This window comes from Canis lupus, chromosome 7 (assembly GCF_048164855.1).
Source record: "Canis lupus baileyi chromosome 7, mCanLup2.hap1, whole genome shotgun sequence".
Classification (NCBI taxonomy): Eukaryota; Metazoa; Chordata; class Mammalia; order Carnivora; family Canidae; genus Canis; species Canis lupus.
The window spans coordinates 60,152,933-60,223,738 of NC_132844.1; the positions used below are offsets into that span (position 1 = coordinate 60,152,933).

At 50.3% G+C, this 70,806-nt stretch overlaps 4 long non-coding RNA genes across 5 annotated transcripts; 3 read left to right on the forward strand and 1 right to left on the reverse strand.

Moving 5' to 3' along the window:
* Positions 1-22,237: 22,237 nt before the first annotated feature.
* Positions 22,238-24,628, forward strand: LOC140636331 (uncharacterized). The gene is made up of 3 exons (XR_012033603.1): positions 22,238-22,415; positions 23,289-23,380; positions 24,342-24,628. It is a non-coding gene; the product is annotated as an uncharacterized lncRNA (long non-coding RNA).
* A 10,568-nt stretch (positions 24,629-35,196) lies between these two features.
* Positions 35,197-46,262, forward strand: LOC140636332 (uncharacterized). The gene is made up of 5 exons (XR_012033604.1): positions 35,197-35,305; positions 36,472-36,589; positions 40,150-40,278; positions 40,818-40,878; positions 45,589-46,262. It is a non-coding gene; the product is annotated as an uncharacterized lncRNA (long non-coding RNA).
* Positions 46,263-49,577: 3,315 nt separating this feature from the next.
* On the forward strand, positions 49,578-55,457 carry LOC140636968 (uncharacterized). 2 transcript variants are annotated; one of them, XR_012034221.1, is made up of 4 exons: positions 49,578-50,114; positions 52,356-52,442; positions 52,823-52,922; positions 53,030-55,457. It is a non-coding gene; the product is annotated as an uncharacterized lncRNA (long non-coding RNA). The 2 variants fall into 2 exon arrangements; XR_012034220.1 differs by lacking the exon at positions 52,356-52,442.
* Positions 52,155-57,423, reverse strand: LOC140636967 (uncharacterized). Its single transcript, XR_012034219.1, has 2 exons — positions 57,105-57,423; positions 52,155-52,502 (listed from the first exon to the last, which is right to left on the reverse strand). It is a non-coding gene; the product is annotated as an uncharacterized lncRNA (long non-coding RNA).
* Positions 57,424-70,806: the final 13,383 nt, after the last annotated feature.

Genomic DNA, 70,806 nt, shown 5'->3' on the forward strand with positions numbered 1-70,806 from the left:
AGTTTGTCCTGAGCCAAGTGCTCGGAGAAGTGACCCTTTATCAGCACTTTCTTCCTCAGGAGGACGCTACCCTGCCCGGCATCTCTGTCCATCAGGTTCAATCACCCATCACTCCGTGGTGCAGGAATATAGCTGGATAGGCTGATGCTTAGACCCCTGCATCGTGGGGGCTGAGAGAGAAAAGGACCCCCAGTCTGAGGGGGGAGACAGAGCTCTGTCCTTAGGGAGACTCAGTCTGAGGGGAGACATAGCCCTGTCCTCAGGGGGCCCCAGTCTGAGGGGAGAGACAGAGCGCGTCTCAGGAAGTTCCAGTCTGAGGGGAAGACACAACTCTTAAATCAGGGAGCTCGCAGTCATTGAGGGGAAACCTATCCCTTCACCTCCCGTTCACTATCAAAATAACACTGAAAATTTAGAGAAGGAGGAGAGTAATTAATGGCTAACGGCTCCCGCATTGACTTTTCTCAAGTTCCTGACGCATTTCTGCCCTCAGCCAGGGTCAGGGTGAAGTGAACTTGCTGCTCAGACTCTTGCAGGCTTATTTTCACCATGAGGCCCTAAGAACAGGAATGCGTGGGGCCTCTAGCCCTTGATGACTTTTTCTGGAAGAGCTGAGCCTCATGCCTGGCCTCCATAGGGGCTTGTCATTGGCAGCCATTTGACTTAGTCTTTTTTCATCACCTGCATCAAGTGAACCTCACCCAGCCACGTGTCATAATGCACCCCCATTTTCCCAGATGAGGAAACCAAGACACAGAAGCTTCAGAGGATGCCCAGAGCCCCAGAGCTAGGAAGTGACAGAGGCCCAGTTCTGCTTGGCTTCAAGTTGTCTGTTCTTTTCAGGACCCAAGCTTGGGAGGGCGTTGCCCCTCTGTTCACGTGGGGACAAAGCTCCTTTCAGCCCCCCAGACTTTATATAGTCCCACCAGGAATGTGAGGATTGGCTATGAGGCTCCTGGAGGTGTGTGTCTTGGGGCCTTTAGGAAAATAGCCTGTGGATGCTTAGAGAGACCTCAGAGAAGGGTATGGAGCAGAGCAAGGGAGGGAGGAGGGGGAACTTTACCAGCCACCATTGTGTCATGGGTAGGGGCTGCCTGGAAGAATGAAAGAAACAATTTCAGCAAATAACAGCAGATTCTGTGACCAAGCAGGCTCTGCAAACACTGACAGACTGATGGGCTCTATGTTTTGATGGGCCTCACAATGGCAATGGGTGTGAGGGACATTATGGAGGGGAATATCTTGTGGTCCAGAGATGCTAAAGGAAGTTTCTACTTACCTTAGAAGTGAAGGCAGATACTTGGCTCCCAACAGTGGCTCTGCCTCTGTGAGGAAGTCATGGAGAGGGATAGAGACCTTGTGTCCTCCTTGTACAACCCTCTTCAGTGCCTCTGCCTGGCGATCTCGCCCTTAGCAGGCTGTGGAGGTGCCAGGGCAGGAGGGCTACAACTGGGGGAGTCCAGGGGAACACCATGGGGAGCAGGCTGTGGGGCAGGGAGACGCCTAGGTGGAAGCCTGGGCAGCTGGGGCCTGAGGTAGCCTCGGAGCAGGCTGAAAGCCCTGCCTGCCCCAGCCTCTGGCCCCCCTGAGCTCCAGAGCGCCTCAACCCTTCATCCTCAGCCTTGGGAGCGGAGGAGGGAGTGGTCAGGGCAGCAAACTTTTCCAAATGGAAAATGATGAAATCGTTCTGGAAAGCTGACTTTCCCAGGCTCTGGTGGGTACAGCTGACAAGGGGAAACCCGAGCCCTGTGGGTAGGCAGGGGGTCCGGCGGCAGGGGCTCAGAGGCGCCTCTCTATGACAGAGTCATCCAGTGCCTGTTGCCCATTGGCTGCCCTCATTGGGGTGGGGGAGTGGGTGGCTGAGTTACCACTTTAGCCCATGGTCCCCCTTCACTCTACGTAGGCCCAACCCAGCAACTAGAGTGATGCTGTGACAACAAAGTCAATTCCTGTCTCTCTTCAGCTCAAGGCTCCTGTATCACTCCAAGTCAAGGCCAAAGTCCTTACTGGGACCTGCGTGGCCTGTGTGAGCTTACCTGCTACCACTCTGTCCCTCACTCACTCTGCTTCCTTATTCCTTAGATGCGGTAGGCATACTTCTGCCTCAGGACCTTTGCATAGCTGATTTCCTCTGCCTGGATGCTTTTCCCCCAGGATATCCACATGGTTCATCCCCTCACTTCCTTGGCATCTTCAAATATCACTTTTCCAGCAAGGCTTTTCCTGACTACCCTATTTAATATTGCAACCTACCCTCCCCACTCCAGCCCTGGTAACTTACCCCTTTCTATATGACCATGCTTTATTTTTCTTCAATAATCTCCAAATTATTTCTTCTAATATATTTGTAGTGGGTTAAAGAGGCCATCCCCAAATGGTATATCCACATCTAAACCCCTGGTACCTGTGAATATGCCTGTGGTGGGTTGAATGTGTCCCTCTTCTAAAATTTAGGTACACTCAGAACTTCAGAATGTGACCTTATGTGGAAATAGGGTCTTTGCAGAGGTGTTGAAGGCTCTAAAGATGAGGTCATCCTGAATTTAGGGCAAACCTTAAATCCAATGCCTAGTGTGCTTATAAGAAGCAGAGACATAGATATGGTATATGTATATAATGGAATATTATTCAGCCATCAAAAGGGGTGAAATCTTCCCATTTGCAATGATGTGGATGGAACTAAGGGGCATTATGCTGAGTGAAATAAGTCAGAGAAATACAATTATCATATGGTTTCACTGATGTGTGGAATTTAATAAACAGCACAGAAGATCATAGAGGAAGGGAGGAAAAAATAAAAGATGAAATCAGAGAGGGAGACAAACCATGAGAGACTCTTAACCATAGTAAACAAACTGAGGGTCGCTGGAGGGGAGTGGGGCACAGGGTAACTGGGTGATGGGCATTAAGGAGGGCACAGGATGTGATAAACACTGGGTGTTACAGGCAACGGATTGAACTCTACAGCTGAAACTAATGATATGCTGTATGTTAACTAATTGAATTTAAACAAAATAAATTTTAAAAAAACAAAGAAGAAGCAGAGACACAGAGAGACACAGGAAGACGCAGGGAGAAAGCCATGTGAGCCAGCAACTGGAGGGATGCGGCCGCAAGCCAAGGAACTCCACAGATTGCCAGGAGCCACCAGAAACTAGAAGAGGCATGATTCACCCCTCTGGGAGCCTTTAGAGGGAGGATAGCCCTGCCAACACCTTGATTGCAGACATTTAGCCTCCAGAATCGTAGGGGATAAATTTCTGTTGTTCTAAGTCACCAAGTTTGTGGTGATTTGTTATGGCAGTCCCAGGAAACGAGTGCAACTCTCTGTCATTTACTCCTTTATTTGTTTATTATCTATAAACACACCCCCCTCCTCAAATCTGAACTCCAAGAAGACAGAAGTTTTTGTTTATTTTGCTTACAGACGTATCCCCGGCAACCAGCGCAGTGCCTGGCACGTAGCAGGTGCTCAATAAATATTTGTCAAATGGTGAAGTAAATAAGTTAGTTGAGAACAAGCAGTGCAGGAGTGGTGGTAGAGGGGGGCTTCAGGGAATCGACTTGGCTGGCCAGTGCCTGGGCCCATTGAGGCCAGCTCAGTGTGGTGGGAACTCAGCACTTGTTCAAAGGACCACCTGGAAGAAGAGGAGAGGGTGACCTGGGGTCCCCTGGAATGAGCCTCCCAAGACTGGTGGCCTTGGTTCTGCTCACAGAAGGATGAGCAGAGCCTGCCCTGTCCCCTTGTTCAGTCTCCCCAGGTTCGGTCACTGCCGGAGCTGTTGGGGGATGGACTTCTGCAGGGAGAAAGTGCCCAGCCCCACATCAACTTCAGATGCCTCAATGGTTGGTACGAAGATGATCCCAAGCTCTCCCTGCAGCCCTATGCAGCCGTGACTCTAGCCCTTCCTGCTGCAAGCCAGGCCTCCATGGCCACTGCGTATAGAGGCCTGGAGACTGGGGGCTGATGGAAGAGAGTCCCAGGGGCAGGGGGTGGGGCCTCATCCCTCTCGAAGCCCTCAGGTGGCCCTCAGGACCTGGGCTCTATCCTGACCCTCCTGACACTGGTGAAAGACAGCTGGAAATTCTTTGCCACTCCCTCCCGCCAAGAGGTAGAGTCTTCGTTCCATCTCCTTGAATCTGGCTTTGGCCTTGTGATTTGCTTTGATGGAAACAATGCAGCAGAAGTGATACTGTGCCAGTTTCAGGCATAGCCCTTAAAGGGCCTGGCTGCTTCCCCACTCCCCTCTCTCCCCCCACGACCCCCCTACCCTCCCCCCACTCACGCCTCGGCCATGCTGGAGGGAAGTCCAGGCCATTCTGCTGGAGGGGCATGGAGGCCCAGCTGGTAGTGTAGAGGCCCACGGTTTGTGAGTGAGGCCACTTTGATTTCCCGGCTGAATGCCGCTGATTCGGTGACCTAACTCCAGGTGAGACTTCCAGAACAGTCAGGACAACCCCGAGAATTGTGAGAAATTCACAAACCATGGTTGCTTCGGGCCACTGTGTTTGGGAGTGGTTGATTTGCAGCCCTAAAACAGCCCTAAAACACTTAGAGGGCTGTATCTCAGAGGCCCTTCTGATGCCAACATGGTAGGATTTTTGAGAACTTAGCCTGAAGCTGGTTCCCTGGTGAGTGTAGAGACACACACATCTCAGACTTTGTAGACACAAGCTAGAAGGACTTGATTTTAGAATTTTGAACTTCCAGGGAGACCACACCCAGCCCTTCCTCAGCTCCCCTTCCTATCACCTCCCATCAGAAAGTTCCCTCCATACTCACTGGCCTCTGCTCAGCTTCAGCTCCAGCGCTGGCCTCTATAGCCTAGGCAGAGGTTAGGGAGCAGAGCCCCCCACATATGTATAGAATGACCAGTAGTCCCCCCTTTCTCTGTGTACTCCTTGCCAAGGTTAGTGACTTAAAAAGGCCGCTGGTACAATATCCTGTTCCAGATGTTGCCCCGAGATGTCAGGGGATGCCAAGGTACTGAGGGCAGCCAAGCTCGGCCATCAGGAGCATAGTGGGAGCAGAGTATGCTCGTGTCCTGCTCCAGAATGACCCATGCTCGCCTGGCAGCTGGGGACAGAGAAGGCCATGAGGCATGGTCACTGGAAGAGACCATGCTGATCTGACCCCCATCACAGAGGACAATGGCCACCTCCAAGCTTGCTGATTCTGTGTTCAGTGGCCTGGGCTGTTTGAAGGGATGGGGAGGCCGGCCAGTGAGGGCCTGAGCAGGACCCCTTGCTCTTCTCACTAACTGTCCTGTGAGGTGCACAGTGGGGGTGCCTCCCCACTTCTGACCCATATCCTTGGGGTAGTGGGAGTGTTTGACAAGGGGGACAGACAGACATGACCCCAGAGATCCTTTTGGACTCGCAGGATCTAAGGTGCAAGGTTTCCCAAGAAACCAGTGCCTGGCCTGTGTCCAGGTCTCTGGTGGTGGCACAGGCCCATTTGGGCTGCCCAAGTTTCCCTTTGACCTCTGGAGACAAAGTCCTTGTGGTCCCTCCTGGGGGTTTCTGGGCCTCTGGATGCAGCTGACAATTTCTGGAAACAGCTCCTGCCTCCTACACCCTGGATGACCCACCAGCCCTTCCCCCACCTGGAAACCCAACCAGGGTGGTCAGGCGCTATGCCCCTATGTCCTATGCACCTTGTGTGCCCCCTGCCCACTGCCCCAGGCAGGTGAGGCCAGGCTGAAAACCCTCCTCACCCCTTTCCGTGCCTCCCCCAACCCGTCCCCAAATCCCCCAGCCCCAGCTCAGCGGGGGACTCTCCACGTGACCTTGAGTGATCCTCTTCCTCATCTCCCAAGAGGAAGACTAAAAATTTCCTGAGGCCTGGCTCTGCCATCTGTGCCAGTCTAGGATTCTCTGCAGAAGTGGTGCTCACAGGCACCTCCCTCCCTTCTTCTTTCCTTCTCCCCTCCTTCCTCTCCCACCCTCCACCCTCCCTCCTTCTCCCCTCTCCTTATGTAAGCTAATGAGCCTCTCCAAGCCTCAGTGTCCTTATCTACCAAATGGGAATCATAATACCCACTGTGGAAGTTGGCCTGAGGATTACGTGAGGGAGGGTAAAGCGGAATGGGAGGGCCCGCAGAGGGCACCTACAGCTTGGGGAGGCCCGGACCTGCTCAGGCTCATTTCTGCAAGCGGTAGGCCCCCTGTGTGCCCTAGCGGGGCCTGCATGCCTGTTTTCTGCACCTGCCATGTGGCTCTATGTGAGGGACATGTCGGGCCTGAGCGTGACATGTCGTGGCTGGACACGGCATGCACGTGGTGCCTGTGACCCTGGGTAAACATCCTTTCTCCGCGGCGGCATGAACACGCTGGTCCTCCCTTGTGTGGTGGACAATGGTGACCTTGTGTGAGTGAGAAGGAAACGCGGGTACTTGTGATTGCTGATTTGGGCCGGGCCCCAAACAGGCTTGGAGAGGGCCAAACCCCAGGGGGTCCAGGGGGCCAGTGCCAGTGTCTGGGGCCAGTGGGTGGGCAGGAAGGGCCCTGGGGGGTGCGGCCAAGGGAGAGCGTGCAGACGCCGAGCTGAGCAGAGAGCCAGTGGAGGAGCCCCATCCAGCTCCTTGAGAAATGAAGTGACACGGGCAGGGCAGGAAATAAAGGCGGGCGGAGAGGCCAGGCGGGCGCGGGGCTGCCTGGCGCTCTGGGAGGGCTCCCCGCAGCTCCAGGCAGAATGGGCTCTGCCTCCTTCCAGACCTAGGCCCCCCGGTGAGGGAAGCATTGAAAGACGGAAGTCAGACTGGCCCTCGAGCCGGACAAAGCAGAGCAGAGTCCTCGACCCCCGCCGCTCCCTTACAGCTTGCCCGCTCCGAGCCAAGGGCCAAGCTCCGCGCTTTCTCGGGCTGGAGGAAAATATTTCCCCTTTCTTTATCTTTGCTATTTATGTATTCATTTATTTACTTACATTCAGTTTGCCAACATATAGTAGAACACCCAGTGCTCATCCCATCCCGTGCCCTCCTTAACGCCTGTCACCCTGTTACTCTGTCCCCCCACGCACCTCCCTTTTTGCACCCCTTTGTCTGTTGCCCAGAGTGAGGAATCAGTCTCTCATGGTTTGCCCAAGGAAAATGTTTATCACACTCTGAAAAGCCCCGCAGGAGGCTGCCGATGCTGCTGATGGCCTGGTGAAGGCAGCAAGGTGAAGACCGGTATCGGACACTTGGGTCCAAGTTCCTCCAGGCTGACGGCCCGGTCCCCGCGGGCTCCCTGCACTCCATAAAGGTACCATCAGACGGTGCCCTGCCTTGGCCCGGAACCTGTGCTTCCAGCTTGAGACTCCTCTGAGGCCCTGTGCTTGTGGACATCAGCCTGTGGCCACTTGAGGGTCTCTCAGGTCCTCTGATCGGCAGACCTCAGAAGGGAGGCCTGTGGGGACACCTTTTCCCAACAGAGGGACAGAAGCCAACAGATGTTTCCCCCTTTTGCCCTCCTGGGTAGATGGTTTTGAATCACATTTAATAAGGCTCTTATACAGGTCCCCATGAGGTCACCAGTCACCCACAGGGGTGGCCGATGTGATAAAATATCCGAGTGTTCACCAATTCCCTTCTGTCTCACTCTGTCCCCTGCCTTCATCCCTTACTCCTGCTCCCTGGGGTCACTTCCCAAATAAACTATCTGAACCCCAGTCGAAAGCCTACCCAAACTCCACTTTTAGGGGCAACTAGGCTAGGACAGATGCATCCTCTCTGAAAGAGTCTAGTTCTTGGGGGTCCCAGGTGGGCAGCAAGTGGGAGCATGCCCCTGGAAGGAAGCTACCTTTAACTTTCTACCAAGTTTAATATTTTATTTTATTTTATTTTATTTTATTTTATTTTATTTTATTTTATTTATTTTCAAATTTAATATCTTAAAGTAGCTCTAGGCTGGCTCCCTCAGTGCACAGAAGCCTGCAGCAAACTTGTCATTTGCCTCGCTGCCCTGATAGACTCCACTAGGCCTGAGCATCTCCCCAGACCCTGACAGCCCGAGGGAGAACCTTGTGGCCGGTGCTCCTAATAATTAAGTCTATTTGGCACAGTAGCAGGTGCAAGCACATCCCCTCTCCCATTGGCCCTGTTTTGGGAATTTGTTGGTGGTGAGACTGCTTGGCTTGGCCTCTGATTCATAATTCCCAAAGGCAAGGGCCAGCCTCCTCCATCTGGTTCCTCCTGTATATAGCACGGCCTTCAATCAGCAGAGACTCAGACTGTTCTGTTCGGGGCACATGTAGGTGCACAGAACCTGTGAAGACTGCCCACCAACACCATCCCAGATGGGGGCTCTGAGACGTACTGGCTTCCCTCTGGGGATGCCTCTAGGACAGCAGCGCTGGTGTCGTGGGAGCTGGGCTGGGTTGACCTGCAGTTAGGACCCGGGAACACAAGAGTGTTGGATGGGAATCTGGACTGGCCTGGGGCCTTGATCTTGACCCTACTCCAGGGATAGCCCATATCTCCTCCTTTGAGGACCTTTGAGGTATGAGGAAGCACTGGCTTCTTCCTTGCTGTCGACTGTGTCTGGCACTGAGTCACCAGGACTCCCTCCTCTCCAGGGGCCTTCATTCCCCACGTGCCCAGCTTCTGTCTGGAGCATGAGGGGAAGTTTTGCCTCCAGCCTCGCAATCGCCACCCTGACTTCCTCTTACTCTTCTGTTGAACTTGCCCTATGTGCTCCCTGCCCCCATTCCTCACCCTGTGACCTGCTGCATTTCTCCAGGTGTGGTGAGTGAATGGGGGACACAGGAAAGAGGATGAGGAGTGAGCAGCCCCTGCCTGAGGGCATGCATGTGTGCAGGGGGCAGATCTGGGCAAAAAGCTTCCATAGACCCTGACTCCCAGGTGGAGGACCTTGGAGTCAAACAAGCTGAACCCTGTCTCCTGCTGAGAGACTGGGTGCACCTGGATCTGTCCCCCTGTGCCCTCCCAAGTTGCGGGTGTGCTCCTGGAGACAACAGAGAAGAGCATGGCCCCACGCAAATGGCTGATCCCCAGAGGTTTGTAGACCATGTCCCTGGTGACCCCAACTTCTCCTTTCCTTAAGCTAAGGAAAGTGTGGAGCTGGGGCCCAGAACTCGGAGGATGCTGATCTGAATCTAGTTTTATCACTTCCTGGCTGTGTGGCCTCTGAGCCTGTTTCCTCAGCTGTAGAATGGAGACATGGGACCCCCACCAAGAGTGGTGAGAAGAGTAATCAAGGCAATAAGCACAAGAGGCCTTAATGCAGGTCACACCTTCTCGCCCTGGGTGGTGAGTCCCAGGCTTCCTGTCCATCCCCTTCCCTCTGTTGGCTACACTCCAAGGGACCAGTGTCTGTATGGGGGTATGCTGCTCAGTGCATACAGAGGGGTTGTAACCTTACCTGTCCTCTCCCACTCAGGTCCCACCCACCAGGCAACCAGGTGCCTCTCACCCTACAGAGGAGTGTGGGCAGAATTGGGGCTGTCACTGCTCACCTCTACAGGGGCTGCCAGGAATAAGGCAGGAAGAGGGGTCACTTGGGGAGACATCAGGGTGGGTCACTTGACCAGGCACAAGTGGCTTGGGTAGACGCAGGGGGAGTGGAATCTCTCTCTGGTAAATAAATCTCTCTCTGGTAAATAAAGTCTTAAATAAAAATAGATGCAGTGTTGGGTACGCTGTTGACCATCCTCTCAACTCCTCCGGTAAAACTTGTTAGGTGAAGGACTAATAAATGATATTGACTAGCACTCTGTCATTAATGAACACTTACTACGTGCCAGGCACTGTGCTGACTTTTTTGCAAGCATAAGCTCATTGAATCTTCACAACCCGGCAAGGCTGGTAGCATTTGCTTTTTTTTTTTTTTTTTTTTTTTAAGATTTTATTTATTTGTTCATGAGAGACACAGAGAGACACAGAGACACAGGCAGAGGGAGAAGCAGGCTCCATGCAGGGAGCCCGATGTGGGATTCGATCCTGGGAGTCCAGGATCACTCCCTGAGCCGAAGGCAGATGCTCAACCTCTGAGCCACCCAAGTGCCCTGTGGGTAGCATTTTCAATCCCATTAACAGTTAGGGAAACTGAAGTGCAGGAAGGTTAAATAACTGCTTCAAGATCACACAGCTAGTTAAGTGGTAGAGCCAAGGTGAGAGCCCAAGGGGTGTGCTCTTAGCCACCACATTATGGTTCGTTTTCTCAACCCCATTTTGTAGATGAGAAAACTGAGGCTTGAAGATCCTAAGCAAGCTGCCTAATCACACAGCTGGTAAGCGGTGGAGCTGAGATTTCCATTCAGAAATGTCTGCAAAGGGCTGTGCCCCTGACCTCTGGGCTCCCTTGTCCCATAGCAGGGATAGTCATTCCTCAAGATATCATGTGGGGTATGAGCCCCTCCTGCTGAGAGGGCAGGCAAGGACACCGAGACAGGGACATGGCCTGGAGAGGGGCTGTCGTCCCCTTCAATTTGATGGTGACAGTGCTATCAGGGGCCATGGGGACCCTGGGCACAAGCGGCCCTTCCGTTTAGTGCTGGGTAGGGTTCTTTCTGCAGGGAGCGGCCAGACGTGACCTTGTGCTCAGCCTCTCCACCCTCTCGTACTTTCCCTCCAGCCAGATGTCAAACCTCTTATCTCACTGGGTGTGCATCTCTTCTGGGCTGTGTGAGGACACTCTGGCCCAGGAGGGGTCAGTGACTCAACTAGGGGCTCTGGTGAGGCCTGCCAGGGCAGGGGCCCGCCTGGGGCTGCGTTTCACTTCCCATTTTGCCAACCTGTCACCACGCTCGTTGTCATTGCACGCTCTGTGGTGCTGTAGACTGGGGGGGCTTTCCGGGACATGGCATTCCTAGTGCTCAGAGAGACGTCTTTGGGGCCAAAGCCCTGCCCGCAGCCATTGAGTGAGCCACCGCTGTGGTCAGCGGGCTTCCTCAGAACCAGTTCCCGATGTTGAAACTTGAGTTAGGGCAGAGCTGCTTGCGTGCTCCTGACGCTCCCTGGGTGTGTGGCAGGGGGGCTCACAGCCCCAGATCCATTCACACAGGTCTGGTGGAATCAGCAGTCTGGGCTGAGTGCAGGGGGAGCGATCCGTCAAAGAGTGGGCCCCGGGCGAGCAGCTGTGTTAGACTCCTGTTTTTCCTACGTCAAAGAAACACAACCCTTACCCTTTGGTTTATCTAGGCAGAATCAGACTCTGAGAAGTGAATTACTGAGCCAGGAGACTGGTATGAGACTGTTCAGAACAGCACTGTTACCGACGGCAAGAAGCCAGAAGCTGCCCAGTGCCCGTGAGCCGTGGAGAGGAACAAGGGCCTGTGGCTCTGTGGCCACATGTGAAATACTACATAGCAGTCAAAATGTGTGACCCACTCTAACGTGCAACAATGTACATGAATCTTGGCAACATAAAACGGAGACTAAAAGGTTCCAAGACACAATGCACCACATGATACTCTTTCTAAAGTTAAAAACCATTACGATTTTTAAAAATGTGTTTTATGGAATCCATATGGATGCGATTAAATTCTATAAAGCATTAAGCAAGAGAATGATGAACAGGAGGTTCAGATGACAGTAACCACAGGTGGAGGGATGGGGGTGGGGGGGCCACGGTGTGATGTGGTTATTGTCAAGAACTAGCTATTGTTCTGGATGGTGGGTGTAGGGACGCTTATTGCATTATTAAAACCAACTGACTAACCAACATAGATCAAAGTGGGCTGTGCCCAGATCATTGAGGAGCATCATGACCGTGGATCTTGGGATCCAAATAGAAGAACAAAGCAAAGCAGAAGGCATGAACTGGGAGGGACTTCATGCCCCCCAAAAGAAGAAGGCATTAGGATGTGCTTGAGTGCTGAAGAGCAGGAGCTTGGCAGTCTCGGGACCCATGGGTCCCAGCTCTGGAAGCCTGGGAAAGGGCCTTGTATTAGTTTTCCAGTGCTATATAACAAATCACCTCCAACTTAAAGCCACACCTACTTTTTATCTCCCAGTTTTTGTAGGTCAGTAGTCTGGGCACAGCATAACTAGATTCTCTGCTCTGGGACTCACCAGGCTGAAATCAAAGTGTCGGCTGGGGTTATGATCTCATCTGAGGCCCTCCTCTGCCAAGTTCCTTCTGGGGCTGAGGGCCTCAGCTCAGATGTCATGGCTGTTCCCCACTATGGGACTCTCCACAACGTGGCAGTTTGCTTCCTCAAGGTCAACAGAAGAGCACCTCTGCTGCTTTGAACCTCTCTTACATCTTCCATCTAGACTCTAGATTCCCTAGATTCTCGTTTAAAAGGTATATCTGATCAGGTCAGGCCCGCCCAGGAAAATCTTCTGGGTGATTAACTCAAAGCCAAGTGACTAGGAACCTTAACTGTATTTGCAAACTCCCTTCATCTCTGCCATAGAATGTGATCTAATCACAGGAATGATGTTCCCAGGTCTTGCCCATACTCAAGGGAGAGGATTTTATAGGGGGAGTACGCCCAGGAGTGGAGTGAGGTTTTGAGGACCATCTTAGAATAACGCCTACTATAGCTTCTTTTCAAACCTTGGTTCTCTCCTTCCTGAAGTTAGGAGTATAACCTCTACCCTGGAGGAATTGTGGGAAGATTAAATGAGATGACAGGTGCAGAGGCGCTGTCATCCATTCAGAGATGTTTAGTTTGGGCCTGCACATGCCAGGCGGGCTGCTGGGAGCTCACTGAACATAGCAGTGTGCAACAGGGATGTGCTCCCTGCCCTCGTGGGGCTGATAGTCTAATGGAGAGGCAAGTGGTAGCTGAACGAATAAAGACCATAGTGGGAGAGAAAGGACACAGATGATGAAAACAACAAAATGCTATTGCAAGAAATCGATGAAGACCCACATACACGGAGAGATACTGTATCCAACTCCACATAGTTAAGATATCCATTTTCCCAAAGTGAATTACAGATTTGACACAATGCCAATCAAAATCCTGCTGGGATTTTGGTAGTGGTGGGGGTAGAGATCAACGAGTGGATTCTAAAATTGTACCAAAGGGCAAGGAACTAGAATAACTAAAACAATTTTGAAAAAAGACAAAGAACAAAATGGGAGGAATCTACTCAATTTTAAGACCATATAAAACAACATTAATGAAGACAGCATTGTATTGGCAAAGAGATGGACACATAGATCCGTGAAACCGAATGGAATGTGCAGAAATTGATCCACACAAATGTGATTGATACGTGCAAAGGTCCAAAGAAATCATGATGGTGAAAAGTTAGTCTTTTTAAACAAATGGTATTGGAACAATTGATCACCCAAAAGAAAACAAACAAAAACAAAAACAAAAACAAAAACCTTGACCTAGTTATAAACATCAATTCAAAATGGATCACATATCTAAATGTAAAGCATGAAACTATAAAACTTTACAAGGGATAACATATGTGAAAATCTCCCAGGGTTAGGTGGGATTTAGGTTAGATTTTATCATTTATAAATGATACCAAAAGCATGACCCATGAAAGAAAAATTACTAAATTGGACTTTATGAAATGAAAAACTTTGGGTCCACCAAAGACACTGTCAAGAGATCACATAGCCAACAAAGGACTTCTGCTTAAAATATATAAAGAACTCTCAAAATTCAACAGTAAGAAAACAAGTCGCCCAATTAAAAACAATGGGCAGAGGATTTGTACAGACACCTCATCAAAGAGGGCGTTAAGGGATGACAAAGGAACAAGAGAAGATACGCAACATCACCAGCTGTGAGGGAAATGCAGACGGCTGGAGGCCTCAATGAGATATCACTACATGTCTATCAGAATAACCATAATAAACAATATGGACAAACCAAAGTGCTGATGGAGGTGCAGAGGAACTGGGTCTCTCATACGCTGGTGGAAACATAAAAAACGGTACAGGCGCTTAGAAAAACGGTTAGTTTCTTGTAAAGTTAAACATCCACTAACCGGAGGACCTGGCAACCCCACTCCAGCAGAGACCCCCCAGAGAAATGAAGTGTTCTTCATGTGCAACCCTGTCCATGGACATTCATGGCAGCTTTATTTGTAAGAGCCCAAGGCTGGCAACAGTCCAAATGTCCTTCAGCGGGTGGTGGTTTAATTAAGTGTGGTATGGCCAGACATCGAAATACTACTTGATGGCAAAAGAAACAAACATTGATACGTGCAAGAACTTGGATGAATCTCAGACATTCACACTAAATGAGAGAAGCCAGTCGGAAGGTTATATATGGAAAGACTCCATTTATTTGACAGTCTCGAAGAGACAAAATTACAGTGATGGAAAACAGATTAGTGGTTGCCGGGGTTATGGGTGTGGTGAGGGTGTAACTATAAAGGGATAACATGAGGGATTTGGGGAGATGAGGAAACATTCTATGGCCTGATTGTGGTAGTGATTACACGAATCTACACATCAGTTACATTTCATGGAACTGGACACTAGAAGGAAAACAAAAGACATTTCACTGCACGGTAATTAAGAAACAAGAGCATGGACAAGGGCTCTAAGAGAAATGCTTGGCTCTTGGGCAACAGACTCGGGTTTCCGAAAGATCCACGTAGTGTGAAGGCGGCACAGTGCACAGAACTTTATAAATGCTCAACACATAACAGCAGAAAAGAGATAAATTACCTATGAGCTCAGTGAGTCGAGGAAGTGATGTCGCCAAGAAACCAAGAACTAGATTCTTCTAAGTGGATTCCTAAAGTGAAGGTAAGGTGCTAGAAGATGCCCCAAAGCCAGACCTGCCCTGATACAGGTGGGAGATGGGAAGCCCCCTGCCTCCCCTTGTTCCCAGTGGGGGGTGACTGGCAGCCTGCAGGCCTGGGGGGGAGGGCGGTGCTAACCCCAGCCTGCTCTCCGTTGTCAGATCTTGCTCAGAGCTGCCCAGAGGGGCTGGGTCTTCTTGGATGAGGGCCGAAACAGCTGGCTCTGCATGGGGATCTGGCTCCGGCTCTTTCACCTCCCAGGTGGCCCTGAGCCATGACCTACTTTTCCTACCTGTCCATGCAGGTGAACTCCCCTCCCCACAGCTATTTTTATTCCAGAGGGATTCCCAGCTATTTTTACCATCCTGCCTTGTGGGGGAGTCGGATTGTGGGACTGGGGTTCCTGCCGCTTGGGAGACCCCCACGGACATTCCCTTCGCAGTGAGGACCATTTTGCCTTCCCGTTGCCACCCCTGCCCCAGGGTTCTGTCCTGCTGCAAAACTGCAGAAGCTCCACATTACCTCTAGGATAAAGTTCAAACTCTAACTGGACATTCGAAGCTCTCTCTACCTGGAACCCAGTTTCCCTTTGGCCTCATGTCTCTCCACACCTCATGGCCTGCCCGCCCAAGGAGCCAGCCAGCCCAGGCCACTTGCCAGATGCTGACAAGACCTCTCAGTTTCCTGCTTGTGCATCTGCTGCTGCGAGTGTCCTTTCCCTCCCATCTCCATGCCCCCCGCCCCCCCCCCCCCCGCCTCTTCCATGGAGCCCTCCTTGGTTCCCTGGCTGGCAGGGATTGTGCCCTCCCCTAAAGAAGTATTGTTCTGGCCACTCTCTGCTCTTCTGCTTCAGGGGACATCCATTCATGATCTGTCCCTCTCTTCCTGGTTCCTGAGGATGGCCCTTGCCCACCTCTCCACCTGCCACCCCCCCCACCCCCCCACCCCCCGCCTCACAGCATGTGTGTGTGAACATGCTGCTGCCTCTCCTACATCCTCCAGGCTGCCCCCTCCACGCCCGGCCCCATGATGCCTGCTTTCCCTGGGGCAGCGCTAGGGCCCTGCCACCTCCTGACTGCTGGACTTGAGACTCAGTGAATCAGCAAACCCTTCCCAGGGCCTGCAATGGGCTCAGCACTTTTCTGAGCACTCTGGGGAGGGTGTGGGGAGGAAGCCTAAGAGGCCCCGCCTGTCCTGTTGGAGGGAGCCTAGTAGGCAGATCTGAAGCTCCCGGGATCACTCCCATGGTGCCCCCACCCCCACCCCGGGGCACACTCCCACCACCCCTGTAACTGCTGCACCAGCCTTCTCCTCTTCCTGGAGAATGCCTCACCCCCTATGGCGGGTCCTCCTGGCCTCCTCACCCCACAGTCCAGCCCTGGTCCCCCGCCCTCTGCAGTCCCTGCTAGGACCTCCTAGGTTTTCCTGACCTGCTCAGAGCCTTTGCTTGCTACTCCTCCTCCATTGCTTTGAAGGGCTCCCCCTTCTGCTGGTCCTGGAGAGGTCAGACATGCTCCGCTGTCCCTGAACGCTGTAGGGCCTCAGCTGTCAACACTGACAGCTTCCAAATCCTTCCTTCTACCTCAGGCTTCTTGCCCTGAGCTCCAGATCTCACAGCCCTTCGGACTTAACAGGTCTAAACTCAACTCATTCCCCTTCCTTCCCATTCCTTCTCTGTTCCCCTGCCCACCCCCCACCCCCAATCTGGAATTCCCTCCCTCTTCCTCCTGACTTGGGTTTTGAAGCCCTGCAGGGCACAGGCCCCCACCCCTTTCTCCATGACTACAGCCCTCCTGTCCCTTCCCATTCCCACCCACCCTCCGCCGCCCCACTCAGCAAGCTGCACAGACCCAGCTGACCTTCCTTTAAATCTGCTGCTTGCAGAATAAAGCCTGAGAGTGTTAGGAAGGAGGCCGGGTGTGGCAGTGCTGCCGGGCCCTGGGGTGTGCGACCTGCCAGCTTTGGGGCCCAGGCAAGTGCCCTCCCCTTCTGGAGCCTCTCTGCTTCATCTGTCAGGTGTATCTTGGCCTCAGGCAGCTGTGAGAATCAAAGGCCATGATGCTGTGGTGGGTAGAGAAGAGCCCTGGTCTGCAGGGGGCGCTCTGAGACTCGGGCAATAGTGTTCTCAGCCCCTGCCTCCCCTCTGCAGGCCCGCTGCTTCAACCCTTGCCCCTTTCCCACAGGGCCACGCAGCCAAGCATCGAAGTCTCTACACATCTGGCCCTGCTTTTCTTTTTATGGAAATGCCTTCTATGGAGATGCCTTCCTCCTACCTGCCCACCTAGCCAGTTGCTTTTCCTACTTCAGGATCTGCTAGGAACTGCGTCTCTTCTAAGCAGCCCCTCACAGCTCTACTGAGGCTCCCCCACAGCTTGCTTTGAGGGACCAGAACAACTCACCCATTGGGAGTCCCTGGGGCCTGGGGCCTGACACCATCTGGTACTTCCAGCATCAGGGAAGAGCCCTGGGGTGGCAGGGGGAGCAGGAGGTCTGTTAGGACACCCTGTCAGAGTCTCCAGGGGACTTCAGTCTCCAGGGGAGGGTGCGACCCAGGAGTGATCCACCAGCTTGAAGCTCTGGTGTAGGCAGGCTGTCCACCCATGTCTCCCCCATGGACGTGGGTCACTGCGGACTTTGTCCCTGGTGTCACTCAAGCTTGTCAGCACCAAGAGGGCCAGGTCCTGCAGGCAGTTCATTCAGACCCTAAGGACCAGACCCGGCCCCCGCATGGGGCTACCCGTGACGTCTAGGACACCTTCAGGACAGGTAGGCATATGGAGGCAGATGCAGGTGTGACATGGGAGCCCTCACCAGGGGAATGCGGGAGGAAGATAGAACTTTCCTGCAAGTTCGGGCTGGGACTGGCCCAGAGGAGGAGATGGAGGGTGAGGGGGCACATCTAGATGGCCCTTGTCTTGCCCAGTGGCTCAGGAGAGTCTGAGAACTCCACTGTCTCATACAGTAGCTGCTAGCCCTGTGTGGCTATTCATGTTAAAATTAAGTAAATTAAAATCAAGTTCCCCAGGGGCATGAGTCATACAGCAAGTGCTTGAAAACCTCACAGAGTGGTGGCTACTATGATGGACCGCATGGATACAGAAGATTTCCATGAGTACAGAGAGTTCTAGCTCAGACTCAGCCCTGCTCTGGAGCCTGGCTGCCCTGCTAGTGCTAAGCGTGGGCAGGTCACTGGATCTCTCGTTCCTCGATTTCCTCTCTGAATGTGGATAACAGTAGTCATTGAGAAAATTAAAGGAGTTAAATGCATACAAAATATGTGCAGGAGCATCTGGTGCGTGGAAAGGGCCCCAGAGTCTGCTCACATGTAGAGAAAGGCACAGCCTCCACCACGGTGTTAAACATAAGGCATGTTCACACTTTTGATAGGTATGCGAAGTTCAAATCTATAGGGAAAATCCACTGGCAGCACTGTCTCCCAGCTACCTTGTCACCCTGCCACTGGCAGCCCATGCTGGCCTTGTTTGCTAGGATGGCATCAGGACCTCCCTTCTGCAGAAGAGGGAAAGGACCTGCTCATGGCCAGCGAGGCGAGAGATAACCCTGATTTCTGATCCCAGGCTCAGAGCTTGCTGCCAACCACTCTAGGTGGGGGCCATGACCTCCCAGTTCCCTAAACTTGCTCCATGCCACCCCTCCTCTGATGATGCATCCTGCTGCCTTATTATCCTGTCACTCCTAGTTCCTTCTTCAGGTCCTCCCTCAGGTCTGTTCCAGCCGCTGAAGTGTGACCCCTATATCTGAGGCTTCCCCCATGGAGACACCACAGGCGCTGAAGGGGTGGGGGTAGTGAGGGGGGAGAGAGCTGTGATATGATCTCTTTCCAGAAACCACCCTCATTCAGAAGTCAGTTCATCCTGAGGTCTAACCCTACTCCAACCTACCCTGGGTTAAAGCCTGCTGCTTCTTGCTGTCCTTTGAAGACACGGGGCATTGAATCCAGGGCTTCCACAGCTACCCTCAGCATTCCTGGCTCGCTCCTTGGCAGGGCGAGTCCCACAAGGTGGGCTCACTGCCGGCCCAAGCACATCCTAACCCGAGCTGTCCGAGGAGGCAAGATGTCCGGCAAACTCTCTAAGGGCCATGCCTCCCATTGGACAGATGGGGAACTGAGTCCCAGGGCGAGAAAGGGCTTTCCGCATGGCACACAGCCAGGACTGCAGTTTCTTGATGTTCATTGCAATCCTCTCTTCAGTCTTTCCAGGTCCCTAGGAAGGCACTGGGGGTTTGTAGCATCTAAGACGTAGAGGAAAAGCAGGCCGAGTAACTGATCTTTATGACTCCAAAGCAAGAAGTTTCATCCTTCTTGTCTCCTGAAGGTCCAACATGGAGTTTAGGAGAGAAAGCAGAAAGAACTTACTGCCAATGGGAAGTGAGAAGCACTGTGGAACTCACTTTTCTGAGGGTAGTTAACAAATACACGGGCAAGAAGGGCTGACTGGTGCAGTGGTACAGGTTGTCTACTGTACAAAGGGCAAGGGGGAGGGTGAAATTTCTCTGACTTGAACTAACATGCTCAAAAAGCTTATGGGGAGTAGGTGCTGTGGATTAGTCATCCTCGACACCATGCCTGGCCTACATCTAGCCTGAGAGAGAAGCAGTGGTGTCCTGAGGGGCAACTCCCTCCTGCCCACCCCAACTGCCTTGAGTCTCTTGTGATTGAAATCTCCCTGCTGGTCTCAGAGCTGAACTTCCCGCCTTTAATTCAATTAGGAATCACAAGCCCTTTTAATTTAGGAAATGAAAGGCTGGCTGCTGAGCGAGCTGCACCTGATTGACGGGGCTGCCAGCATGGCCAGGCTGGCCTGGGGAGGGGGCACAGACCCGTGACCTCAGCCAGACTCTCTGGGGTTAGGACGCTCCTCAGAGGCCTGGGGAACAAAGGAGAACCACCCTTCTCCTGACCCTCAGCCTAGGAGGGGCCAAGGCTGCAAGGTAGGGGGTGGCTGCCTCTTGGCCCAGAGAAGCTCTGGAATGTCAAGCTCTCACTGCAACCTGGAGGACTTAGGGTAGACAGGAGGGAGGACTTCCCAACCAACTCATTCTTCCCTTAGTTGTTATGTGACCCTGGGTCGATGTTCCAAAGAGTCCCAACAATCTATCTTTCTTTTCCAAGAAAGAAGAGGAGGTGCAAAAGGAATCAATACTAACTTTTTTGGACATTGGTTTCTCATCTGTATGAGGATAATCATGAGACTCAGCCACAGGGCTGTTTTGAGGATTAAATGAGTTAATGAAAGCTCACTGGCACATAATAGCCCCTCATTAAATTATAGCTAATAATATTATTCTGCTAGAGGCTCACAGAGGCCCCCACCTCTGCTTCAAAGTGGCAAGGACTTGGAGAAGATTGTGAGGGCCCTGGGCCCTGTTGCTCCCTTTCCTTTCCAGGAGAGAGTCAAGGGCAGCCCCTCCCAGCCCCTCACCAGGGCCTAGCCCCCATTCCGGGGAGGCAGAAGGGGGCAATGGAAAGTTGCTGGTTTACGATTAGAATTCTAGTTGAGCACGTTTTGAGCTATGTGACCTTGGGCAAATCACTACACTGCTCTTGAGCCTCAGTTTCCTCCTTTGGCAAGTGAGCCAGTAGCACCTACCAGCAGAATTGTTTTGATGCTGTGTGAAGTCTCCAGGTTGGAGCCCGGCCTTTAGAAGATGCTTAGAATATGGTACCTTCCTCCCCAGAACTCCGATCCAATGCTCAGCATTGGCCTCTCCAGGCAGGAAGCCCTATTTCCCTGTGGTCTGAGGCTGAGCTCTGAGCATCCACTGTGCTGTTCCTAGTCAGCCACATTACATGAACATCCCGATCGCCCCCGGGTTCCTGTTTGCCTATACCCAGGGCCTGCCCAGATGCCCCCACTGTGGTCAGCCTCATCTCCTTCCTGAGTTGCTCCTGTGGAAGGAACCACCTACGGCAGACCGGATGGCCAGCTGCTCCCTGTATGTGCAGCGCCTGGCACAGAAAAGATGCTCGGGAGACCTCTCTCCAAACTCTGACCTATCCTCCTGGTCCAGAAATGCACGTACTATAATATCATTCTCTGGTTTCTCAATAAGCAAATGGGTTTGGAGCTGAAGATCACAGTCACATCCAGCTTCTGTATAAAATGGATTTGGAGCTGAAGATCACAGTCACAGTGGCCACCCACTGAGCTCCATCCAGGCTTACTCCATCCCAGGCTTGGGCCGAGCACTCAGCCCTCCCGCTGCTGCATCGTGGAGCAGGCTGGGGAGACGGAAACTCAAGGAGACAGAGTGCATTTTCCCACCTGACCCAGCTCTGCAGCCGCAGTGCTGGAACCTAGCCCGAGCCCTCTCATGAGTTGGCTGGACAGTTCAGAGAAGTCGCTTGAGTCCATTTGAACATCCGATCTCCCAGCAACCTTGGGGTTATGCCAAGAACCTGATTGCCATTATCATCCCATCTCACAGAAGAGGAAGCGGAGGTTTCTAGGTGCCGCAGTGACTCATAGACTCTGACACTGCCCAAGTGTAGCTCCACCGCCACTGGATTTGAAAGCAGTCTCTTACTCCCCAAAGTCAGTTGTTCCGACTGGATCATTCCTCCTTCATTCATCCATTTGGCAAATATTTACCAGGTCCTGCGTTGCAGGTTTGTGCTGGAGTACCGGGTTGCTAGAGCAAGCCCGACGCTAGCGCCTTCCCGGAGCTCACCATCTCTGCAGCAGGGAAGACTCGAAACAATCACACACACACACAGAAGGATAAAAACAGTGATAAGCATTGTTTCCCAGGGTGGGGTGAGAGGTCAGGGAAGGTCTCCCCCACCCCTCACCCTCCCAACACTGAGCTCTGAAGGCAGATGGGGAGTTTGTCCTGGAAGCAGGCGTGAAAGCTGGGAAGAGCACCTTAGGCGGAGGTAACAGGTGCCCTAAGGCAGGGACAGGCAGTACTCAGAGGAAGAGCAGGAGGAAAGTGGGCAGAGCCTGCGGAGCCTGATGGGCTGGCTGCCTTCATCCTAACAGCGGAGCTGAGAGCTGAGGGGTTGTTGCCTGCTAGGCTAGTGGAGGGGAGATTGGAGGAGAGCTGAGTGGGCGTGGGGACCGCAGTCAGGAGCCACCTTAGGGGTCCAGGCGCAGGGCTGCAGTGGGAGGAGGGCTGGAGGGGGGTAAGAAGGAGGTAGGTCAGGCCAGCTCTACCCACAGCTCTTCCGGGGCTCCTCTGGCTCTTTCCCAGGGGCTTATCCAGTGCTCAGGGTCCCCTGACCCCCAGGTAGCGGTGTGCTGGTAGTTGCTTAACCACTGGCTCTCTGGGGGGAAAGTCCTTATTTGTAGCATTTGTCAATACCCTTGGTGTCCATACTCTCACTAAGGTTGATTTCAGTCTCCTGAGCTGTAGTCCATGAATGAGAAGTTGGGAAGGGATGTTTGTAAGTGTCCAAAGCCAGAGCAAGCTGGCTCGAACACAGGGCTGGCCTCAGCTCTCAGGATGTCAGTGGGTCAACCGAAATGTTACTTATCTGTGTCTCAACTCTCTGTGCAATTCCCATGTCTGTGTTGGGAGGAAGAGGTTGAAGCCTGGATGGGGAGGGTCTGTGGGGGGAGGGGGTAATAGTAATGCCACTCTCCATCCCAGTCTTCTCAGTAACCATAAGAAATTGGTACCATTATTACCCTCACTTCCTAGATGGAGAAACTGAGGCACAGAGAAGTCAAACAGCTTGTCAAAGATACCACGCTAAAGGGCAGACCTGGGAACACAGAGCAGGTTAGCCCTGGGGTGATCCCCGCATCCTCCTGAACCCCTCTGCCCTGTCCTGCATGTGAGGTGGCCAAAAGTCAGTGAGATGAGGGAGGGTTAGGCAGAGACCATGCACAGAGGATGGGATAGCTGAGAGGAGCTGGGAAGAAGGAAGAAGCTGTCATCTGGGGAGATTGGGGTGGGAGGGCCTCCAAAATTCTCTGGCTGGAACCCTAATTTTCAGAGGGGGGTGACCGCTAGAAGTCAAGTTTAGATAGAAGTGATTTTTAGAGGTTGATCATGAGCTTACTCTGTGAATGATTGCTGGAGGGGGTGCTGCAAATTAGAATGGAAAGAGGTTGGGCTACTGGAACCCCACCCTGCACCCCACTACTCCCCGGTTCTGTGCAGGGTGGTGGTACCAGGGCAGAGTCCATGCGGCTGCAGCTCTCTCTAGGCTTGCAAGGCAGTTGACTCTGGGGCCCCCCGATAGCTCAGCTAGGACCCGAGCTGGGGGCAGTCAGGTCTGCCCAAGCAGCCCAGGAACAGCTCCAATCTGAGGTCATAAACTTGGAGTTGGACAGTCTCTCGGAGCCAGCAGGGATTCGAGGAGGCTGGTGGAGGCACAGAGGACGGAGCGCAGGCCCAGGGCGGGGTGAGCCAGTGAGCCTCACTGACAAGTCTTGGGGAGTTCAGAGCCCTGCCCACCCTCCACCAGCTTCCCTGCTCCACTGGAGCTGCTGGTGCAGCGGCGGCTCTGAGCAGAGCACCAGGCTGCGGCTCCCCCATGTCCACATCCACACCCTGCTCTGTGCACCACCCACTGTCCTCAGCTCACTCCCCCTCTCTTCCCTGCGCTACTCAGAATGCCATTGCACTTTTGACATTTTCTTTTCAAAGTTCTTTCCAGCCATGGGAACCTCCAGTCCTGCCAGTGTTCCTGAGTTACTGTCTTCTCTCTAGACCTCAGTTTCCCTGTCCGCACAATAGAGGTAAGTTCTCATTAGACTCTGTAAACCTATGATGTGTCTGGAGTAGAGAAACACCATCCTTCAAACCTGAGTGCTCGGTGCTAAGTACACAGCAGGTGCTTTATGGATTGGTTTGGTGAGTCTGACTTGCCTAGGAGTTGGGAATGAGGAAGACTTCTAAGGGGCAATGGACCTGTGTCCACTGTTACTTCCAGGGATGCGTTGGGAGTGGCTCCTCCCCACGGGCCCGCTCCAAAGAGCCCCTGGATATTCTGCTTAATTATTATTCTCATCATCCCCATTTTACAAAACAAAAAGAGGGAGCCTCAGAGAACTTACATTGCTTCCTCACAGTTACTCAGCTAGTAGATGGCAGAGCTAAGATTTTAACCTAAGCAGCCTGGCTCCAGGGACCACATCTCCAATGATTGGACCACCTGCTCCTCCTTCTAATTGAGTGTAGTGGTCTCCAGAGTTGGAAGGGTTCAGGAAGAAATTACTAGAAATTATGTTACATTAATTTTATCTCATCCTTTAAATATTCGGGTTTTTTTTAGTGAATGTGTATTTTACATGCAATACATGTATATAATTTAAAGAGCTCTATTGAGTATGATTCACATACTATTCACCTATTTTATTTTTTTTAAGTTTTTATTTATTTATTCATGAGAGACAGAGAGAGAGAGAGAGAGAGAGGCAGAGACACTGGCAGAAGGAGAGGCAGGCTCCATGCAGGAAGCCCAACGTGGGACTCGATCCGGGGTCTACCCGGATCACGCCCTGGACTGAAGGTGGCGCTAAACCGCTGAGCCACCCAGGCTGCCCAAATTCACCTATTTTAAATGCACAGTTTAAGACTTTTAGTTAACATATATAGTAGTGGAATCATCACCATTATCCAATTTCAGAACATTTCCATCATCTTGCTTGTTTGTAGTCAATCCCCAGACTGTCGTTGATCTACTTTCTGTCTTTACAGATTTACGTTTCCTGGACATTTCATATACATGGACTGAATACAACGTGTGGTGGTTTGTGTCTGGTTTGCTCAACTTAGCATGACGTTTCTGAGATTCATGTTTTAATATGTATCAGTATTTCTTTCCTTTTTTATGCCCGAATAGTATTCTGTTGTGCGACTATACCACATTTTATCCATCCATTCACCAGCATTTGATCGTTTTAATGATTTCTGCTTTTTGGCTGTTGTGAATAAAACTGCTAAAAACATTCATGGATTTTATGCAGACAGAAGTTTTCATTTCTCCTGGGTATATACCTAGGAGAAGAATTGCTATATCATCTGGCAATTTTACATTTAACTTTTTAAGAAACTGCCAAATTTTCAATTTCATTTTACATTTCCACCAGCAATGTATGAAGGTTCCAATTTCTCCACATCTTCATCGGCACTTATTATTATCTTTTTGATTGTAGCTGTCCTAGTGGTTCTAAGGTGGTATCTCTTTGGGGTTTTAATTTACATTTCTCTAATGATTGATGATGTTAAGCATCTAAGTGCTCAAATTTGTTGGCATAAAGTTGTTCGTAGTATTCCCTTATTGTCCTTTTAATTTCTGTGAGATTGGCAGTGATATTCCCTCTTTCATTTTGATTTTAGTAATTCATTTTCTTTTCCCCTCCCCCATGGCATGTCTATCTAAAGGCATTATCATTTTTGTTAATCTTTACATTTTAGTTTCATTGCTTTTTTTCTTATTGTTCTCCTCGTTTCTATTTCATTGATTTTTATTCTAATCTTTATTATTTCCTTATTTTTTATTGCTTTGGGTTTAGTTTGCTCTTCTTTGTCTGATTTCTCACATTGGACATTTAGGTTTTTGATCTGGCATGTTCTTTTTCTAGTGTAAGTTCTTAAAGCTATAAATTTACTGCTAAGTACTGCTTTAACTGCATTCTAGAAATGTTGCTATATTGTGTGTGGTTATTCAATTCAAATACTTTTACATTTGCCCTGTGATTTCTTTTTGACCTACAAGTTATTTAGAAATGTGTTGTTTAATTCTTAAATATTTGGTGATTTCCCAAATTTTCTACTGTTGTTGATTTCAAATTTAATTCTGTTGTGTTCAGAGAACATTATTTGTATGACTTTAAACCTTTTCAGTGTATTGAGACTTGTTTCATAATCTAGCATATGGTCTATCCTGATGAATATTTTCAGTGCACTTGAAAAGAATGTGTAATCCTGCTATTGTTGGATGCTATTGTATATGGTAGATTAAATTGTTTGATAGTGTTGCTCAAGTCTCGTATATCCTTGCTGATTTCCTGTCTGGTTGTTCTTGCGTTATTGAAATTGAAGTGTTGAAACCTCCAACTCTTATTAGCAAATTTTCTATTTCTCCCTTCCATTCTGCCAGTCTTTGTTTTGTATATTTTGGGGCTCTGTTGCTAGGTGCATGTGTGTTCATTACTGTATCATTCTGATGAATTAACTGTTTTATCATTATAAACTGTCTGTCTCTAGTATCATTTTTTTGTCTTAAAGTCTGTTTTATCTGACATTCTGTTTCTCTAATGGTTATTGTTTGCATGCCATGTATTTTTCCATCCTTTTGCCTTCAACCAATTTGTGTCTTTGGATTGAAAATGTTTCGTGTAGGCAGCAGATAATGGGATCTTGTTTTATTAATCCAGTCTGATAATGTTTAAGTCATCACATTTAGTCTGAATGTTTTATTTACATTTAGTATAATTATTGATATGGTTTGATTTATCACGGCAATTTTGCTATTTTTTTAAACATGTTTCATGTCATTTTCTTTGTTCTTCTGTTTTTCCTTTACTGCCTTCTTTTGTATTAAACACAGATTTTTCTAATGTATCTCTTAATTCCTTTGTTGTCATTCCTTTATTATATTTTTGAGTTATTATCTTAATTGTTGTTATGGAGATTATAGTATGTAATTTATCACAGTCTACTTCAGATTAATACTAATTTAGTTCTATAAATTATCAAGACTTTGCTCCATGTAACTCCATTTCCTTCCCCACCCTTTTTGCTAATATTGTCATGTATATTATATCCATGTATGTTATAGATCCAATAGTTGTATTATAATTATTGCTTTATACTATGTCTTTTTAAAATTTTAAGAGAAGAAAGGAGAAAAAATGTATTTTTAGGATCTTTTATATTAACCCACATTTTTATCATTTCTGGTGTTCTTCATTTTCTGCTGTGGATTTAAGTTACCATCTGGTGTCCTTTCCTTGCTCCAATATAACTCTATTCCCTCCTTCTCTTTGTGCTATTATGTATTTGTTATATATAATGTTATTTTTATGTTATAAGCCCAACTATATAGCTTTCTAATTATTATTTTATGCAATTGTCTTTTAAATCAGTTAAAAGTAGAAAAGAGAAAAACATATTTGGAGTGTCACTTAAATTTATCTACATGATTACCTTTTTTGGTGCTCTTTATTTCTTCATAAGGATTCGAGTTACTGTCTAATACCATTTCCTTTCACCCCGAAGGACTTCCTTTTTTATTTTTTATTTTTATTTATTTATTTATTTTTTCCGAAGGACTTCCTTTAATATTTTTTTATGAGGCATGCTTGTTAGCAACAGATTCTCACTCTTTATTTGGGTGTGTCTTCAGTCTACTATCATTTTTGAAGGATACATTTATTAGATATAGATTTCTTGTTTGGCTTTTTGTTTTCTTTCAGCACTTTGAATATGCCACCCCACTCCTTCTGGCCTCCATTGTTTCTGATGTGAAATCAGTTGTTAATTTTGTTGTGGTTCCCTTATGTGATGCATCATTTTTCTCCTGCTACTTTCGAGATTTTCTCTCTGTCTTTCAACAGTTTTATTATAATGTCTAGGAATCTTTTTCTATTTCTCTTATTTGAGCTTTATTTGAATGTGTAAATGTTTTTCATCAGATTTGAAAACTTTTGGACCATTATATCTTCAAATATATTTTTCTGGCTCTTTTTCTCTTCCTTTTCTGGAAATCCCATTAAGAATATTTGATATGTTTGATGATATTCCACAGGTGTTTGAAACTTTGTTCATTTTTCCATCATTCTTTCTTTTCTTTTTGTTCCTTAGATTGGATAATCTCAATAGATCTAGCTTCAGGTTTGCTGATTCTTTATTCTTCTAGCTTAAAGATGCTGTTGAATCCCTCTAGTGAATTATTCATTTCAGCTAACGTACTTTTCAACTCCAGAATTTCCATTTAGTTCTTTAAAAATATTATATCTATCTATTATTTATCTATCTATCATCTATCTATCTCATATATATAAATCATATACTTGTATATATATATCATATGAGATATATGTATCTATAGTTTCTATCTCTACTGATATTCTCTATCTGATGAGTCTTTCCTTAATTCTTCTTTTTAAAGAGTTTATTTATTTGACAAAGAGAGAGAGAGAGCATAAGCAGGGAGAGTGGCAGGCAGAGGGAGAGGGAGAAGCAGACTCCCTGTGGAGCAGGGAGCCTGATGTGGGTTGATCCTAGGACCCTGGGATCATGATCTGAACCAAAGACAGATGTTTAACCGACTGAACCACCCAGGCACCCTTCTTAATTCTTTATACATAGTTTTCTTCAGTTCTTTGAAGATATTTATAAAAGCTTCTTTGAAATCTGTGTCTATTAAGTGCAACATGTGGATCACCTCAGAGGCAGTTTCTACAGACTGCTCCCCCACCCCTGCCAAATAGATCACATATTGCTGTTTCTTTGAATGTCTTGTAATTTTTGGTTGAAAACTGGACATTTTGGATAATACATTGTGGCAACTCTGAATTCTGCTTCCCCGTGACCAACACCAGGGTTGTTGTTGCTAGGGTGACCCCCTACCCCCATCCTGCTGGTGCCTAAACTAAGAATCTGTCTTCCCCATAATATGAGGCTACTGGTGTCTCTGCTCAGGTTTTTTTTTTTTTTTTTTAATTCTTTTTATTTTTAAGCCTGGTGTCCTAGAAATTGCCCTGGATCAGCATAGCTTAGTGTTATGCCAATGACTGGTCAGAAAGTGTGCTTAAATACCTTGATCCAGTTAGGCTTCTATCCTCTGCCAATGCATCTTTGTGTTGGTTGGGAAACACATTCAAGATTTAGACAGTTTACAAATCTGCTCCAACTTTTAGTCTCTGTGTGCTTAGCCAGGGGATCACTAGATAGCTAAGGCCCTTTTCAGCCTCCTCTTAGTGTGCACATAGCATTCCACACCCCCAGGGATATGTGGGAGCTTAGCAAGGCTCACTATGGCTTTCTTGTTTCCGGGTATCCCTTTTAAATGTTTTGCTGTTCTCTTGATTTGTTACTTGCTCCAATTAGTATTAACCTCAGGCTAAGGCTACAGTGTTGGCCTCAGTGTACATAATTTTTAGAAATATACCTATACTGAGAGCATGTGCACATCACATTTCCATACCTATACTGAGAGCATGTGCACATCACATTTCCTGGTAAGAGTGCACAATGAAACATGTTTGGTGACTGCCAATCTACTTTTGGGCATCTCTGACTGGTCTGCCCTGGCTGGGAGCTATGTCTCGATATTGAGCTTGGGATTGGCATCCATTGGGTTGGGATCTAGGGGGCACTTGAGAAGAGCTGTTGCAGCAATAGGATTCTCCAGGGGGTACCTGAGGGGCAAGTGGTGGTCATCCAAGGTGGTTGAACTTGCCTCCCTAGGACAGCTGGCTCTGCCCCTCCTGGCTGGGCCTTTGCTCCCACAGGGATGCAGGCCTGGTTGCTCTGTCAGCAGGCTTGGGGTGTGGAGCCAGGTGCCCTTTTCCCTGGCTTCCAGTCACTGGTAGCCTGCCAGGCACTCAGGAGAAAGATCTAATGGAGCCAAGAGAACGATCAATTCCCTCAGGGCAGGGCTGCCAGCAGAGTGGGGGTGAGGGTCACCCAGGAAGCAGCTGGCTCTTGCCCCAAGAAGCCCAGGCTGGAAAGAGCTGGTGCCTGTGGCCTCCTCAGTCCCTTAGGTACTCACTAGATGATAAGGATTCAGAGAACAGACCCTTCCTCCTGGTTCTACCCCTGTCCTTGGGGTGGGCACACAGAGAGGCCCGTGTCCATGAGCTGAAGGTCAGTGTACACGGCAGGCACTGTGGGTAGGAGGGGTGAAGGGCAGAGAGGAAAGCTGGGATGACAGTCACGTACGCTGATGTCACTGGTCACTCCGCCTCCCTAAGGTATCACTTTCCTCATGGCCGGGCCTGCAGCTGAGTTCAGGGGGGCAGTCACGTCCCATCCCTGGCACGGCTCTTAGGCTGCTCACTGCACCACCTCTGGGGCTGCTGAGGTCACGATGGTACTTGCCAGCACTGCCTAGTGTCAGCTCAGCTCTGACAGTGGGGAGGGGGAGCCTAGGGAATGGCAAGAGTGGCAGGGACAGGTGTCTGGGGGCTGGAAGTAGCCAGGCTGCTGAGAATCTGTCTCAGGGTACTTGGGGGGCTGCGCTGGGCTTACTTCCCTGGTGGGCAGCAGCCCTTGCCCACAGGTGGCTCCCAGTCTGAGGAAGAGGACAGAGCCCCGGTCCGCAGACGCAGCAGCTGTGTCTGAGCCGAGCATGGTGGTGGCAGCAGCTGGAACCACCTCCACCCCCCCCCCCCCCCCCCCCGCCGGCTACTCAGTACTCCTGTGCAAGGCTCTCAGGTCACCCAGGAAAGATACTTTGGAGAATCCCTTCCCTGGACCCTGGGAGGACCCAGCAGGTGCCCTGCTTGTGACAGTCCACATGGAGTAGGGAGGGGCTGCCAGAGCCTAAGTGAGGACAGACAGCGGCGTCCCTGTGTCTGAGCTCGTCCTCAGGGCTGGGTCCAGCAGAGGGAGCTGGCAGCCAGCAGGAGCTGAGACAAGCCGGCCCTGACCCCCGAGTTGTCCCGCTGCCTACCCAGGGTGGCAGACTCACCCATGGCTGGAGCTGGAGCATTGGCAGCATACGTTGGGGCCCAGGACCCTTCAGCCCACCCCAACACTCAGGGCTGCCCCACCGAGACTCCTCTGCAGAGTCACAAATTTTATACTCTTCCAGCTCGATCTATGGAGTCCTTCCCACTGCTCTTGGGCTAGGTTGTAATGCAAGGGATCAGAGTCCTGGGTGTGAATTCTGATCCTTGACCTACTAGTTCTATGACTCTAGGCAAGTTATATAAGTTCTCTGGACCTCAGTTGCTTCACCTGTAAAATGGGCTGCTGTGAAGAGAAAGCGCATGAAACATGCCTGGCATGTAGTAAGTGCCCAGTTAGGGCAACTTCTTTCCTCCTCACTCCATTCCTCTTTGCTTCCCTTTGAGCAACAGCTAAATGGCTGGGGATGGGAGAAGCTTGCTGGGGCGAATGCCAGCCATGGGGCAAGTGGCATTAACCACAGCAGGCTTCGTTTGGAGACAAGGTTTGAACTGGGTTTAGAGAAATGCTTCCTCTTGGCCCCTAATGCAGGCATGTCAAACTGCAGCCAGAATGAGGTGGCAGTGAGAGGGCAAGGGTCATAGCCTCATTGGCTCTTCACTGAGCACTTGTCTAGCAACCCTTCCATTCATGTGCCCCTGGCTGTATGTCAGCCCCCAGTAGGACTTACTGGCCTCTTGCACTGCCATCAATTTCAAGGTCTCCTTGGGGTATGTAGCTCTCCAGGTGTTCTCTCATTTTCCTTATGTGCCAGGCCCTGTTCTAGGCATTAGGGGGATAGCAGTGAGCAGAGCTGAGCATAGTCCCTGACCATGTGGAGTTGGCACTCTAGTGAGGAGTGAAAACATTCAATAAAATGAATATATTAGAGGGTTATAAGTGCTCTGGAGGAAAATAAGAAGAGGTTGAGGGATGGGAGTGCAGGTGTAAGTGGGTGATGCAACATTAATAGAAAGATCAGGAAGGCCATGAGAAGAAGATATCTGAGTAAAAATCTGAAAGGTGAAGCCACATTTACAACTAGGGGAAAATATTCCATGAGAGGGAATAGCTAGTGCAAAGGCCCTGGGGCAGTCATGAAGTTGGCTCCTTTGAGGAACAGCAAAGGGGCCAATGTGAAATTAGTGAGAAGGAAAGTAGTGGCAAATGAGGGCAGAGGGGCAAGAGGGACCAGATCCTAAAGGGGCTGGTAGGCCATTGTCAGGACTTGGGCCACAGAGCAAACATGGATGCAGAGAAGGAACACGGACACTTTCTTTTCCCTAACGGGCAGTGGATCAGAAAGAAAATGCTACCTGCTTTAATAAAGATGAGCCCCGGAACTTCAAGATTGGTACTGGAGGTACACTCCTGATTGAGAAGGGCAGCACTCTGAGTCTTGAGGCTCTGTCCCTCATGGTCTCTCATCAGCATCCAGCGCCATCCACATTGGTCTTGGGGAGAGGGGCCTCTCTAGGAAGGGTCAAGAGCAACCTGAGGGCAGGGGTGCCTTGTTGACTCTATGTCCTTAGTTCCTGGACTTAAAAAAGGTGCTCGACACAACCTAGTTGAATGAAGGAAGGACAAAAAGAAAGAGTGAAGGAATGGTGGACACAGGCTCTGCCCTTCATTCCCCACAGCAGCAGAGACTAAGCTGCTGGGTTTCAAACACTGAGGGCAAAACACTCAGAACCAGGCCTCTGAGATGTGTGGCCAAGGCCTCACCTGCCTCTTTCCCCTTGGAGTCTCCTGTGGAGTGTCTCTGCTGGCTCCTTGGTGACATTTCTGTACTGAGCCACCTCCCCAACACACCCCCACATGCACACCGTGGTTCCAGTACACACACACCTCAGCCATTCAGCAGCTTCAGAGGCTCCACTGTGTGCCAGGACTCCCACCTTCTGAAACCCAGCCTCTTGTCTGAGGTTCTTCTCTTTCCCCTCTGAGCCTCATCAGAGGGGCCACCGCTTATGGGGAGCTGCCATACACCCCACACAGGGTAGTGGCTTTGTGGGTCTCAGCCAAATGATCCAAAGCTCGGGCAGTGATGGGGAGTGGCCTAGCATAGTAATACAGATGACAACCAAGCAACAGCTCACCTTCATCAGGCACCGACCACACACCTGGCCTCTGTCCTAAACACACCATCGGCATTATCTTGCTTAGCTCCAGAGGCCTCCATGTGCCAGTCAAAGGGACTGGGGCTCCAAGAGGTCAAAGGACTTGTCTGAGGGCGCTTCCAAGGTGCCCCTCCTGGATGGGAGGTAGGAGGCCTACAGGGCCCTGGCCCAGAACTGCCCCCTCCTGCCACTGCCCTGGAGCAGCCAAGTAGACAGGTTTCATCTCAGGGCACCCCTACCTCCTGTGAGAGCCAAGCTGAGTATGTCAAACTTCAGCCTTGCCCTTCAGAGGAAAGGCTGGGGTCCTGGGAGCTAGGAGAGCCCGGGGCTGGTGGGACTGAGAGGCCACTCCCATCCCTGGCTCTGCTCCGGAAGTGGAGCTAGCTGGCAGGGCTCGGACCACCACCAGAACGTGCTGCTGCTTCTTTGATCTGCTGTGGCACTTGCTGCTCACCCTTCATGTCTAGGCCAGCTGTGTCCTCTGGAGAGAGGTCCTGAAAACAAGGCCAGGTCAGCCTCCCTACTTGGGCTGAAAATGGGTTTCCTGTAGGCAGAGAGCAGATCTGGGGGGCCCACATGTATAGGCTCCTACTGAGGCTGTCAGATCCATGCCTCCTCCTGGCAGAGGAGACTGAAAGCTGCCGTCTCTGAGCCAGGACGCTGCCTCCTTGACTCCAGGAGGTGAGTGGACAAGGTGGAGGAAAGCTGCCAAGTAGCAAAGTGCTCTGCAAATGGGAGTTCCGCACAATTGCACCTCCTGTCTCCGCTGGGTGGCCACTCTCCTCTGAACTTGAATGTCCAGGAACCATACCTCTCACCTGGACACAGCTTTCCTCCCCTTGACTGACAGTCATTCATGCACATTTCTAATCTCCCATGCGTAGAGACAAGCCCCGGGGCAGCAGGACTTGGGTCTGAGTCTGTTCAGTGCAGGGCCTGATACCCAGCTAGGTCTTCCTCACTGCCTCCCTTCCAGAGGATAGCAGGACAGAAGTCGGTCAGGGGTGGGGAGGACAGTGGGGTGGGAGTTGCTTATGGAACAAACAGAACCTGGAGTGGGTGGTCTAAGGATGCGGGTTTGTGTCCTGACTCTGCCTAACAGCCCCAATCTCCCTTTAAAGTGTTTGAGAATAGAAGAGATGCCTTTGGGAACACATGCTCTCATTGCCCCATGAGACAAAGGCTCTGCAGGTCTCCGAAGCCAGAGCTGGGGGGCCGGGGCGGTGTTGGGAGGATCATTTCCTGATGGAGGCTGTGAAATTGGCAGAGAGGAAACCTATGAACACACTGGCCCCATGGCCTTGGCACCTGCAGCAGCCTGATCCCCAACCCAGTGTGGCAGCTGGTGGTGCCCAGGTCTCCTCGTGGCTCCTCCAGGGAAGGGCTGGCACATGTTCCTCTCTGCTCCCAGTGCTGAGGGCAGGGTCTGGCCCACAATAGGCCTTGAACAGTTGATTATTGAAACAATTTGGCGGAGGCAAACGGAGTCCTCACTCATGGGACCATCAGCTGGAAATGACAGTGGGTTTTATCATTGTGAACACTAGCTCCACAGTAAGGCCAAGGAAGTGGGCCCCTGGCTGGACACCATGGTCTCCAGGAAAGGAAGGAACCCATGGCTTTATGCTGGGGAGGACATCGGGAGGGGGATGGATGCAAGGCTGGGGAGTGGAGTGTCTCCCAAACCGTCCTAGCTGGGCTCCAGCGGGGAGGCCAGAGGGGCACCTCAGGTGGCATCATGGTAGAGATAGTACTAAAACAAACACCATTTTTGAAAATCCATGTTCGAAATCTGGTAAGATGGGCTCTTGGCCAAATACCAGTGCGTGGCTCATCCTGCAGAGAGTGAGGCCATCCTGGAAGGAGGGACTGAGATCTCAGGGATAAAGAGCTAGGATGGCATTCTTTCTTTTAGCTCAGTTGGAGCAAGAAATAGATCCAAGTCTCCCTGTTAGGGGGACCAACGGAAAGCAGAGGAAGAGTGAGTCTCGGTCAGTCCCAGCAGAGAGAGGGGATGTTAGGATGGAACTGGCCGTACTTGTGGTGTTTAAGTCTGGGGCCAGAGGGAGTCTCGTGTGGGGGGGCTGGAAGACCCACTCCTGAACACAGAGCCTCAGTTCGGTGGTGGAGGAGGGGAGCAGAACACCAGGGCTGGGCTGATTCTGAAAAGCAGGAAGGGTCTATTTGGGAAATGACAGACTTCTGAGTTTGAAACCAATCCCCGCTGGTTACCTGGGAGTTGATCATTTGGCCTACAAGTTCATAGATAAGGAGGACAGACCGATTGGCAAGACAGAACAGACGGCAGTAGAAACCCGAGTGAGGCAAGTGATTCCATACATCGTCACAGCACCGAGAGGTGGGTTTTGTTACCGCTGGTTGGCAGGTAAAGAAACAGGCTTCTGGAAGTTAGGTAATTTGCCGGGAGCCACATTGCTAGAAACAGGCAGGTCAGGACCCCAGCTCTGCTGATCACAGAAGTCAGGTGACCTTCCAGTCACCTCTCCTGGGATGCCACGTCAACAGCCCCAGCTCTCTTTCTCACAAGGGTACTGGAAGGCTGCTGGAGACAGGGGTGCTGGGTCCCCCTACCCGCAGGGTGGCAGAGCTCTAGGGAGGCTCTAGGGAGGCTGGCTCCCATGACAACAGCGGAGACACAGCCCATGGCAACAGCTGATGAACGGGACACTGGAATTCTCTAGGGCTTGTCCCAGGGCCCTCCTCCTTGGCCCCATTGTCCTGAACATTTTTATCAATGGCCCGAATGGAGGCCTGATTGGCTACATCCCCCCTCCCCCCCCCCCCACCGGCTTGCAGACACCCCTCAGCTGAGAGAAACAGGTTCGGCAGCACAGAGAAGATTCAGCCTCCCCGACAGCGCCTGGAATGAATGGCAGGCAGAGCCAATGAGAGCAACAAGCGGTAGGCAGAAATGACAAAGGCCAGCTCTAGGATGGGAACAAAACCGGAGGGAAAAGGCACATGGGTACTGAGAAGCTAGCACACCTAGCGAATGGTTTCTGTGCAAAGGGACTCCTGGCAGGATGGTCTTGATGCTGCAAAGGACTGGAAACAGTGTATGTGTCCCCCAGGATGGAGGGGTCTGTTAAATATTTTGTGTAGGTCTGTGCAATGGAAGGCCACAGGTCTGATACGAAGAATGAGGGAAGAAGCTTTAAGTTACTAATAGGAAAGGCTCCCCAACACACCCGGTTAAGTAAAAAAGCAAGGTCATGGCTGTGTGCACTGGAGTGTAGACCATGCTTCTGTTTGCATAATCAAAAAGATGTGTATATATTTGTATACGCAGATCATCTGCGGAGGATACATGGGAAACCAAGTAAGCAGCTAGGGTCTTGTTTTACACTGAATATCTTTTGTGCTTTTATATAATGCCATATAGGTGTGTGTGTGTGTATGTGTGTGTGTGTGTGTGTGTGTGTGTGTGTGTGTGTAGGAGGGCATGGATAGAGAAATTTTGTGGAAAAAGACCTGGAAGTTTGGCTGACCATAAGCTCACTAAAAATTGCTTTAAGAAAAAAAGACCCCTATAATCCAAGGTTAATTAACAGGCTGTACCCAGAATGTGGGGCCTCTCTGAGGGTGCCATGTTTGAAGAAAAACCCTGGGGGCTAGATTATACCTCAGGGGATAACTTGGCTAAAGTAGAGGTGGGTGGAGGGAGGGTAACTTGACAGGTAAAGAGATGCCAAAGAGATCGAAGGTCATTAAAGGGTCGCCATGAGGAAGCCCGGGGGACCTGATTTTTTTTTACATGAGCCCCTATGTTTGCCTGTCCATTTATTTGGTTTCAAGAGTAGAATTTAGTGATTCATCACTTACACATAACCTCCAGTGCTCATCATAACAAGTGCCCAAGAGAAGCCTGATTATTTTAACTTGCTTCAAAGTATTGGACCTGGATCAATGGTTTGGAAGGTATGGGGAGACAAATTTTGGCCTCAGAAAGACCTTTCTAATCATTTGAATTGAATTATATAATAATATAATATAATAATCAGAGGAATATATAATGCATTATGTAATTTAACAATATAATGTAATAAAAAGTACTTTCTAATAATTAGTACCGGAATGAGCTCTGCGTCACTGGATGTATTCAAGAAGCCACTGATGACATCTCACTAGGATGCTGCGGAAGACATCAATAAAATCACCGGGTCCTAGATTTGGAGCTCACCCCAGGTCTATGAAAGCTGTATCTCTGGAGTTGAAGTCTAGAAATCTGCTTTACTGATTGATTTTTTACCACTGATGCAGACAACTGAACTAAGTACACCCCTCCGTTCATGGTGTATTATCATCATTGGTCTGGTCAAAGTCCCCTTTATTTTTTTATTTTTTTTAAAGATTTTATTTTATTATTTATTCATGAGAGAGACAGACAGAGAGAGAGAGAAAGAGAGGCAGAGACACAGGCAGAGGGAGAAGCAGGCACCATGCAGGAGGCCTGATGTGGGACTCGATTCTGGGTCTCCAGGATCACGCCCTGGGCTGAAGGCGGCGCTAAAACGCTGAGCCACCCGGGCTGCCCTCCACTCCCATTTTCCACCATCCCCAAATCCCTGCTTCCAGACCCTCATTTTATGTGCTTGGTAGAGGTCATGAAACATGCATCTTCTGCGTATGCTGCATTGTGTTGTTTTCTGCATGTTTTATCATTTATATAAATGGTGTTATGCTGTCACTCCCCTCTGTTTCTTACTTTTATCTTTCAATGCTGCTGTTGTTATGCATTCTTGTGTTGTGTGTCTGCCTTGTTTCTAACTGCCTCTTGACATCTGACTGATCCGCTCCCCCATAGGTGGCCACTTAGGCTGCCTCCAACTTCCCACTACTCCCCAAGTTTTGCTGTCATGAGGATCCCATGCATTTCTTCTCTTCGTCCTCTATAATAATTTTTTCCAAGCCATATATCCACTTGTGGGATTCTGGGATACAGGGTGATGCATATTTCGCTTCAATAAATACAGCCAGATTGCTGCTTTTAGAATGGTTATTTTCATTTATCCTCTTGCCTGAAGGACACAAGGGTCTCATCTCCCTACAAAGAATAGAATTCACTTTTCTAATTTGTGCCATTCAGTAGAGTGTGTAAAAAGCTACAGTTGTTTGATGCGTCTCTCCAATGGCTAGTGAATTTGCACATCCCTTCATATACCTGGCCTTTGCATTTCCTCTTCTGTGGCATGCCTCTTCAAAATTTTTTTTTTTTTTTGCTTATTTTTTTCTATTGGATTTCCTGGTGTTTTTTTTTGTTGTTGTTGTTTTGTTTTGTTTTGTTTTGTTTTTTACTTATTCCCTATTTTAGTTTTAATCCCAGGCAAGTTCTGAAGTTGCAAATATCTTCTCCCAGCCTGAGACTCTTCCATCTTAGTAGGTGTCTTAAGGATCAGCCAGGCTTGGGAAGCTTCAGGATGGATATATACCACTTGAGATCATTTCTAATTCTGTCACTGCATGTTTTTAAGCTTCTTGGGCTTTCTGAGGAGTTTCCTGGCCATCTCCATGGGGAAAACAGAGGCCTCGGGGAGGGCTGAGGATAAGGCGAGTCATTGTGAATGCGGATGTGGAGATGGGATGCACCCAGCTCCATCTCTAGCAGTGTGTTGCATTGTGAAGATGTTCATATGATGTGGCCCAGAGAAGCTTTTGAGATCCTCCTGGGAGATGATACACAGTTCATTTGGGTAAAGTCTAGAATAGCTCATTGTTTGGAAGAGGTCATCAATCCATTGGAGTTTTCTCAACAACAGAAGCTAACTCTTTCATCTGTGGAAGTCTTAAAATTTGACTGCAAATATTTAACACTCCTGTCTGAGAGGTTAGTGGAGAGAGGTCTGTGTTTCCTGCCCTTGAATCTGGGCTGACCCTAGTCACTCCTTTGTGCTCAACAGAATTTTGCGGAAGTGATGCTGAATGACTTCTGAGGTTAGGTCAGAGAAGACTCTGTGTCTTCTGCCCAGCTCTTTTGGGACTCTCACTCTGGAGGAAGCTAACTGCTGTATATAAGACACCCAACTACCCTGAGACTGCCATGCTAGAGAGGCCATGCATGGGTGCTTGGGTCAACAACACGAGCCGGGGTCCCAGCCAGTGTTCAGTACCAACTGCCAGCCATGTGAGCAAACTGCCTTGGATGTCCAGTCCTAGCTGACTTCTGACAGCAATTGTGTGAGACCCCAGGTTAGGATTACCCAGCTGATCCCTTTGTGAATTCCTGATCCACAAAATCAAGAGACAATAAAATTGTTTATACCACTAAGTTCTGGGACACTTTGTAATGTAGCGGTAGTAACCACAACAATCTTCTAGAACATAGTAAGCAGTTACTTCAAGTCTTTGCTGATGACTCTAATACATGTAGCCTTTATGGGTCTGTTTCTCTTGTCTGCTGTTCTGATGTTTTGAAATTATGTTATCTGACTCTGTCTGTGTAGGTATTTTCAATTATGTGTTGGACATTGTATTTATGGACTTCTTTGTAGCAATAACCTGGACCCTGGAATGATTACTATCTTCCTTCAGAAAGGATTTACATTTGTATCTGCCAGCTACTTGGGGCATTATTAATACAAAATTACCTATTTCAATGTTTAGCCCTGTGTGATTGGAAACTGAGCTACTTCTGGTTCACCCTTAATTCCTAGGGTATAGCCCTTTTGAGTTGCCTGCCCAAAGACAGAGGGCTCACTAAGTCCAACTCTTTGGTAAACCTGGGACTCCACTTCATGTCCTCTGCGTCCCACAGGGCCATCAGAATTGTTCAGCTTCTTGGACTCTGAGTTGACCTCTCCCGAATGGGCAAACACCCTTAGGAGGGGAAATGGCCATAAATGCCACTCTTTCTTCTCCGGGTCTCAGTCATGGCCGAGAAATTCTTCCTATCTTGTTAGCTCCTCAGTGCTTCAAGCAGATTTTTCAGATATTTTGTCCAGCTGTTCTAGTTGTCCTCAGTGATACATGGGTCTAAATCACTTAGGCTGCTATTATTAAATCTTATTTACTTAATTCTTCAAATGTCAAAAATATAAAGAAATATGAAATCATGATCTTTGAAAGTCCCTATAAAAAAATGTATCACATAGTCTCAAACTTTCTTAAACAGAGATTGACCATAATCCAATTTTCCACTGAAGCCTTGGGATCCTTGTTAAGAATATTCCCTACTATAGTCAAAATATAGTGATGCCTCTAGGAATTGGAGTATGTCTTTTTTTATTTTTATTTATTTATTTATTTTGCACCTACTCTGAATAACTCAAGATTGCTTTTGTTTTTAGCTCTTGGGTCTACCTTTGATTGCTTATGTGTTTGCTACCTGACATCTTTTGCTATCACTGAGAAGAATGTCCTTAGTGGCCTTTCCTCCATTCTGATTTTATTATTTTAATTCATACATAAATTAGATAACGATGCATATTAGAATAGTGTGTAAGGTAAGAGCAGATAGGCTCTGACTTGGGTGGGGGAAGAATCGAAAGGTGAAGCTCTAAAGTTTGTCAGACTCTAGTTGGACAATTGTCAAGCATATCTTTAGTCTGTTCAGAAGCCTTACAAGCTCAGACTTCAGTCTGAATGGCAGAGGTCATCAAGTATATGGCCTCTGGATAAGTAGAATGTTGTTCCAATTGCCCTGAGTTTGGTGCTCCCACTGCAAGCAGGGAGTTAGGGGGCATATCTAGTGCCCTAAAACAACTTAGGGGCTTTGGCCAGTCATAGGCTGCTTTCTTTTTGTTTCCAAGGCCCCACCCTGTCTTCTGGCCAAGGAGACTGAAGAAATCTTGGCAAAGAATGCTATTCCCTGCTGCCCTGCGGAGATGACCACTTCATGGAGAGCAGAGGGAGGAAGGAGGAGAAAAGCGAAGAGAAAGGTTCTCTTTCAGGCTTAAGATGGTGTGGAGTGGCTGCTCTGTGGCCTGCCAAGAGCTGACTCACCGGGCTGGGACAAGGCACTACAGGTGCACTCAGGCCAGCAGACAATAGGCGCCTGTTGCAAATAGCCCCACACCCGAGACAGACCACCAGGGTCAGGTGGAGACAGTCCCTGAGGGAGTGTGGGGGCTGGAAGGGCAGGCGAGAGGCTTGTCCTGGGAAGTTGTTCTTGTCCGGTCTTCCCAGGGCCTGACTCTGAGTACTCACAGCCGTGGTGACTCTGTGATTTCATGGCCAAGGGACAGGAGCACTGGACCACGAGTCCAGACACCTGGGATGGCCTCTCTTGTGGGCCTTATCCTTCATCTGCCAGCTCTAATGTTCTGGTTCTAATGCCACCAGCTTGCTTTGTAGTGGAGAAAAGTCCACACACTTTCCAAGCTTCGTTTTGTCCCTCTCTGGGTGAATCCTTACCTGCATTATCTCTTTAATCATACTGTCCTCCAAAATAGGTGCTATTGTTAGTCTCTTTTTACAGATGAGGAAACTGAGGCACAGATGGTCTGAAGATGCAAGCCTGGTTTCAAAGCCGGAGCTGTGTGAGTCTGGATCCCATGCTATGTGCAGCACTGCCACCCAAGTAGACCAGGACCCAACACCTTGCATCTTGGCAAACACAGGGCCTACTCTGGGGACCTGGCAAGGCAATAGGGGTGGGATGGTCAGAAGGCTTCCTGGAGGAGGAGAGATTGAGCAGCTCCTGGTATGGGGATGGGCACCATGGAGGGTAAGGGCTGGTGGGGATAGGGAGCCAAGACTCAGATTCCTAGCTGATTTCTGCATTCAGCAGCAGACTGGAGGGAGGGTAAAAGCATGGGGAGGGAGACTCACTTCTGCCCCTCTTAAGCCTCTTAACCCCTGGGGGAGTCACCTGAGACCCCCTTCAGGGCTGGGTACAGGGGCAGCTCTTCACTGCCTTGTCCATTGCTAGCTGTGTGAACATGGGCAAGTTGGAGAGACTTTCTAGATTTCAGTTTTTTCATCAGTAAAATTGGAAATATAAAATGAACCCCATGAGGTTGTTAACATAATGAGACCTATTGAAGTCTCATTAGGAGTGAGTCCTTTAGAGGCTTAGCACAGTACCAATGCCCCCTCACCTGTTCCTCTTCCTCTTCTCTGGGCTTCGCTTCTCCAGGCACCTTCACTTCTCTTGTCTTTCCTCAGAGGCCTCCTTGCTGGAGTCTGATACCCTCTGTGACCCAAACCATCACTACTCATTGGAGTTAACTTGCTGAGCAATGAGTGCCTTCCTACTTTATCTCTTCACCTCCTCTCCCCGGTGGGGCTTGAGCTCCTAAGACTGCGCTCCCCATCTGCTCTGCCAATGGGATCCCAGTCCCACCATGAGCTCTTTCTCTGCCTTTGCTCCACTGGCAGGAGATGAAGTGTAAATGCCCCAGAGTCCAGTGCCTTGGAGGCCCGGTTCAAGGTGGTCCCGCCTCATTGAATGGCTGGGTCAACCACTAGCCCTCACTAAGCCTTCCTGTCTGAAAAGCAAGGTTGTTTGGGGGGGCCTACTCCCACAGGGGCTCAGGGTGAGTAAGCAGAGATGGCTCCGTGGCTCTAAACCTCCTTGGGGAGGGAAGGACTGATGAGGCCTGGCAGGCTAGGATGAGGGAGAGCTGCCCTCCCTTTCTCCTCTGGTCCAGAAGCCTCTCAGGGTCCTTTGCCTGAAAAAGAAACCATCTGCCTTGCCTTGTCGGAGGACAGGGCCTCGATAAGGAATTAGGGAAGCAAATCCAGCCTACATGTTAATCCTTGCCTGCCTTAAGTTGCCCACAGACATGGGCAGACTGAGGGCCTGGCCCAGAGAGGAGTCATGGCCAGACCTCCTGCTATCAAGGCAGCAGACGATTAGCCAATTAGCCTGGAGGAAACCAGGTCTGGCTCCTTGGGGGCTCTGAGCTGCAGCTCCCAAGGAAGCAGGGACCTCCGGGAGTGCTGATTTAGGTGAACAGGGGCAGCCGTAGGGCTTTGCCTGGAGCCCACAGGCTATCCAGGGGAGAGGGCTTTCCTGGCTGCCAATTACAAGGGAAGGGACAATGGGGATGAGGCTCTGCACTCTGTACCCCAGCCTGGCCTCCTGGGTACGAGCCCTGTAATGGCAGAGAGGGCTTGGCACACAGCCGGTCCTGGGTTTTGGTCAGCCCTGCCATTATTCTTCTTGATTCCACCATGCAGTGAGCACCTGTGATGTGACATCATCTCCGTGAAGTCATGCTATTAACTCCAGGGAAGCTGGGGAGACATTGAGTGGAAATTCAAACTCAGGTCTCTAAAAACCTGATGTCTCAGATACTACCTTTTCTGTATTGGCACCACTCGGGGTCACCTGGGGCACTTGTGGCAAATGCAAGATTTCCTAACCCACCTGAGGTCTGCTCAGTCAGGATTTCTTAGGGGTGGGGACAATCGCAGGCATCTGTGTTCTCAATGAGGTCCCTACCCGCACATCACAACTGACACTGATGCAAGAGATCTGCGGTCTGACTCGGAGACACTCGGACCTACAAGAACCCCTTTGCCTCCTTCCTCTCTCCTAGCTCACCCTCTAAGCTGGGTCAGGCAGGGGAGTCCCACTCCTCTCATCCACTGAGGACCACTCAGTGCCTTTGGAGGCCCCCAGAGGCATGGCAATGGTGGGAAGGCAGGTGCGCACGTCCTTGGCAGAGGGGCTCACCAGCCTCATCTCGGGCCACCGTGGCAGCTCCAGCCTCAGAGATTGCTTCTCTGCATCCACAATGGAGAAGGCCTCGAGAGGGCCTTCGGCCAATCTGAGGAGCTCTGGATCCCAGGAGAGGGCCAACCCTGTAGGAACCCGTGGGCCTGAGGGTTTGCCCTCTTCCTGCATTTTGGCCACCGACGCCCACGGACATCTCAAGCAAATCTGTTTCTCATCAGCCTTTCTGGGCCTGGAAACCGAGGCTTGAGGCTGGCCCGTGGCCTTGTGGTTTAGAAGGAAGGGGAAGCCAAGTCCTCCAGTTCCCGGGGCCTCCACACTCATAAGTCTGCACAGGCACACATATGCGTGAATTGGCAGGCAGATGTGCAGCATGCAAACACCCACCTGCACATGTTCTCGGGCTCAGGGCTGCAGGCCCAAGGGAGCCCCAGGCTCAGGGATGGCCTGCTACAGACAGTGGCAGCTGGGGTCACAGGAAGGCTGGTCTAAGAAGGCCTCACCCTGGCCGCTCCTGGCTTCTCCCAGCCCCATCCCTTTCTCTTCAGGCTGCTGGGCTCCAGGACAGGAGAGGCCATCAGCTCTGAGACGCTCTGCTCTCCCTTTGCTACCTGACCTACAGGGGCTCATGAGCTTACGGGAGGGCCTCCGTGGTGAGCCTCCTGTGCCCTCCACCCCCACACAGTGAGGAACAAGACTGGTGTCCAAGGAGCACTCGCCCGGCCAGTGCTGGTCTTGTTGAGTGGAGCCCCAGCAGGCCTAGGTCAGACCCTAACTTCAGACCCAAACAACCCCCGAGCCACGCCCACTCCATGTTAACTTCAGAGACAGGAGCTGACTCCCACAACGGAGCTGGGGCTGTGGTCCCACTGTCCTGGGCCAGAAGGTGGGGGCATCTGGAGCCAAGGGTCTTGGACACAGGCCTGGTCATCTGGCCCTGCCTCTGTGGAGATTGAGCTGGGCTGACTCAGGGGTCTGTCATCCCTCTGCAGCCTTCCCTTCCCCACTTGGATTTGGGGGCCCATGGGCTACCCCTAACTACAACCCACTTTGGGAGCTCCTTTAAGGTGGGGGCCTCCATCCTCCTATTGTACAGCCAGTGCCAGTGTGGGGCCAGGTGCACAGCAAGTGCTCCAGACATGCCAAGTGTGCAAATGCATCCCTTCTGCTCCCCATTCCTGTCTTTCTGTGTGCTTGGTTTCTTTCTTTCCCTTCCTGTGTGTCAGACCTGAGACATCCCACACTGCCGGGCCTGCTTAGAACCCCCAAAGATCATAGCCTGATCTTCCAGAGGCTTCCCAGCAGGGACCAAATCCCCAAATAATCCCTGAGCTGCGGGCTGCTTTTCAGCAGCCCCTCTGGACCTTGAGGAAATTGAGGCTTGAGGCTGGCCAGCAGGATCTTTTCTTCTGGAGACATACTTCCTCAGAGGAGGCATAGGAGACCATTTGGGACTTGGCACCTCCCTCATGGTCATCATGGGCAGAGCCCCTGTGCCGGCCAGCCGCAGCATTGGCGCTGTCAACCCTCATCACCCACCCACCCTCCTTTCAGTCTGAGGGCTGCCGTCCTCAGCCAACTAAGCAAGCTCCTCCCTGAGCCCATCCTGGGCTCGGTGCTGAGGAGATTATTGGCCATGCCTGCCAGGGGCTGACAGTCTGGCTCGGAGATATAGACTCCCCAGAGAGAGATGGGCCCCAGGCAGTCGGTCAGGCTCAAGAGAGCTCAAGTCTTCGGCATGGCCAAACGCAAGTCCCTTCCCTCAGAGATGGCTGACTCAGCAGTGGGCAAGGAGCTGGAACAGGTGCACAGGGCCCTCCCACCATGTGAGGGACAGGGGATGGATCTGAGGTATAGAGAAGCACCCCCAGGCTGTGAGGTCAGCAGCTGTGGGTTTGAGAGCTAAACCTCTGGCCCCGACTGCCTGGGTTCACATTCAGGTCTGACTCTCATGAGCAAACAGGACCTCTATGAAGTTGTCCTACCTGGTAGAGCTCTTTCCAGAATTAAATGAGTTTCTCGGTGTAAAACACTAGGATCACCCTTGGCACAAGAGTGAGCCCTCAGTGGACGTTAGATATTATTGTTAAAGACTGGAGTAAACCAAAACCCACCCTAGAGAGCTTTAATTGACTGTTGACATTTGGTTTCCTCCACTGGGCTCTAAGCTCCCCAGGCCCTTTATCTCCCATGCCTGGCACATCTCAGAGACTCAGAATGTGTGTTGAAAGGATGAACACAGGAATGAATGAATCAGGGAGCCTATGGCATCAAGAGACACTTCCTGGAAGAGGCAGCACTGGCGGCTAGGGTCCCAGAGAGGTGGAGAGGGAAGTCTGAGGGAAGGCCAGGAGGCCTCTGGCTGGGCTGGTGGCAGGGGAGGCCCTCAAGGAGAGGAGCCCAGCGAGGCCTGAGGGAGGCTGGAGGGAGGAGGGAAGCTGGAGGGAGGCTGAAGGGAGGCTGCCTGGGTTACAGGGGGCCGGGCTGGGTGAGGATGGGGAATGGGCAGGGAGAGGCAGCGGGGGCGGGGGGCTTCAGCTCAAACCTGTCTTCCTCCTCTGCCCAGGCACCGGCGGGCCATTTACGGAGTCTGCAATTCTGTTGTCACTGGGAGAAAAACCAGCCTCACTCCACAGACCCCTCCGCCAGTAGAGAAACAAGTGTTGAAGATAAGAGGAGTTTAAACAAATACATTCCCATACAGGAGGCCGAAGAAGGGGAAAGGTTGGGAGGTTTCTCTCCCTTATCTCTTTCTTTCTTTCCTTCTCTCTCTTCTTCACTCCCTGGCTTTCATCCTCCTTCTTTCTTTCATTTTTTTTTATTCTGACTTTATTAACCACCTATCCCGCAGATCAACAGAACAAAATAAAAGCAATGCCCCCTCACAGTGCCATCCTGTACTCAACGCTGAGGACCTAGAAAAGGTTTTATTGACCCAGAGCCAATAAAAGGGTCATCTTGTTCATTCCCCTGCTCCAGATGCAACCACTTATAGATTCCTACAGAGGACGCCCTGTTTCCCTCAGCGGAGCCCCGTGACCTCCACTCTGGTTCCTTCTTTTGCTCAGCCTGCAAGCAGAACTCTAGGGAATGATTCTTGGGTGGCAGGAGGCCCAGTCTAGACCAACCACTGACCACTACCCTGGAGCAGGTGAGGCTAGATGGTGGGCAAAGTGTTTCTGAATGGGGAGGCACAGCCCTGACCTCAGGGATGCACAATCTCAGGGGGAAACACAGCTGTATCCTTAGGGATCCCTAGTCTTAGGGGGAAGATGCAGCCTGAGCTCTAAGAAACCCCTGGTTTGAGGGAATAAAGAACCACACTACAAATATTAACCTGTTTTTCACGTTTGATGCAAGATGACAAGACATTGGGCAGAATGGCCCCCCAAATCTATATCACACAGAGGGGTAAGTGAGAAGATGTGTGAAGCTGTGAAAGGTTAAGGGGCAGTGGGGAAAAATATCCTCAGTTCCCTCTATCCCTTTTCTGTCTCCAGCCTGAGTGACCAACAGGGAGGGTCACTGGAATCCAGTGTCCCCTTGAGGCAGGGGAGAGTCAGGGCTGGAGAAGCAAGAGGTTGGGAGAGGCCTGCTGAGTGGCTCTCTGGTGTCTGGCAGGCGAAAAACCATAGGAGATAAGCCCCTGTGATAAGGGGCAATCAAGCCACCTCATTTAGTGGAGAGCCTGTCGGTGACAAGCCGAGCCCTGCACGGCTCAGGATGTGTGTGGTAGGGGAGTCGGGGAGTGGGCACCATTCAGGAGCTCTCAGCTGGAGGTCAGGGCTGGCGGGTAGGAGGTTTCCCAGGGCAGCCCCCAGCGCCTCCTGTCTCTGCCCAGGTGGAAACAGTCCCATTCCCTGACATGGGAGCATCTACAGTGGGACCTCATTAAGATGGAGACGGTGGGGATGGAATGTGTGTGTGTGTGTGAGTGTGTGTGTGTGTGGGGGGTGAGTGTGGGTGTGAGTCCTGGATTCCCCAGCAGCTTCTAGGCTCCTCCCTTGGTCACATCATATCGAGTGTGAGCTGACTGGCAGCAAGCAGGCACGTCCACTGAAGCTCATATGACCTGGAGGCCAGAGGGAGGCTATTCCAGGGAGTGAGAATGTGAGCCTCAGGGTGGTGGAGTTGGCTGTGGCCTTTTCATGACAGAAGAATCTCCTCTGGGGCTTGGGGGATGAGCTGGGGTTGCCTGTATGCATTTGCAGAAGCCAACATTGGGAAAACTTTTAGGTTCAGAAGGGGAAACTGAGGCTCATGGCAGGGAAAGTCTTGCCTAGGACCACCCAACCCGCACCGGAACTGCAGTCAGACTTCCACTCTGCTCCGTGTATGGGCATGGACGCCGTGGGCTGTGTTCTTCAGGTCCAGTGGCCGCAGTGGGGCCCTGGAAGGGGTCCCAAGCCCAGATCTGGCCCCTGATTGTGCACAGCCAAGGCGACCCACATGGGAAGGCCCCCAGACTTCCAGGCGACACTCACTCATCACTCCATTAGTTGCTCTCCAGCGAACAGTCCACAGACGGTTCTCATTCTGGCCTGGTGCTCCCCAAGGCCCAGCAAGAGCACCAAGGACAGGCTCAGCTTACGAGTCCCCAGGGACCTCTGAGCTCAGAGCAGTTGCAGACAGAGCACAGTACAGTCAGGCAAGCACTTAGCTCTGAGGAAATGCCAGGTAATGCCACAGAGATTGCATGCAGCTGGGCATGGCCCCTGCCCTGTCTTCCCTTCCAGAAGGGGGAGCAAAAGGCATGGGGACAGCCGGCTATGGGGAGGGGAGAAATGACATAAATCAAAATGCCTGAAATGAATATGGATAGGAGCATGCTTTATGCAAACATATGCAAATAGGCATGCAAATTGACCCCAGAGGATGGGGAAGTGGAGAGGATGTGTGCAAATCAGAGCTCCAGAAACTCTTGACATCGGGAGTCTGTTCCAGTGAACAAAACCCAGGGATCCCCAAATATATCCTCGCACAGAGCTTGGGTCTTCCTGCTCCCAACTGCGTCTCCATCCCCTCCATCTGCTCGGATCATGTGATCTGACCCCAGGTCACTCAGGGCTGTGGAGAGCACAGGATGGCCCAGACAGAGCCTGCCATAGGGCCCAGCCCCCTTGTACTTCCTCCAGGCTGCACTGCTCAATGCCCTCCAGCTCCCGCCTCGGAATGGCTGGGAGGGGTCCGTGGCTGCCCATCTCCTGTGACTGCAGTCTCCACGCCAAGTTTGGCCTGTCCCTGCCCCCTCCACCATGAGGTTGCCAAGACAGTGGTCTGCCCAGGAAAGATGACCTCCTCCATGGGCCCTCCTGTTGTTTCCAGCGATGCCCAGCACACAAAAGATGCTCAATAATGAATGAAGGGTGGAATAAATGAATGCACAAACACAAATTCAAATGCATGGTCACTTCCCTCTGGGGACCATTGTGCTCCCTTAGGATCTCTCACAGCTGCACGTGTATTGGAGCTGAAACATTTGTGTTCCTTCCTCATGTCCTCAAGCAGCCTGAGCTCACTATGGGCAGGAGTGTGTCCTGGTCATCATTCTGGTCCTGGCTTCTTCCGTGGAGGGCTCTCAAATGTTGACTGAATCGATGAATACACAACCCCATGATTTCTAAGGGTCTGCCTGTTTTCCTCTCCCCCTTGCCAGGCCTCGAGTGCCTGGAGGGTGAGGACAGGCTCACTTGTCTGTAGTACCCAATAGGTACTCACTACATGTGGGATGGATAGATGGGTGACTGGGGACCTCTGAGGGTCCTGACCTGCTGACAGGTCTCTTTCCTGTTCGATCCTGAGGGTCTGGACTCCTGGGCACATAAAGAATGAAGTACAGGGATGAGCAAGGAAATGAATAAGCGAGTGGATAAATGACTGAGTGCTGCCAGGCATCTGAACATACTGTTGCTGGCTGCCACTGTCACCAGCCCCAGCCAAGGTGGGTGAGCACACACGTGTGTCCTGCACTCAGATCCGAGCTCCTCTCTGTCTTCTCCCCAGGGCCTATGCCAGTCTACAGTCCTTTGCTCCCACTCCCACTCTCTTGATCCCCCATGGCTCTTCCTGTGCCCCCACCATCACCTCGTTACCCATCTAGCTGTTTAGCCTAGAGCCCCACAGCCTCTGGGTGGCTTTCTCTTTCCTTCTTTGAGGTTGCCAGGTCAAGGCAGCTTGGAAGCCAGCTAGACCTTCTGGGCTTGAGTCTGTCTGCCCTCTGCCATCTGCCAAAGGCAAGAGACTGAATCTTCTCCAGCCTCAGTGTTCACATCTGTAAAGTGGGGATGATATCAGCTGTTAAGAGGCTTACCCGAGGCTCCAAATTGACTCCTGAAATGGAGCCAACTGCTTGCTGAATTAAGTATTCCATCTGTGGCTCTTCCTTCACTCCCTGTGCCTGCCACTGCCTCTGTAGCCCCCTGTGGGGCTTCTGTCTGCCCAGGATAACCCCCTCCAATTCCCCCCCCACACACACTGCTTTCGAGAAGCAGGAGTAAAGGACTCACTTCTGTATGAAGGGGAGTCCTGGAGCTGGTTCGGGTAGAAAACCACCAGGAGTGGGGAAGGGACCATTAAACCAGAAAAGAGGCACTCTTATAGGCACCCTACCAGAGAAGCGGAACTGGAACCTCTGTGTGAAGCATTCCAAAGCAACAGCTAAAACTGAAGCAAGCTTGAGGTTAGGTACAAGAAGGGACTTCCCATAAGGCAGGTGGAGGGAGAAGTACATGGTCAGAGACAAAAGCCATGGCTTTCCTGCCTGAAGTTTAGGAGGACTTGAGGAAAAAGCAATTTGAATTTACCTTCTACCAAGCTATCAAAGTGTTTGCCTAATTCTTTATCTCATTTCATCCCCATCATGAGCCCTCAATACAGGGCAACAGCATACAGCAGGCCCCCCTCATCCGTGGTTTCGTCTTCAACGGTTTCAGTTACTCGCGGTCAACCTCGATCTGGAAGCAGATGATCCTCCTACTGGCACCGTCAGAATGTCGAAAGCAGCCTCACTCCTCGTCACGAAGCCTGTGTCATTGCCCTCGCCTCATCTCATCATGTGGGCCTTTCTCATCTTAACCACGACACAGGAAGAAGGTGAGTATAACTCAGTAAGATATTTTGAGAGAGAGAGAGACCACATTTACATAACTTTTATTCTAGCATGTTGTTATAATTGTCCTATTTTATTATTAGTTATTGTTGTTGACCTCTTACCGTGCCTAATTTATAACTTAATACTTTGTCACAGGTATGCATGCGTAGGAAAAGATATGGTGTGTATGTGTATATATATAGGGTTTGGTACTCTCCACGGTTTCAGGCAGCCACTGGGGGTCTTGGAACATATCCCCTGTGGATGACGGGGGCTACTGTGGTTTGTAAAAGAGGTGGGACAAGCATCATGATTCTCCTGTCATGCAGGGAGGGAAGAAGGTTCTGAGAGGTCACGGGACTAGCCCAAGGTTGACAGGCGGAGGGCCAGGCGACTGGGCTGAGATCTCTCTCATGAGTGAGCCCAGATCATTGGCTTTCCCTCCTCACCCTTTCCAGGGTGTTTTTTGAAGCTGAGGTTTACTGCTGATTTTTTTTTTTTTCTTAAGGAAATAACGGGAAGTGGAGGGAGGAGGAGGTTTTCCCAACACCTGGAGTACAGAGTGTGGCCTGAGTGTGTCCCTTTACATCTAGAGCTGGGCTGGGACCTGTGTGGAGGTCAGTGAGCAAGACTCCCTGTGAGGCAGGAAAGGGAACATCGGGGCAGGGAGGAGGGGTTGGGCCTCTGAGCTTCCATCAAAGGCAGACGCCTCTTTGACCCCATCTGGGCGGCCAGCCTTTCACCCGCCTGTGTGGCCAGACACCCCCATTCCCACCCCAGCCCGGCCCATCTCCGCCTTGCCCCAAACCTACAAACAATGCGTTGTTGACAATCCATGGGGGCTAAACACTCGATAACACGGTCCCCACCACGCCAGACATCCTAACGGTGGGCCAGGGGGCTCTGTGCTGGGCCGGGAAGATGCTTTGAATACATCATCCTGTCAACCGAGTTTATTATTCTTTTAGTCAAGATAAACTGCAGCCGCCATCGAGCGGCTGTATAAATTCCAGGCTCAGAAGTCAAGCAGGCCCCACTCCTTGTTAAACACTCACTCACACACACGCACACACACGCACATACACATAAATCCTGCTGAGAAAATACTACCCCCCTTAGCCCCACGGGGCTCTCGGGGGCTCAGTAGCCTCTGTCTCATGGGGTGGTCCTAGGAGCAGCTGCAGACGTCAGGGGACCTAAGGCTTGGGCCTACCCTTGGGCCACTTCCCTTGCCAGGCCTGAGGAGACTCAGCTTGGGGGGCTCAGGAAGGTCTCCCCACAGGAGCCAGTTGTCCTCCCATCAAGCCCAGCCTCTCGACTCCCGGACTTCTGTCTGTCCAAGGCCACAGCCCCATGTGGGTGGCCAGAGCACCCCTATGGCTGTGTCGGGAAGGGCAGAAATTTTAAGACTCTCAAGCTGACAGCCAGGCCCTCAAAGCAGATCCTGACAAGGCCTTCCAAAGCAGCCAGCATCTAGCCTGGGGGAAAGGGGACCCCAGGGACTATCTCTTCTCCCCACCCCACACACATAGAGGAAATGCTGAGGAATCCGTGTCCTTTCCACATGCTGGCCAGAGAGAGGGGTCTCTGCACCCAGAGTTACAAACCCAGGCCTGTCCTCCCAGGGCCCTTGGCTGATTACAACTCGAAGGGAGGGGCTCAGCAAACTCCATTTCAGTCTTGCTCTGTCTCACTTGGGGACTTCAAATTAAATCAAAACAAAGTAAAACCACACACCCAGTGCAGGGGCAATAATAAGGAGGCAGCCAGATGCAGCAGAAAGAACATGAGTTTCAGTGAGAGATCTAGGTTTGGGTCTCTCACCTTCAGGATGCTTCTCCATAAAATGGGGAGAGTCATTTCTATCATGCAGTGTAATTGTAAGGACTGGAGGCAAAGCATAGCACGTAGCAGATGCCTGCATGAATTTTCTCTATTTGCAACGCCCTCTTCCTATTTCTCAACCAGGCCAGGGAGGTAATAGTATTTATTATCCCATCCTACAGATGAAGAGGCTAAAACTCTAAGGAGAGCCCAAGGCATCTCAGGCAGGAAACTCATTTATTTCACTTCTAACTCTAAAGCCAGCAGATCACAAATTATTATTTGGCACCTGCTGGGTGCAGGGGACTGTGCTGGATTTTGAAGGAATGAAGAGAAGGACTTCAGCCTGAAGTTGTCCTCCTCTAGGGTTCGGGCTGTCAGGTCAGGGATCTGTCTGTTTGTCTGCCTGTCTTCTGCAGGGCATGTCTTCCCCTGTACAAGAGGACTCCAGCTCTAGCAGATGAAAGTTCTTGGTTTGAGGTCTGAGGATTGGTCTCACGGCCTCTGTAAGCTGCTTGATTCTGCACACATCTCTTGCTCTCTCTGCTCGGATGGAGGCACTCTTACTAGCCCAAGACAAGGAGGGAGAGAAAAATCGAAGATACCAGAAGCCCAGCTTACGTAGAAGCAAATTCCTGCCCCCATCAAATGGATGGCTGCCACCTGCTGTCCTGTCCCCAGCAACCAGTCCAATGTCACCCCAGACATTTAGGACATGCCACTTCCCCATCCCCAGCAAGGATGGCAAGCAGGCAGGGGAACTTGGCAAGCTGAAAGAGGCTGTGTGTCCAGCCCCATGTTCCTCTCCACCACCCCCCCCCCCCGCCCTGTTATCTGCTCGGCTCCGGGGTTGGGAACCCACACCAGGGATTTTGGCCCATTCCAGGGGACACTGCTTTGGGAAAAGGATCCAGCATGGATATCTGGAACTTGAAGCACCTGACCACATGCCTATGCTCTCCAGAGACTGGAGCTCAGGAAATCGGGTAAATTGTGCTTTAGAGGCTGCCGGGGGTGAGGTGAAGGGGATGGCCTGAACCCCACCCCCAATAAAGCTCCTCTGATCTGTTTTGTATCTTGGGCTCCACCTAAGACCGGACAACGTGGAGAATTCTACAGGTAAAAAGTGTGAGGAATTCGCTGATGGCGTTCAGCCCTCTCATTTCACAGATAAAGAGACTGAGGTTCAGAGAGGCTGTAGCCACTCAGATTAGAGACACGCTAAAGTCAGGCTCCAGGCCCGCGGCTTACTCTTCTGCTCCAGCCTGCCCACAGCCATTGCCCAACGGCTCACCAAAGCTAGGTTCATGAAGAACCACCTGGGCAGCTTGTTGAAACTAGGAACCTGGTGATCCGGGGACGCCTGAGTGACTCAGTCGTTCAGTGTCTGCCTTTGGCTTAGGTTGTGTTCCCGGGGTCCTCATGCAGGATGGAGTCCTGCATGAGGATCCCCTGCAGGGAGCCTGTTTCTCCCTCTGTCTATGTCTCTGCCTCTCTCTGTGTGTCTCTCATGAATAAATTTAAAATTTTAAAAAAAGGAACCTGGTGATCTGGATTCTTTCTGAGCTCCCTGGGTGATTCTCCTTCAGCCTCTCCACTGGGAACCAGTACTCTGCGCCATGAAGGATGCTCATAAATCATCAGGACACACCTAATGCCTGCTTTGTGACTTTGGGGATATTACTTTCCTTCTCTGAACCTCATCAGCTAAAGGGAATAACAATAATAACCCGTGCTCAGCATTGTCGTGATAATAAATTGAATTAACACACAACTGACACAATATCTCACCTCCTTCACTCTCCATTTCCCTCACTCTGCTCCAACTACAGCAGCCTCCTAGCTATTCCTTGAATACACCATGCCTGTTCCTGCCCCAGGGCCTTTGTACTTATTGTCCCCTCTGCCCAGCACTTTTGTCGCCCAGGTAGTCCCAAATTCCCTCTCTCAGCATCTTCTGGGCTTGCTCAAATGTCACCAGATCAAAGACCCCTGCTGATCAGCCCTTCTCCGGATTTATTTTTTACCACCTAGATTATGTTTTGTTTCTTACTTCTTGGCTTATTCTGTTTCTCCCACAATATGGTGAGCTTCCTCAGGACAAGGACTCAGTTTGCCTCATCTAATGCCATAGCATCCAGAACAGCATCTAGAAAATAGTGCCTGGCACTCAATAAATATGATTGATTGAATGTATGAAAATAAAATACTTGAAACTGTGCTGGGTACATCATAGGTGTCTGATAGATGAAGGTATTATTCTCATTCACATTTGCACCAACACTGGACATGGTAAAGACCAAATATGAGGCATGGCTCAGGCTCCCAAGGGTGGAAAAAGAGGGAAAGGATGCACTTAACAGGCTGAAGTAGGCTCATGTGATCTGTGTGACCTCAGGTAAGTGTGTCGATGTGTCTGCGTCCTAGTTTCCTATCTGATCAGATGGGGATGCTGTACTTGTTCTGTGTTTGGCATTTCTGGGAAGGGTTTCCGGGTGCTATGTCTCCGCTGATATTTTGGCTCTCATCTCAGAAGCAGACAGGAACCCAAGGACAGATGCCTGAGTGAGGTCACGACTTAGGGATCTAATGTCACCCTGACATGGGAGCAGAGTTGTCACCTGCCTTGGCGGTGCAGACACAAGGACGGTTGCCTCACCAACAGGAGGACGTGCTGGGAGCTCCTGACAGGTGGGAAGAGGCCTCCAGATGGCCCCCTCTCTGTCACCACCTCCTCACACCCAGCTTCTGTTGACTCAGGGAGCCAGGAGATCCTGCTGATAAGGTACAGGCCCTGCCGGGCTAAGCTGACAGGGTGACCTCCCACTGCTGCTGTCTACCCTGGGGGTCTGCCCACCCTGGGTCTGCCTACACTGGGGGACAGCTTCAAGAACATTTTTCTCCCTGGGTTCAGGGGCTTATGCGGAGCCTGGAGGTGCCTTCAGGGACTGAAGACTGGTCTGGTACTTCCCCCATTCCTGGCTCATAACATGTATTCAGATTACACAAATGAATAAATGAATGAATGATGAACAAATGAGCAAGGGTCTCAGACTTCACCCCCCAGGCCTGGGTCTCAGGCTACGTCTGCTTCTTCCCCACTGTGGGAAAAGCCAGCAGCTCAACAAGGACACTTCTGAGCACCAATTGTATGCTGGAAGGGTCCTGAGTGTGGAGCATCCACTTCCTCCCCATGGGAGCTCATGGCCTAGTGAGGATACAGCACAGAGGCTGCTTTTCAATACAACCAGCACTCGTGAAGATAGAGCTTTGTTCAGGTGGGGAAGCACAGAAGGGGCGTGTTGTGGAGGGTTTCTGGGAAGGGGTGACACAGATTTCCTAAAAACTGAATCTAAAGTGCTCAGTTGAGGGGATCCCTGGGTGGCTCAGCGGTTTAGTGCCTGCCTTCGGCCCAGGGCGTGATCCTGGAGACCCGGGATTGAGTCCCACGTCGGGCTCCCTGCATGGAGCTTGCTTCTCCCTCTGCCTGTGTCTCTGCCCCTCTCTCTCTGTGTGTCTATCATGAATAAATAAATAAAATCTTTAAAAAATAATAATTATTATTAAATTATTTTTTAAAAAAGACAAAGTGCTCAGTTGAGGGACCTGAGTGGCTCAGCGGTTGAGCGTCTGCCTTAGGCTCTGGTCGTGATCCTGAGGTCCTGGAATCGAGTCCCTCATCAGGCTCACCACGGGGAGCCTGCTTCTCCCTCTGCCTTGTCTCTGCCTCTCTCTCTGTGTCTCTCATAAATAAATAAATAAAATATAAATAAATAAATAAATAAATAAATAAATAAATAAATAAATAAATAAAACTAAAGTGTTCAGTTGAACCAGGGGAACGGTAACCTGGGCAGTGGGAACAGGTCATGCAAAGGAAGTAGCAGGAGAGGAGGGGAGGGTCCAGGCCTGGGATCTGGGGAGGGGTGACTTTGGTGGGTGTTAAGCAGAGCCAGTGTGCTAGGGTCACTAGTCTTAGCAAGGTCCTGTGGCCGCACAGTGGCAAAGGGAGTCGGGGGCTGAGACCAGAGTCCTTGGGCAACAGTCCAAGAGAGCGGTACCGGGGTCTGCAGAAAGGCAGTGCTCCCTGGGAGTCCATCCCAGCCTCCACTTACCTGTCGAGAGTCCCTATTCCTCTGTGTCAGTTCAGACTTGAGGAAACTGAGGCTCAGAGAGAAGATATGGAGGCCCAGAATGGCTGAGGGCCGCAGTTTAGGAGGTAGTGGTGATCTCTCTTCCACACTGGGAAGAAAACTCTCCTGGGGCCAGGCCTTGTTCAAAGAAAGTTTCCTATAAAGTAGTTGCCCCAACTCTGGTTTTCCTTTTGAGAGAGAGTGAGTTCACTGAACTCAAGGGCTGATCTATATACCCTTGTCCTTCCTCTGCAGAGATAATACAGTTAATGGGATTATTTCCTATGCCCAAGAACAGGGCTGCTAAGAAAATATTGTGAAGTGAGGGCTGTTTGCAGAGGCCAGATCGAAAGGCCAAATCTTTGCCACCAGGAGGAAGTAAAGGGTGTGCCTCCACAGGCTCCGGGACAACCGTGCCACCGGGACCTTGCTTTGCCCAAGCCTGTGCTCTGACTTCCCTCTGCCTCACTGGGCTCTGATTCACACAGATGGCCAGATTGCAGAGCTGCCAGTCCCATCTCCCTGGTCTCCAAGGTGTGGGTTGACTGGGAAAATTTCATCTTAGAATCGGAAAAGGTCCAAGCTGGACTTGAAAGATCGTCTGGGTTACCGCTCTTTTGTAAATGGGGACACTGAGTCCCCATTGACACGGAGGTTAGCTTGTTTCGGGTCACACGGACAGGCAAGGCCTGGTGGGGAAACTGAGGCACCAAGATGGGTGGTCACCTGGCCGGCTGATGGTTTGTAGTGGGAGAAAACAGGCTCAGAGAGGAGAAGTGGCTTGTCCAGGCTCCCACAGCCTGCTGGCGGAAAGCCTGGGATTGCTCCAGGTCCCTGACCCCTAAAACAGAGCTGGCTCTGTCACCAGCCCTGAGTTCCATCCCCGCCCCCCTTCTACTCATCCGCAGAGGGAAGCCTCAGGGGATCGTTGCCACCCCTCTCTGTTTGCTGTCTCAGTCATCCCTGACGGTGTCCCAAGCCCCCTGCTCAGCCCCTTTAGATCTTATCGACCCGGCCCCTCTGAGGGCTCCTCACCTGGACCATCCTCAAATAGCATCCGTGTGCACAGGTGCACGGGCGGGCGGCGTGCTGGGCATTCCAGCAGGGGGGAGACAATGGCTGGGTTAAGAGGGTCGTCTTCTTTTCGCACCTCCTGATTCCCCAAGTTTGTAAATCATTATCCTAGGCTACACAAAGCAGGCATTGAGCGGGCCTTGGCGCTGCCCCGTGACAGGGTAGGCAGAAGCTACTGGGGTCCCTGAGCAGCTGGGGGGTAGCTCCTGGTCCCCCACCGCCCCCCCTCCTGGGCACCAGGATTGGGTTACCCCTGTAATCCCTGCTCCTCCATCCTCCGTCTTTGCATCCGTTGTAATTTATAATCGAGGGGCATGATGCAACCTGCTAATTACATTGCTCGATTTTGAACACATCCCGGCTTCTGTGACTCAGGCGGCAGAGGGAGGAGGGAGCAGCCGGCTCTGCTTTGTGGCTTATCAGGGCTGGGTTATTCTGCTCACACCCGCTCACGCCTCCCGGCCCTCGGCCTTTGTTAACTAAGGCTTGCATCACCTCCTGCTTTCCATTTCTCCAGAATTTTTTTAACGGCCCTTTTTATGAGCCACTCCATCTTGTTAGCTAATGAATGATTGTGGGGCAGCGATGGGGATCACTTTGTGTCTCTATTAAATGTTACATGATTGCAATTATGAGTTAACAAGGGACAGCTAGTAAAAAAAAAAAAAAAAATCATCTATTCTGCAGCCTGGGGCAGACCTGGGACTCTGCCTGATTCCCAGGCTGAACAATTCCACGCCCTGGGGACCACAGGCTGGACCAGGAACCTGCCAAGGGAAGGACGGATGCTCCTGGGCCATGGGGGTGCAGCTGGCAGGAGGGCAAAGGCTGGAGCTCCAAATCTCTTTGGAGGGCTTCCCCACCCATCCAGGGAGTTCAAGCTCCCACAGGCAGGGGGCTGGACTATTGTGGCTTCTGCTTGTCTGCCACTGCTCCCGCAGCCCCTCTCCATGTCCCAGCAGAGTGAGCTTCTAAAGATGAGGCCAGCTGTGCCAGTGTATTGTCCGGGACTCCTATTCGTGGCCTCCAGGTCGTCCCCTTACCACTGGGCCCTCATTTCAGCTCTTGGCTTTCAGTTAGCCATCCCCATGGCATGTCTGTCCTCAGCAAATCCTATCGGGGCATGCTGGGCCCCGGGAAGCCGAGTGATCTTAAGAGATGGGTCTGAGGATTGGAAGGGGTGGTGAGCAGAGGACATGCAGCCAGCTGTCACTTTGCTATGGAGGAGCCTCAGACTCACTAGGTGGTGCCCAGGACCACGGGGTGGAACATGGAGTGGCCTTGGCTTCTCCATCACTGCTCCAAGGAGGCAAAAGGCAGGCTGTTGGCTTGGGATCATCCCCCGGGGACTGCCGTGGTATGTCCGATGAACGGCCACTGAGACTCTGCAGGTGCTGGATACACAGGAGGTTCTCAGTAAATAGCAGTCGGAAGGGGGGGCAGAGGCATAGATGATGTCTACAACCCACCCTGAAGACCTCAGCTCGTGCCCTGAAGACGGACCCCAGAACACAGCCTCATTCATATGGCACCCAGCTGCAGAGGAGCAGGACTGATGTCCCTCTGAGCAACCAGAGACATGGCCCAGCCCGTCAGCGAGGGGTGTCTGGCAGCCAGAGGGACAAGACTCTTGAGTCCTGGCCTAGGCAAGCCACATCCTCTCCCTGGGCCTGGGTTTCCCCACCGTTCCAGCTCACACCTCAACATTCAGTCTACATCTCTGCCTACAGCTCCCCAACCCACCCCACTTAGACTGGGAGCTCCTGCAGTAGGGCCTGTCCTTGGCTGGCTCAGCTTTTAATAGGCACTCAGTCAGTGTTGAGCTAATAAGCAGCTGAAATTAAATGCTCTCCTCGCACCCACTCTGTGCCAGGCTTCCTACCCATGCTCCCTATGTGTCACCGGGGATCCTCCCAACAGTGCTACTGGGAAAACTTCTTAATCCCCACTTTCCAGCTAAGGCAACCGAGGTCGAGAGAGTTTGCGGCTGGTGTCCGTTGGGGTGGGGCTGGGGCTGAGCTGCCGCTGTCCGGCTCTGAACCAGAAACAGAGTGCTACCAACTGAGGGCCCCCCTTCCCAGCTTCTTTATGGCCTGGGCGGCAGCAGGCAAACAATCATTGGGGGGTGGGGGGCGGGCGGCTGGCAAGGGTGACCGCAGGCTGGGCGACAGAAGGAACACAGTCTGAGGACACCACTGAAGTGCATCTTCAAACACTGCGGCCGCGCTGTGGGCACCGGGAAACCACAGCCGCCCACATCTCAGCAGCCGGGCCAGCCCAGGGCAGGAGGCCGAGCTGGCAGTGGCAGAGGGCGGCCGAGGGGCATGCAGGACGGCAGGAAGGCAGGGAGTGGGCAGGGCCCTGCCAGGCTCACCCACAGAAGGCCTCCGCTGGTGGCAGGGTGGGCAACACGATTTGCCAAGCCCTTGTCCAAAACTATTAGGAATTTCAAGATGGTAACAGCAGAACTTTAAACCGACCTTAGGGTCCTCTCAAGTGTGGGCCTTCAAGTCACATATTCATGAGGCCGGTCCCGGCCAGTAGGCTGTTTGCCCAGGCTCCCAGCCCCTGGTTCTTCTTGGCAAGGCTCTTGGGTAGTAGATACCGTGTAAAAGGTCTGGCCCTTCCTTGCCTAGCGGGGCCCATGTAACCCACAGTACAGGGCAGGGCATGGCAGGGCTGACAGAAGGGCCAGGCATCGGGAAAAGTCATGCTGGGGACTTTTTTGGAAGCCATGTGGATAAGGCCATGCCAGCACACTGCTGGGATGGCTGGCAGATAGGCAGGCAGGCAGGCAGTGTTGGGCCTGCTTGGTGACTCATACCCGCCTGGCTGCTCAGAGATACTGTGCTGCTGCTTCCACTAGGAAGATGCTGGGAGAGGTCCTGGGGTATCCAGATTCCCCGGCTGGGCTACCCACAGACCTGGAGCCCGCAGGAAAGCCGAAGGTCCTGTGGGTGCCGAGAACCGGGCAGGTAGCTTGGCCTCTGGAGGAGGGTATTCTATCACCAGAAAGGACTTAGAGCCTTCTTTGAGCCTACATCCCCCAGGCTGACCCTTGGCAACAGGGATGACTGTGTTCACAGGCTCATGGCCCACCTCTGCCCTGCATAAGATGTCCCTAAGGAGCTGGGCTGAGTTCCAGTTGTGTCTGCCACCATGGTCCTCAGCATAAGGAAATACTGGTGAACATACGAGGTAGGAGGACATCAACTCCTGCCTCATTTGTTTTAGGGCTGACATTTAGCTTGAAGGTCAAAGAACGGAAGTATGCTCTTGGTTAGCAAAATGGCAGGACATACTCCCTCCACACATGAGTTATGTGCACATCTGTGTGTATGTGTGTCCTTGTGGGAAAGCATGTGTGAGGAACATACGTGTATAGAGTGAACTTATCATATGGAGGGTGAAGTTCTCGATCTTGATCGAGGTGAAATATGCCTGTCTGTTTGGGGGTGCACATAATACACACATATGCGGGATGAGGGATGTGCAAGTGTAGGTAGGGACACGGGGCATGAGGTGCATGCACGTGTACATGTTCTAGGTGGGAGGCACCTGTGCCCACTTGGGGAGTACCTGCACACACAGGGGCCATCCTCTGCTGCTTGGACTTCATCTCTGAGCCAGTCACCCCACGGGTCCAGGGGCCAGACTTACTCATGGCCTTGGGATTTCAGGCTGCCTGGTTAAGTCTAGACTCTGCCCCTAACTCACTGTGTGCCTTTGGGCAAGTTACATAAACCTTCTTTGCCTCAGTTTTATCATCTGTAAAAGGGGCTTATGATAGCACCTCCTTCATAAGCTATGAGGTATGAAAATTGGTGTTTGGTACCTACCTAGTAAGGGCTCAACAAAAATTAGCTGTTATTAGTACCCGGGTTGGTACTGGGGGCTGGGGGCTGCTGCTGAATTGGCTGCTGAGAACAGGGTTGGGGCCTGTATCCATTCATCTCTATGAAGGCGATGGGCAAGTTCCAAACACTGGCTTCCCCGGCCTGAGAGGCGAGAATAGGGGAGGGGACGGCCCCTGACAGTTCCCTCAGACTCCATAGAAGACCCTGGGGAGGCTGCTAGGAATCCCCAGATTGGGAACACACACATGGCAAGGCATGGCAAGGTAGAAGCAGCTTTTTAAAAAAAAACAGCCCTCCTGGGACAGTTGAGCTGGGCCCCAGAGGCCACCCACCCACTGCAGGGACTGGCGGCCGCTGGGGACGAGGTAAATCACCCGCGATTGCCCTCTGGAATGCGGTCGCTGTGAAAGGTAACACGCATATTACTGCTACATAAACACAGTTAAACTATTTACCATGGCCTCGGCCTGGCGGCCCCAGGAAGACCCTGCCATGCAGGGGTGGGTGGGCCAGCCTCAGTTCTGCAGGCCACGATGGTTGGGGAGAAGGATTTATTTTGGAAGGAACCAGATCCCTGGCACTTTCCCCGCTGCCACCCAACCAAGGGCCTGGCATGGCCCAAGGGAGGCATCTTTTCCCAGCCCAGAAAAAAATGTATTTTGAAATTATGGCATGTCAAAGAACAACAAAATCTCTTTGTTTTGTTTAAGCCCTTGTCCTTTAGCCCATTTTGTGGTGGGCACTTTTTTCAAGTAAGCAGGAGCTTCAGTCCTCAACCCCGAGAATGCCCTGGGGTAGATTTCCTCAGGGATCCTGAGGAAGAAGGTTCAGCTCTGCTCCCCAGGAGCCCCCGGTGTGTGGGAAAGAAGCGGCCCCCGCCTGCCCGCAGCAGCCTCTGGTCTGAAGGCAGAGACGCAGCTCCGCTCTGTCCTCAGCTCTCTCCTTTGCTCTTGCTCACTCTCTAAGAGTGGAGGCACAGTTCTGTTCCTCAGAATGGGAAGCCCTGCCCAATTGGAGGGTGGACGGGACCACCTCAGGGCTCAAGGCCTCAGGCAGACTCACTCAGGGAATGGGCAAAGGCCCTCAGGGTGGCTGTGGCCTTTCAGGCCTTCCCGGGGGAAATATCCCAGTTGTTCCTTAGATTCATTCAGAGCAGGCATCCTTATCTGGCTCTGGTGCTGGTTCTAGCCTGGGTCCATTTCATTTCAGCAGATGAGCCATGGCTTCCTTCCTTTTTGGTTGTTTTTGTTGTTGTTTGTTTGTTTAAAAGTTACCAGGGTCACCAAAGAGGTCAGTGAGGCTGACAAACGTTGGAGGGATTTACTACCAGGGTGTGGAGGCCCTGCCCACCTCCCAGCCTCCTCCCTGGCCCCTCCAGGCCTCCCCCTCCTCCCCTGCTCCAGGGGCTGCCCCTGCATCCGCTTCCTGTGCCCGCTCCTGCAGCTCCTGTACCCGGAGGGCCCCCCTCAACCCTTCCCACCGGTCAACAAGCCCTTCTTTTCTCCCAGCGTCTACACAGCCCAATCCAGTTCATCCGGGTTAATCTGCTCATCCTCCATCTCTCCTGCTAGTAGTCACCACTATTCACTGAAGGGCTTTGCCACTCCCAGCGCTGGCCTCGGCCTCCTTAGCTCCAAGAAGACGAAGAAGACGCGCACTCCAATTTGCCACTACCCCGCGGCAGGTGGGAATTTCCCGGCCCATTACAGCAAGGAGGAACCCGAGGCTGGGAGAGGCTGGCTCTTCTCTCCCAGGTGACATAGCTGGCGAGTGGGATGGGGTCCAATGGCTGTGCTCTGTCCACGGCACCACCTTGCCTGCCCAACCCCACGCCTCCTGGATCCAGGAGCAACCCGTTCTCTAGTAGGTGGGATCAGAAAGGGTTCAGGTGGGGTTTTGTTTTAGTAAGTGAGTGAGGTGATCATTCAAACAGTTGATCTCCGAAAAGAGCAGTTGCCCTGATCATGCTGCTCCTTCAGTACATTTTTGTTCTTGTTTTTTGATTCACATTTCATTTATTTGTATCAACAAGTGCAAGAGGCCAAAAAGCAAGTCTCTGCCATATCCCAGTGCCATGGGCCCCTTCTTTCCAGGGGCTTCAGCTGTGGTGAATCCACCCTGAGGCATCCCCTGCCTCGAGAGCATTCTTGCCCGGCTTCCCGTGGTTTAATTCACTCACATGCACTTTTAAAGTCAATTAAACTCATCACATCAGAATCAGAACTTTTTTTTTTAACCAATTTAATCCAATTATTCTTTGAACTTGATTTCAAATAACAAATAAACTCTTTGCTTGAGGACAGTTTTAGATTTACAGAAAAATTGCAAAGGCAATGCAGAGTTCCCTTATACTCCACACCCATGTCTATGATAGACATCTTCCAGAGTTTGGTATATTTGTTCTAATTAATGAACTCATATTGATACATTATTTATTGTTAACTGAAGTCTCTACTTTTTTCAGATTTACTAATGTCCTTTTTCTTTTCCAGGATCCCATCCAGGACACTGTGTTGAATCTAGTCCTCACGTCTCCTTAGCCTCCTCTTGGCTGTGACAGTTCTTCATTTCCTTTTTTTTTTTCCCATTTGTTTTTTTTTTTAATTTTTTATTTATTCATGATAATCACAGAGTGAGAGACAGAGGCAGAGACACAGGCAGAGGGAGAAGCAGGCTCCATGCACCTGGAGCCTGACGTGGGATTCGATCCAGTTCTTCATTTCCTTGTTTTGGATGACCTTGACAGGTTTGAGGGGTACTGGTCAGATATTTCTATAGAATGTCCTCCATTAGGATTTGTCTGGTGTTTTTCTCATGACTAGGCTTGAGTTAGGTATTTATGAAGGAGGAATACAGAGAGATAAAGTGTTAACTTTCCTCATGTCATATCGAAGGTACAAATTATCAAGATCACTTATCACCATGGATATTGACCTTGATCGTCTGGCTGTGGTGATGTTTGTCAGTTTTCTTCACTTTTCCTCATGCCCACCGCCACTCCCCTGCCCCCTGCCCCCTACCCCAGCCCTTTCCATACTAATCTCTTTGGAAGGAAGCCACTATGCAGAGCTTACACTGAACAGCTGAGGAGCTATGATCTCCCTCCTTGAGAGTGAAACATCTACCTCACTATTTGGAAGTCAATTCTGCACAGGAGATTTGTCTCTTCATTCCCATTTACTTATTCAATCATTTATTTATACCAATATGGACTCATGGAAATTTATTTTATCCTTCAGGTTATAATCCAAACTACTTTATTTCATTTGAAACTGTTCCATCTTTGGCCCTTGGGAGTCCTTTTAGTTGACTCCTTTGGGGTTTTTTGAGCACTTCCTTACTTTCTGACACTACAAGATACTGGCTTGCCTTGTATATTTCCTGTCCCAGTCCCAGAATCAGCCTTTACTCCAAGGAGCCCTGGAGTATAGAGCCAAGATCTAAGCCCCAGATGTGCTTGGGGTATAGTTGCTAATAGACCCAGCTTACAGAGAAAGGAAATATATGTGTGGGTACTAACCCATGTATGCATACATTTCTATATGTATTTCTTTTTTTTAAGATAGATTTATTTATTTATTTATTTATTTATTTATTTATTTATTTATTTATTTATGATACACACATAGAGAGAGAGAGAGAGGCAGAGACACAGGAGGAGGGAGAAGCAGGCTCCATGCCATGCCGGACAGGACGTGGGATTCGATCCGTGGACTCCAGGATCGCGCCCTGGGCTGAAGGGGGTGCTAAACCGCTGAGCCACCCAGGGATCCCTCTATAAGTATTTCTTATGTAACCATCTATATCTATTTGAAGCTAAACATGGCCCCAACTCGATTACCACATGGATCATTCTAGCCTTCTCCCCTTTACTTGTCTGTAACCTTTCATTCCAGCAGTGAGAAACCTGGCTCCCACCATCTGCTATTCATCTACTTAATTGCTTGACTCCAGTACACATGTATATGATTTCAGATTGCTAACCCATATTTCTATGGGAAACAACTTGATCAATGAGAGTCCAGTGCTTATGCACTGTTCCTCTGTCTTTGCTCTTACAGATTCTATTCATTTCCAGAGTGACTTAGCATCTTTCCTTCCATTCCTTTCAGTGAGGTGTTCTAAAGTTTTGAAGTTTTGTAATATAGTGATTCTTTTGCCACAGTCTACATTCTGTCCCATGACCTCCCAATCCCCTATGTGCTTTTTTTTAATGCACATAGATTGAGGCTCACTCTTTATACTGTTAGGTTCTGTGGGTTTTGACCATCACTGTGTTATGTATTCACCATTTTGGTGTCACACAGATGGCCTAACCACCCTGAAATATTTCTTGAGCTTCATCAATTCAACTCTCTCCCCACCCTGATCAGTTTACCATCTCTATAGTTTTGCCTTTTCCAGAGTGTCATATAATGGAATCATACAGTATATAACTTTTTCGTACTGGCTTCTTTCACTCAGCAATACTCATTTAAGATTCATCCATGTCTCTGTGTGGCTTGACAGCTCATTTTTTTAATTGCTAAATACTGTTAAAATGAGTGAATATTCCACGGTTCATGTATTCACCCATTAAATGACATCTTGGTTACTTTGGCAATGATATTTTTGTAAATTCTGAATAAATTGCTTGTATAAATATTTATGTGCTGGTTTTTGTATTGGATGTAAGTTGTAAAATCAGTTGAGTAAACACCTAGAAGTGCAATGATTGGATCATATATGGTACACACACACACAATAGAATACTACTCAGCCATCAAAAAATGAAATCTTGCCATTTGCAACAACGTGGCTGCAACTAGAGGATATTATGCTGAGTGAAATAAGTCATTCAGAGAAAGACAATTATATGATCTCACTCATATGTGGAATTTAAGAAACAACACAGAGGATCATAGGGAAGGGAGGGAAAAATAAAACAAGATGTGATCAGAGAGGGAGACAAACCATAAGAGACTCTTAATCATAGGAAACAAACTGAAGGTCGTTGGAGGGGAGGGAGTGGGGGATGGGTTAAGTGGGTGATGGGCATTAAGGCAGGCATGGGAAGGAATGAGCACTGGGTGTTATATGCAACTGATGAATCACTGAACTCTACCTCTGAAACCAATAATACATTATTATGTTAATTAACTGAATTTCATTAAAATTTAAAACTTTTAAAGAGTATTTTTGTTTTATAAGAAGCTGCTAAACTTTTTTCACCTGTACCACTTTGCATGTCTACTAATGATGAATGAGAGTTCTGTTGTTCCCCATCCTCACCAGCAACTGATATTGCCAATTATTTTTTTGGATTTTAGCCATTTGATTAGGTATGCTGTGGCTTCTTGTTATTGTTTTAATTTACATTTCCCTAAGGACAAATGACAGTGAGCTTCTTTTCATATATCTATTTCCCATATATATTTTTTCATATATATATATATATTTTCTTTGGTGTGCTGTCTATTCAGATATTTTGCCCATTTTTAGATTGAGTCATCAAATAACTTTTGATTTATTTATTTATTTTTAAAAGATTTTATTTATTTATTCATGAGAGACGCACAGAGAGAGGCAGAGATATAGGTAGAGGGAGAAGCAGGCTCCCTGCGGGGAGCCTGATGTGCAACTCGATACTGGGACCCCAGGATCACAACCTGAGCCAAAGGCAGACGCTCAACCATTGAGCCACTCAGTAACCCCAACTTTTGATTTTTTTTTTTTTTTTTAAATCTGCCTCTAAGAGAGGAGGGTCCAACTCAACTGAGCACTGTCAGCATTTAGGTGAGACATCTAAGAAGTGTTTGTGGAATAACATGGAGACCTGGAATCCCATAGCTAAAAGACACCTCAGGGTTCTTTTACAGGAGAGGAAAATGGGATTTTGCGAGGGGAAGTGGTGGAGTGGCAGAGACATCTATTATTCACCACATATCCCAGCGCTCCCCATCACTTACTAGACCCCCTCATTCTCAGATGCGATGATAAGGGTAGTCCTGGCCAATGGGCTGTGAATGGAGATGCTGTCCATCACTTCTGGGCCAAAGCATCAGAGAGCCAGTACATAGCTCTCCTGCTCTTTCTCTATCCCTACAGGCACAACCATGGAAGCCATGTGTCTCAATTTGGTATAGCCAACATCTGGGGTTCCTAATAGACTATGTAGAGCAAAGCCCCTGCCAATCTGCCTGGGCTAAATTGTGTGAGCTAGAAAGAAACCTTTGTGGTGTGAATCCACTGAGACTTCAGGGGTCATCTGTTACCATGGCACAGCATGGACTATCCTGACTTACCCAGCCAGTCATTGGGTCATGCTTTTGGCATAATGCTTACATAATCAGAGTCCCCCAAACCTGCAGGTTTGCTGGCCCCAAGGAGGAAAGTTGCTTAACAGAGAGAGATCATTTAAACGAGTAATATGTAATAATATGTAATATGTACTGTAATATGTACTGATACCTACATGTCCTGGCCCCATGTTGGCACTGAACCTTCATTATCTCTGCTCCGTCTAGAAGATCCAGCTCTCTGCTTAACAGTCTACTCTTGCCATTCACTGGGTCTTATCTCTCCAGATGACATGTAGGGGTTGACGTGTCATTGGAGCTAGATTTTCCAACAGCAGAACAATCTTTATGGGATACTAAGGTAGATCCCCCACCCTCAAGCCCTCAAAAGTCCTTATAAATCATATATCCCCCCCTCAAAGTGTTTCCTAATGGGAAGCAAGTCTCAGAAGCTCTGTTCGATCTTTTGCTGCATCTTTTATTCACATCCAGAACTTACTTTCAGCCAACCCCATCCTTTCTAAAAGTGGGAGACATTTCCATCCCATTGTTCAGAAGACAAGCACCTGCCAGTACTTAACACCCCTCTTTTCCAGCTCCACCCTGCCTGAAGCAAATTGCCCTGGGCTGGGCCTCATAGTAGCCTGCTGGCCCTGCTTGAAGCAGCCACATTATCCCAGCCTTCTGATCCCAGTATCTGGGGGCTGGATGCAGCCATTAGGGTAGGGAATGAGCCTCTCTCTGTGTGAAGAAGGGAAGTGATGTGCACAGGGCTCAAAAATTGAGACCTTGACCTCATTAGTGCAATGCTCTGGTCAGTGAGCTTGCAGAAATGTGATGTTGTTAATTAAGCACTGATTTATTTAATCCCCGTTCTTGTGAAATACATGCATTTGCCTTCTTCTTTCCCCAGAGACTGTAAACTCCCGGGGGTAAGGGGGCACAGCAGGGGGTGGAGCAGGAGGAGGACCAGCCTGGGGTCACCCAGACCTGGATTCGTTCACTTCCTGACTGCTCTGACCCTGGGTAACCTTCCTGAGCCTGGGATTGGGTAAAGATTACAAACTTGGCACTGTGCCTGGCACGTAGGAAGCTCTCAGTAAATTATAGCCATTATTATCATGCTGTTAATTATTATTTTATTCTAGCAACTGAAGAATGATTTTCCATTGCTCCCTCTTGATTCTTCAGAGGCCATAACTTGTCGACTGTTATTGTCCAAAAGAGCTTTCTGCTGTGGTGGAAATGTTTAGTAGCTGCACCGTCCAGTATGGTAGCCATCAGCCTCGTATGACTACTGAGCACTTGAAAGGTGGCTGGTACAGCTGAGGAACTGAGTGCTTAGCTGTACTGAATTTTATTGCAAAGTTAAATGCAGAAGCTCCTGATTTATGACAGTTCAACTTACAATTTTTTGACTTTATGATGGTGCAAAAGTACTACGCATTCAGTAGAGATTGTACTTTGAATTTCAAACTTGGATCTTTTCCCAGGCTAGCAATATGCGGTATAATATTCTCTCATGATGCTGGGCAGTGGCAGCCACAGCTCCCGGTCAGCTACGCTATCACGAGGGTAAACAGCCCTTACGATGATTACAATGATTCTGTCCCCATACAACCATTCCGTTTCTCACTTTCAGTACAGTGTTCAATAAATTACCTGAGATACTCAACACTTTATTATAAAATAGGCTTTGTGTTAAATTATTTCATCCAGTTTTTGGCTAATGTATCTTGATGTTTAAGGTAGGCTAAGCTAAGCTATGATATTCAGGTTAGGTGTATTCAATGCATTTTTGACTCACGATATTTTACATTTACAATGGACCTATCAGATTGTAACCCCATAAGTTAAGGAGGATCTCTAGTCTCATGAACTTACTGGCTACTATATTAGGCACTTTAGGTGCAGAGGGTGAGAGCACAGGCTCAGGGGTGGACCATGTGGCTTCCCATCCTACTTCCTAGCTGTTAAGACTTTGAACTAGTTACTCAGCCACTCTGGGCCTCAGCTTCCTCATCTGCAAAGGGTGGATATTATAGTAGAGTGGTTTCTCTTCATCTGCGGTTTCACTTTCTGCAGTTTCAGTTATTCACGGTCCACCTTGGTCCAGAAGCAGCTGATCCTCCCTCGGACTTGGGATCAGAGGGTCAATAGCAGCCTAATGCTAAGTCACAATGCCTCTGCCATTCCCTCACTTCATCTCATCACGTAGGCATTTTATCATCTCACTCATCACAAGAAGAAGGGTAAGTACAGTACAATAGGATATTTTGAGAGAGAGCGAGCACATTCATGTAACTTTTTTTTTTATATAACTGTACACAGTTACAATTGTTCTATTTTATTGTTGGTTATTGTCGTTAATCTATTACTGTGCCTAATTTATAAATTAAACTTTATCGTGGGCATGTATGTGTAGGAAAAAACATAGTGTATAGAAGCTTCAGTGCTATCTGCAGTTTCGGACATCCACTGGGGGTCTTGGGAGGCAGCCCCCACAGATAAGGGGGGACTGCTTCTGGAAATGTGATGTTGTTAGTTAAGTGCCAATTTATTTAATCCCCTCAACGCTCCTCTCCCCGCAGGGCTGGTGGGCTTCTTGCCCTTCTTGAGAGGGTTGTGGCCCACAGGAGGCAGGCTCACCCTCTGGTCCCGGGGTTCTGAGGGCAAGGCAGCCTGAGGAAAGCAGCTCAAGTAAGCTCAGGGGCAAAGGGCTCTCTCCATCCCAATCTCCCAGGCAGGGGAGCCGTAGAAACTGCACTGCATCCCCTCTATGCCATGTCCAAACGTGGACACGATCTGGCCCACCTGCCAAACTCGGTCAGAAGAGACCAGAAGTCAAAAAGGCTCTCCCGGGAAGCTTTGGAGAAATGGAAGATCTGGGTCCCGTGCCAGAGCCCTGGAGCAGGGTCTTTGGAATTCCCCCATCCTTCTCACCCCGATGAGGAACTGAATTCCTCCATTTCAGGGAATGGGTGCAAGCCTGTGTCCTTTCCTCTCAATTCCTTCCTCTGCAGGAGTGCAAGGGCCACATGGGGATTTCCGGATCCTGGGACTTCTTGGTGCCCCCAGAGGCATAGCCTCAAATTCCCCCAAAGAATTAATCAGCATCAGAAGCCAAGGACCCTCTGAAGGGCTCGCGGTCCCCAACTTCACCTCAGTTCAGTCCTCACCTGTCCCACACTTGGTAGGAAATGGAAGGGTCTGCAGGCACAGTCGATGTCTCCTCTGGGAGGTGGCCTGAGAGAACATCTCCTCCTTCTTCCCCAATGTCTGGGACGCCTGCTTCTGGAGCCAGGAGCAAGCCACACTTCAGAGCCACAGAGGAATGCCACAGTCCTGTGGAACACAGTATTCAAAGACAGGGCATGGGACTGGGACCATCTTTGTTCCTCTTTCCCTGATTTCAGGGTGAGAGACAGCAGGGGGCACCCAAATTAGACTCCAGGAAGGACTTTCTGGTGTGGGAAATATGAGACAGTGGGCAGTGGGAGCCAGTTATATTCAATCCTCTGGGAGAGG